We start from the raw sequence: 72,089 nt of genomic DNA on the forward strand, positions 1-72,089 counted from the left end.
CCGGAATAATGTAGTGCATCAAAATTGTCATCAGTGCTTGACAGTTCATAAACATGATTTAGCCACAGTGCTGGGGTTATTAGGTGAAAAACTCACAGAGGCAATGGCACCATTGGAGGGGGGAGGTGGGGAGGGGGGTGGAGGCACAGCCTCCCTGATACAATCTCTGCCCCCCCCCCCCCCACCAGTGACCCTCATTGTGAAAATAAGTAACTACAAAGTGACGACACATAAAATACATTAACTGTACAAAAAGAAACCAAAGTATATCGTTATGCGAGTCCTTACCCCTCGTACTCATAGTTTTCAGTTTCTCGATCTACAACATCAGGAGAATAGTATTCCTGAAATTCAGTCATGGCTTTTGGTTTTTGCGTCATGCCAAGATTTTCAGTGGTCCCATCTGGCCACCCATATGAAAAATATCTGGGGTGTTACTGTACAGAGAGACCAAACCACCCGCACAAGGTTAGCAAACCCTAGCTCTAGAGAAGAGATACGTCATGGGAATTACAGACAAAAATAAAAATGTGACCTTCTGGCGAAATCACACTCCACCCAGCTCGCGGTGGAGTCTGAATTCTCGTGCCAACTATTCTGTCACTTTTATGTTTTGTTTTGAAATCTGTTCACTGATGCCTACCTTACTGTACCCATAACTACATACCGACCTGGAGAGATACGGTGCATTCAGAGCTGGGCAAAGGTGTTGTGCCTGTTATTGCAGAGTACAGGGCTGGATGAAGGTGCTGTGCCTGTGATTGCAGAATACAGGGCTGGGCAAAGGTGCTGTGCCTGTGATTGCAGAGTACAGGGCTGGGCAAAGGTGCTGTGCCTGTGATTGCAGAGTACAAGGCTCTCAAACTTCATCAAAAGTTTGGAGTGAGATTACATCAGGGCCGCAACATGTGTCTCATGCTCGATGCATGGCACTTGAGAGCCCTGCCTACTGCATCCATCAGATCTTGCTCTCCCACCTTGTCTGCACTCCGAATGTCTGTGCATCCATGTAATAATGAGCTTGCAGCAGAATCACATGTAATTTATTTTGGAATTTTTATGGTGACAACAAATGCTATTTTCTGATTTGCTGGTAGGTCGCTATTAACCCTGTCTAACTCCATCGAGACAGAAATGAACTTGGTGGAAAACGACACTCTAAATGCCTGTGCATCGCCCATTAATTCTATATAACGGGATAGTTTGGTGGGCGTTATCCCTTAAGTGAGGAATACAGTACAAGGTGTAGCATGTAAGCGTGTGAACTGGTTGAAATGTGTGAAATTAGCGATCCCTGAATGTAGCACAATAACCATCACTAAGTCAAAGACTCTTTGGATGATGCATTTAAAAGGGCAGTTTTCCAGGGAGTGCAGGTTTGCATCTTCTGCGCAATGATACATTTGGTGTATGGAATTCGGTAGAAGAAAATCGTTTTTACATGAAACTGCCTTCTGCAAAGTCTGTGGATTATCTATACCGGGTCATGAATTCTGGTTAGAGACCCTGCTGTCGAATTTTCGAATGTGTTTTTGTTGGCGCTTAAAACGCCACAGAAAGAATGCCGTTCAGTCCCCTTACATTCGAGAGAAGGCCGACATTTCTATGGCCAGTATCTCCAAAACTAGGCAACTCCCAGCAGAGCAACCATAATGGATAGAGAGCAGCAATGCCACTCTAAGACGTGTCTGTTTTGGGATGAACCTCCCCTTTAAGACGAAGTTCTCTAAAAAAAATCATGTAGCCTTAATAACTCACAGATCTGTCATTCACGGTAGCTGCTGCTGCGAACTGACATGAGCGGTGGAAGAGAGGGACTGATGGTTACACTTTCCCCAGCTTTGGTCCAGGGATTACACATGGGAGCCATGGAGCTCAGGGTCAGTGCAGAGGTGGTGGAGTTCGGACCACGGCCAGAGCCGGTTTTGTTTCTTGGAAAGGTGCTCGGCGACATTAGCATGAACAATGGCGTCTTGGTTTGGGGCTGTCACCTGGTTTCGCGCTTAGCGTTAGTCCTCGCCAGTCGTATGGTCCCAGCTTCATTCCAGGCAGTGTAATCCTCTCTGTTCAAAGTCCAGCATATGTGTGAGCAGGAAGGCGGTGTGCGTCACAACATCGGTGTGTGTGTCTGTGTGTGTGCTCCTGTCACGGCCTGTGTTGGCGTCCATGCAAACCTACTGTCTGTTCTTCTTTCACGCGCACACCTGCGCCCCCTAGTGGTTCAGGGTAGAGTTAGTGCAAAAACGGCGTTCGGGGAAATAGCAGGTTGCTGGCTGAACAGGCTAGGTGTGTTTGGAACTGATGCCACTACCTTTCTTGCTGACTTAACACCCTGCCAACAGGAGGAGGGGCGATTAAGTGTTGGTTACCCGCTTTGCGGCAGGTTCGGATCCCATGGGGAGAGCAAACCGCAGTGCCGTTGAAAGGAAAGGTATCAGAATTACGTCAGCAACACATCCAGCTGAGTGAAATGTGAAATGGTGTTAGTCTGGGCGTCGGAGCGAAATGTGGTGAAATAAATCATGCCTGTCACAACATTGGCCGCAGGGAGCAAACTGACCCGTGTGAAAGGGACTCGAGTTCAGATTGCTCTGGTAAGAAATGTCCTTTTTAGCCCAACGCTGGCCCACTTCGACCTGAAGAGATTCAATGACAGTGTGTGGGGTTTATCTTTACCTCGGCCCTCATTCAGAGACCTCATACTGCTTGTCGTGGAAATAACACACTGCTGATGACCATTAAGTCTGTCTTCGCTACAAAGCACATGAAGATTGACCCTTGGTGCCATCAGCTACGTGGCACTAACGTATTCTACACCGAAATGTGGCAAGGGAGGGCATCTATGCCCACGTTCACTCGGGGAGCTGAGGTCAGCTGGGCAGTGACTCTGTGCCTCTGATCAAGAGGTTGACAATTCAAGTCCCGTCACTGTCAAGCCAATGAGCAAGACTTTTAACCCCAATTACTCAATGGACGCAGACTGAGCTTGTCTGATACTCACTTATATGTCGCTTTGGAAAAAAAGTCTGCTAAATAAATCAAATATAAATGTACAGGCAGATTGCAGGTCCGTGTGTGTGTGTATGTGTGTGTGTGTGTGTGTGTGTGTGTGTGTGTGTGTGTGTGTGTGTGTGACAGCTATATGGTTGAAGTTATTCCACAGCCACTGGATTTGAAGTAACAGTGCATGACATGGCAGTCGACGTCACCGCTGGTGCCTTGTCTCAGCTGGAACTTAAGGTATACATAAGCATATAAGAAATTTACAAACGAGAGGAGGCCATTCGGCCCATCAAGCTCGTCTGGGGAGAACTTAACTAATAGCTCAGAGTTATTAAAATCTAATCTAGCTCTGATTTAAAGGAACCCAGGGCTTTAGCCTCCACTACACTAGCAGTAAGACTATTCCATACTCTACACGCTGTGTAAAGAAGAGCTTCCTCAAATTCAGTTTAAAATGTTCTCCAGCTAATTTCCACCTATGGCCACGAGTTCTAATATTTAAACTAATATTGAAGTAACTATTTGGCTGAACAGCATCCAGACCTGTTATATACCTGGATCACGTCCCCCTTTGTCTCCTTTGCTCGTGGCTGAACAGATTCAGCTCAGCTAACCTCTCCTCATAAGACATTCCTCTAAGACCAGGAATCATTCTCGTAGCCCTACATTGCACCTTTTCCAAGGCAGCAATGTCCTTCTTAAGGTATGGTGACCAAACCTGTACACAATATTCTAGGTGGGGTCTTACCAAGGAATTATATAATTATTATAATAATTATTATATTATATATATATATAATATATATTATAAACTCCACACACTTAGAGATGTAACCCAACATCCTACTGGCCTTTTTTTTTCGCTTCCCCACACTGAAGAGAGTGGGACATGGAAGCATCAACATACACATGAGGTTTTTCTCATAATCAGCTACCTTTATTTCAGTGGAACCTATAAAATATCTGTACTTTATATTTCTGCTCCCTGCATGGATTACCTTACATTTATCTACATTAAATTTCATCTGTCAGGTATCAGGCAAGTCGCTAATTAAATCCAGATCCCATTGTAGCTTTGCTGCTGCTAGATCAGTATCTGCTACACCACCCACCTTGGTATCGTCTGCAAATTTAACCAGTTTACTGTATGTATTGGTGTCAATATAATTAATGTAAATTAGGAACAATAATGGTTCTAAAATTGAACCCTGTGGTACCCTGCGGTACCCCTCCTTCATGACAATTTGTCCAAAAAATAAAATATCCCAGCCCCCTACAGGTAAATATCTACTATTTTGGAATAATTTAGTTTGAAGACTTTCCACTGTAAATGAGTGGACAGCTGGGCATGACACCAGTGTAATAAACTAGCACAGGTAGCTCTAGGGTTATCTGAAAATAAAGGGTGACAGTAAGCTGAGACGTGCTCAGTGCCCGGCCTAGTATCTAATGCACATGAGCTGCAGTCAGAGGACTGATCAGACCCCATGAAAACCCATCAAGGTCATTAGTCTAACTGGGGCCAGCTGGGCTTCGCTAACTGGGATGCCTATAGATGTGGCCGATTAACACTGACGGACATGCTCACCTGAACCCGGCTGCCTCCTGCTGGACCTCGCAGATTCACGTGTCCCAACTGCCGGACCAAGGAGCAAAAGAAGTACAGAAGTTTACATTTGAACAGGACAAAACCCAGCAGTACGCAGATCTGGGCCTGCTGATAGGATGAGGGACCATACCTGTGCCTAGTCAGATGAGTGGATCACTGTGACGCCCTTCAACAGATAATTATCAGAAACACATTCGTTTCTAATATTGTTTTGTACAACTGTGGTAGGAAATATATACCACATGTTTATCTTGCACACCTCTGGGGAAAAGATAAATTAAGGAATTGTTGGCTTTTACTTACAAACCAAATATCATCTGGCTACGACAAAGCATATTTGATCCTTTGAATGTTAGAGAACTCGGTACAGGACAGGTTTGGCTTGGAATATAAAAAAGCAAATAACCGTCAAAAAGTTTCGAAAGGCACCTCAGTAGTGGATGAAGTTCTCGAAGACCTGGAACGTGATTTGTGTTCCTAACCTCCTTTCATCTTTTAAGTACCTTTAATAAAATAACAGAGCAGTAAAATAAACAGTCAAGAAAAAGAATGAAAGGTGTCTATTAATGTAAGACGGGTGGAAAAAAATCAAAGTGTTAGCTTAAGTTGACCAAGCATGACAACCCAGGATGGGGTGCCAACCCATCACAGGGCACAAGGCAGGGAACAACCCAGGATGGGGCGCCAACCCATCACAGGGCACAAGGCAGGGAACAATCCAGGATGGGCTGCCAACCCATCACAGGGCACAAGGCAGGGAACAACCCAGGATGGGGCGCCAACCCATCGCAGGGCACAAGGCAGGGAACAACCCAGGATGGGCTGCCAACCCAACACAGTGCACAAGGCAGGGAACAACCCAGGATGGGCTGCCAACCCAACACAGGGCACAAGGCAGGGAACAACCCAGGATGGGCTGCCAACCCAACACAGGGCACAAGGCAGGGAACAACCCAGGATGGGGCGCCAACCCATCACAGGGCACACTTACACCCCATTCACTCACACTCACACCCCATTCACTCACACTCACACCCCATTCACTCACACCCACATACCATTCATTCATAGACACCTTTGGGAATTCAGTACATCCAATTAATCACACATTTTTGGACTGTGGGGGGAAGCTGGAGTACCTGGAGAAAACCCGCGACAACACGGGGAGAACATGCAAACTCCACACACATGGAACCCTGCCAGAGACTCGAACCCTTATCCCAGAAGTGAGAGGCGACAGTGCTCACCATTGTGCCACCCCAAGGCAAAATATACTACGGCTGTATTGACATTCCCACACACAGACAAATTCTCACGGTGGTTTGGCAACATGTGTCCCCTACACAGCGGCACAGCAAGGACTTGTGGTCCCCCTGACAAAATGTCCCCAGTGGCCTTTTCGGCACATTTACTGAATGGGGAGGGGGGCAAATCCCTCCAGGCTCTGATTACTGCTAATGGTTTTACTCTTTGCCAGGTGAGGTGCATGCTGGGTGAACAGAGTCAAAAAATACAAATTGGGGCTGATGACAGAAAGACTGCATAAATAGCTGGATAAATGTGCTTATGTAATTACTTTGATTAAAGGCACCTGCTATACCAATAAACAATGCGAATGTTATAAATTGCTTTTATGTGCAAAATACAGGATACAACTTAATTTTATGCGACACTGTGAAGGACGACGAAGTGACCAGTATCTGGGTAGTAAGGATTCTGAGGAAAATCCTAGCTGTCATTAACGTAAGAATGCAAAAGTATTAGACTGTATCTCTCCCTTGGTTTGAGTCGGTTCTCTGGATATTGAGGGGAATTTGCTCTTCCATGGCTTTGACAGGAACTGTGCTGGAAAGGCAAATATACTGAGGCAGAAGAGCCTCATTTAACAGCTCAAACGGGCCTTGACTTTTAGGAACCACCCTGCAATTTCCAACATGTCCACACGGTGGTAGTAAAGAGTAAGGATTGCAGCAGGTGGGGTCAGTCCAGCACTTTGGAGCTGCCTTAATTCATCATTTTCTGTTTGCTCAGCAAAAAATAAAATTGAAATATCAGGAATTTAAATTTAATCAAGTATCACATGTTGCAAATACAATAGAATTCATAAAAAAAAACACTATAATAATACATAAAAAAATGTTAACACTTGGATTTAAAATGGACATGCAGGCCATAGAAAAATGAAATATAATATAGACAGTTTTGCTTTTAAATGTGTCACTTACTTATTTTAATAACATATGTATTAAATTCCATTTTTCACATGAATTTACGCAAAACCTTTATGCCACTTCGTCTTTGATTGGAAAAATAAACATATGCATAAACATATGTTAAACATAACATAAACAAACACTTTTATATGACATTGTCATGCCCGGCTCGTCCGCTCCTCCTGTGTGCCACGCCCCCTGATTACCCACGTGTTTTCTCCCGATTGTACCCAGCTGTATCTAGTTCATTTGCTCAGTCCTGTGTATTTCAGTCCGTGTCTTACCTGAGTCCTTTGTCCGTCATTGATGTTACCTAGTGTACGTCTACGAGCGATGTTTCCTGTGTCCGGTCCGTCCAATAAATCCCCGTTTACCCTTCTTTTGCCTGCTCGCCTGTTACCTGCTCGCTCTGCCCGTGATCTCCCGTGACAGACATAGTTTAGGTTCGCAATTTCACTGAATTTCAAGCTTTCTTAAGCGTTTAAGTTTTGATTTTGTAATGTGCTGCTAGCTATTAAATTCACATTTATCAGATTGAAATTTAGCATCAATTATTCTCTGCTTAGTTCATTGATGTGCTCGACCCTACAGCAGAATGTGCGTATTGGGGGGGGGGGTTCACAGGGCTGTGACACACAGGTGGCATATAGTTCTTTTATTGTATGTGCATGAGTGTGTGTGTGTGTTATGTATATATGACATTATGAGGACCAAATATCCCCACAATGTGGTAAAAACCTGTTATTTTGATGTTATTGGGACCATTTTTTTGGTCCCCACAAGGGAAACTCATTTTTATAAAAATCTGTGAATGCAATCAAAAAAGTACAAATGCCAAAGGTCTTGTATTTTGGTTTTTTTACTTGTGGTTAAGGTTAGGGCTGGGTGGGGGTTAAGGGTGTCGTGATTGGGGTTAGGGTTTCTCCCATAGGTCCTGATTAGATAGGTGCGTGTCAGAGAAAGTGTGTTTGCGGGAGTATGGCTCGACACTCTCCTACAGTCTGGGGCTCTCCCCAGCCCTCTCACTCTGCTCCTCTTTCTTCACCAGTGCTTGTTTGTGTAGTGAACACAAAAAGCCAAACTGACTAGCGGTTTCTCCACAAATCAGAGTCCCTTACAATAGTGAATCGCATTAACCGGTCCCATCTGGAACACTGGCACCACGAGACAAAAACAAAATGAAGTGGCTGGCCGGACTCTGTGGAAAACAGAGCCATTGAAAAGGGCAGAGAAAAAATGTTTGTCTTGCCACTTAAGGTCAGCCTTGTGATCGCTGCGCTACAGGAGGGATAATAACAGACTGCCCTTTCTCTCCTTTACTCCTCTTATACGTGCTTTGAAACTCTAAACTCAGACGTCTTCTTCATCTCTCTCTTCTCATCAAAGGAAACTCAGAGTCTTGGGTGAGCAGGTCACTGCCAAACTGGCACTGCGGCATGTGGGCCCCCACGCACTGGGGATATTAGACAGAAGCCGTGTTTCAGCTTTAATTGTTTTGTATTCTCAGATAAGTAACGAGCATTCAGGGCTGTATTTTTCATTAAAAGTATCATCACCTTTGTACGATTCTCAGTTTGAATCAGCTCAGTAATTCGATTGTTGTTCTCTTTGCTGCTTATCTGAACTCATTTCCATAGCTCTGCTGTCCTCTGCTGTTTGTCAGGAGTTTCTCATGTGGCCTCACGAGTTTTATTCCTCATGTCTGCATTCCCACCCGCATCTCCTTTCTGGTTTTGCTGTTATAGCCAGACCTGCCAGACTTCCTGTATTGCATTCAGCCCGCTGTCTTGCACAGTCCCTTGTCTATTCCACTACCCTAACCCCCTCTCCCTGTCCAGGGTGAACCTACCAGAGGTCCGTCCACAGACATGCAAGTCCCCCACCTACCACCTGCTTTGCTTCAAACCCCATCCATCTCATTCCGCTCCTCTCCAGTCATGGCCAGAAGATATGGCAGTGATACAGATTTTGTGCTTTTGCATTCTTAGATTATGTTTTATGTGTTTCCATTCTATACTGAAGAACAGTCACAAACTTTTCATAACATTTATTGGCAAATGCATCAATTTTATGCAAAGAGTCAATATTTATAGCACTGACCCTTCTTCATAATTTCTGCAATTCGCTGTGGCAAGTTGGATATCAGCTTCGGGGTCAAAATCCCGACTGATGGTGATCTATTCTTGCCTTGTTAGAGCTCGGAGTTGATCCAGATTTGTGGGTTTCTGCTTGTCTAACCGCTTTTTGAGGACCGACCACAGCTTCACAATGGGATTAAGATCTGGGGAGTTTCCTGGCTACGGATCTAAAATTTCAATGCTATGATCTCCGAGCCACTTCGTTATCACTTCTGCCTTGTGACATGCTGCTCCATTATGCTGGGAAATACACAGATCACCTCCGAATTGCACCTGGATTGTCGAAACTCCAGATACTTTTTTTCATTGTTTCTTATATTCCCTCCACCACCTCCCCCCTCTGCAGAGGACTGTTTCATTTTTAAAATAACAACAGCAACATCAACCACAACATCCATCCATCCATCCATCCATCCATTTTCCAAACCGCTTATCCTACCGCAATGGGCACGAGGCAGGGAACAACCCAGGATGGGGGGGTCAACCACAACATAATACAACTTATTGTCATTAAAACAGGTGTGTCAATGCCTCTACCTTTGTGTGTACTATTGGTTATACTGTATGAGTGTGTGCATGTGTCTGGCGTAGAGATAAGTGTGGATGTATTTATGTGTATATTCGAGTGTAATGATTTGTCCATGGATGTGCTAGTGGTGGATGCGGGGGGCAGTGGCGACGCCCCCCCCCCCCCCAGACCCCACGGCCAAAGCTGCTGGGATCCGAGTGGGCCCCCAGCTGCCCCCAGAATGAAAGGTCCCGGCCAGGTGCCCAAGAGTCAAACACGTGCCCAACCCGCCAAGGAGCATATGAGGGAGAATCAGGACAACAGCCCCCCATGCGAGGGACCCCACCAGAGGGCACCAGACAGGAAGCCGCCCATGCGAGGGACCCCACCAGAGGGCACCAGACAGGAAGCCGCCCATGCGAGGGACCCCACCAGAGGGCACCAGACAGGAAGCCGCCCACCCAGCCCACAACCCCGAGCCCCAGCGTGAGCCAGGTTCAGAATAAAGGAGGCCCGGAAGGCAGGCACCTGCACACACCCCCCGGCGGGAGGCCCACCACGCACTGCAGATGCCGGAGCCCCCCAGACCCCACCCCCCTGGTGGGGTGGACCACAGCCCACCACAGCGACCCAGCAAGCCCACCAGACCCTTGTGTATTGCGGTGTATGTAGGAGAGAGGGGTGCAACCGGGACATGAGAGGCATGGACCCCTTCCGAGGGGCCGGGTCCCAAGCCGACCCTGTATTGTCCTCGCCTTTTTTCAAACGCTTTTAGTAATAATATACAGATTGGAAATAATGTCAGTTATTGACTGTATCTTTGTCCTGATCAGTTTACCAATTCCTGTCTTTCCAATTACTTAAATTTTAATTCCAATTCCTTTAATTTCGATTTTAGGTTCTGTTGCTCCTCTTAAGGCTCAGCAACCTAGATTTATCACTCCACCTGTCTGTCATGCCTGGGTATGGCCAGCAGAGGTCACTGCTGGCCCTTTATTCTGTGTTGATAGGAATCACCTGCCTCTGATTTTGCCCTTTGTTAGCCCTTGTACAGTGTATTAGTTTTGTCTGTCACTTGTTCCCCTGTCCGGTCATTGACATCATTCCTCCTGTTGCCTGTGCCCTAGTCTGTGCTAGTCTTCCTGTTTTCACCCTGTGGTCACAATTTGTTTCCCTGCTCCGGTGTGTTTCGGTTAACAAAAAGCCCCTTTTACTTTGCCTTAAACCTGACCTTCTGTCATTCCTTTTCTGATTTGTGATAGAGTGACACCGTCTGAGCCTTTAGAAAAAAGTACAGGAAGGTAGAACAAAAGCGGGAAAAGGACAAATAACAGATATCATTTGACGTACTATGAAGTATTTTGAAATCCTTTCAAGCTGTAGTCACATGTGCTACTGATTTGATTAAAAAAAAACTCAAACAGACCTGAAGGTTTCTTTTCCACCATTAATTCTGGGTTAACTCCATCTAACACTACTGTATGATCACATTCTTATAAAGAGTTTCTTCAGTTTTTTTGTAACAAAAAAATTCCGAAAATCAGGCATTCTGTTAACGCTGCAAGATCCGACTGTCTATTCTTCACTTCATGGTTTAATTTCCTTGATATATTTGAATCTATCTCCCTTATTGCTCTACGGGAAACGGCCTCAGCCATGAAGTCCATATCATCACTCTTGATGCTGTTCCCACTTGTCTCCGTAAGGAAACAATGCACACTATTGGTTCTAGTGTACCCTGCGATAGGCTGGCCCCCCATCCTGGGTTGTTCCCTGCCTCGTGCCCATTGCTTCCGGGATAGGCTCCGCACCCCCCGCGACCCAGTAGGATAAGCGGTTTGGAAGATGGATGGATGGATGGTTCTAGTATAACGTACATCATAAATGCAAGATTAGCCTGAGGGTTGGTTCCTGCTTGTTTTAAACATGCTGTGGTTCAATGGCTTCTTGAAAAAACAAGTCATGCCCCTAACAGTTCGCATGGCTATCAGCCAATTTCCAGGTTATCCTTTATCTCAAAAATACTCTAAACCGTGCTTTTATCAGTTATTGGCTTTCCATTACACTAATAATATCATGGAAAAGTTCAATCATGTTTCAGATCACGAAAAAGCCTTTCAGTAGATCAGTAGATTCAGTAGATCATTATCGAAGGTTACAGAGGATGTACTGGATGCCACTGATTGTACGGATGGTGTTATCTTGGTGCTGTTGATCTGTCTGCCGCTTTTGATACAGTCGACCTCGAAATGCTACTGAATAACCTTGAGCCTTGAATACTGTGTACTGTCGCTGTTCTTCTTCCACGTTTGTCATGGTCAGGTACTGTATGCTGTTTTCAGCTGCAACAACAACAGTGTTCGCCCCAAAGGTAAAGGATTCCTTAGGATTCCGAAAAATTGTAAAAAAAAAAAAAAAAAAAAAAAAAAACACGATCTAGAGTTGAAGTTATATCTAGTAAACACAAACAGCAATGGTTACAGAACATCCCAAGAACAGATCTCGCTAAGAGGACTTGAACACTGCCAGAGTTTGAGAAGATCAATGGTACGAAAAATGCTAAAATGACTTGTGTTCATTTCCGCAGATAACAGCAGTGATGCTTGTTCGCTAGTGAACATCGGCATAATTCCTGTTAGCGTGCGACTACTGCTGCACCTCATTATCCCCATCGTGTTCATGGTTGTGGTGACTAAAGTAACCTAATGTGAGTACGAGTAATTTTATGAGAGGCATACATGTGATGTAAATTTGTTTGGTTTTAACACCACGAAGTGGAAGCAAAGCAGGTGTGGTCCGTAATAAAGACGTGGTTCCAAATAATCGCAAAGTTGCACGACTCCTGATTGTTGAACCATTCATTCTGGATGCCAAACTTTCAGATACGGTTCTACGCCAGGAGTGTCAAGATCCAGTCCTGGAGGGTCGGAGCCCTGTGTAGCTTAGTTCTTCCTCTGTTCCATTGCACCACAATGAACGCATTGAGACACTACACACTGACACTATGTTGCCATTTGTGTTGGCTGTATTCGGGGTTGTCCTAAGCTATAGCCCGGGCTATGTAAACATTCACTATACAACTTTTCTCACTTAAATTCACATTGTGTTCTCATTCACGGACAGACTTCCTCGTGTCCAATGTGAACATCAGTGTTCACTGATGCAGTGCATTGTGGTCTACATTCTTAGCCGAAGATCGCTTATTACTGTTATTTGCCAAAATGTGGACAGGGGGCATATTAAGCATGCTGCACTTAGCTTATCTGAGGGATGGGACACCTCTGGATACTTATGCTAAGCACATGAATGCACCCGCCAAGTATGGGAAGTGTGTACTTGGTGGGGCAAATGGGATGAAGCCTGTGTGATGCACTAAACGCAGGCCCTGGTACTGAGCTGTCACTCAGGAACTCAATGGGGATGCAGCCCTGAAAAACCTGCCTACGATAGAGGTTCGTCTCAGAACCGCGAGGAAGCAAATCAGGCAGCTTGAAAACCAAAAGTCGGGCAACACATGCAAGAGAGCTGGCAGCACAACTGCAGAGCTGGCAGCACAACTGCAGAGCTGGCAGCACAACTGACTGGAAAGCTGGCAGCACAACTGGAAAGCTGGCAGCACAACTGGAATGCTGGAGTAGTAAACAAAAGGACATATAATAAAGTAAAAAAAAACAGTAATTTGTTTGCAAGTTATAAAGTTTACTTTTGTTATATATATATTTTTTTTTTGCAGCAGTTCTCTCTCAAATTCTTGCATTCGGTTGATGTTGGTTGATGAGTCAGGAAGCGCTGCTCCAATCGCCAAGCTGGGACACACCCACTTTACCTGTGCACAATGAATCTTGGGATATATTGCAGCTCCTGAATTAGGACACAGCCACTGGACTCCGAAGGACCATCATGCAGATCCTTTACAACTAAACCTAGACTGTATTCGAAAGAGCCTTCGAAATGGGACGGCCTCATCTTGTTGCTGTGACGGATTTGGTCTTTGAATGCAGAACTCAGCCCTTAAATTTGGACACATCCCTTTCAACACGACTCTGAAACTGCGTTAACTAAAGTTAGAGAGAAATTAATCAGAGCTTATAACTAGTTTTCAGCAAGCAAGCCCACTGTTTTCTAATCTCAGTAATGTTAGTTTGCCCGGGGTGGGCAGCCAGTTAACCTTGGACCCCCAGAGGTTTTCTTTTCTCCTTACTTGGGAGTTTTTGGTTCCTCTCCTCCGTTGTCATCCGTCTTTCTTTATTTAATTTCTTCTCTTCCTTTTCCCTGATCTGTATCACTCTCTCTAATGATGTTGTAATGTGTCACAACACATCTGTGTAAAGCGCCTTGGGATGACTCTGTTGTGAAAGGCGCTATATAAAAATAAACCTGAATTGAATAATAAAAAGTAAAAAAAAAAAAAACTGTTCTCCAAGTAGTTACTGATATCATGACAGCACAGTTTTGAACAAATGCAGCCATCTGTCTTTCTGCTTCACTTGATTTCACTCAACAATCCCCAGAGATTCATTTGCTTCTGCTGGACTTTGTATAAAAGCCAGAGTGACACCTTCAAACACACAGACATCAGTCACATTCAAGGACGCCTCTGTAACACAATGGCTGCTACAACCACTTTATTCTTCTTACTGGGTGTTTTCACATGTAAGTCTATCTGCTGTAGCCAGTTCAAGACTGAATTTAAGTGTGGCTGTGTTATACAGTACTGTTCTATTAATGTTAATCAGTTAATTAAAGCCTGTTCAGTTTGGTAATGATTTATTCTGTATTTCATGAAGTACAAAAACATTTTTTTCTCTCAGGTATTTATTGTGATAAACTCACCCAGTCAGAGTCCATCACTGTGAAACCTGGAGGATCTCCTACCATCTCCTGTAAAGTCTCTTACTCAGTAACTAGATTCCACACACACTGGATGCGACAACCTGAAGGGAAAGCACTGGAGTGGGTTGGAATAATATGGAATAGTGGAGGTACTGATTTCAAATATTCACTGAGGAACAAGTTCACCATCTCCAGAGACACCTCCAGCAGCACAGTGTCCTTACAAGGGAGGAACCTGCAGACTGAAGACACAGCTGTGTACTACTGTGCCAGATCCTCACAGTGAGAGAATGTAATGGAAGAGTGGTATTAAAACCTATCTAGACTTATCTTATCAAGTGAAATTTTATGAAATGTAGAGTAGGGATGTCTGGTAGCTGGAACCCTTTAAACTCAAAAATAGAAATATACTGTAGACACCACAACTTTACTTGGTCAGTGCCCAGGTCTCACTGGCATGGAGCATAGTGCTCTGCACACAGGTGCTAAACACTCGGCCGCGTGTCTTGTATGACAGGTGACATGATGAGAGAACTGGTAGCAGTTCCCTGATTTTTTTTCCCACGCAGTTTTTGCACACGTGGTGGTTGCAAGATCACATCCACCTGCTGTTGAAAGCATGTCGCCTAGGTAGCAAAAGGAACCTACCACCCCCAGCTTGTCGGGTCCAACTGGAACTTCACTCTCTGGTCTGCCGTCAAGTGGGCGAGCATTTCTTGCGCACCTGAAGTTAGGGTCGATCAGCAGGCGCTTGTGCCCACTGCATTTCTAGTGCACCCAGTGCATTACAGAATATACTATTGCTACCTACCCCTGTACGACAGACAGCGCATGGGAATTCGCCCAGAGTCCTGAAGTTGGTGAAGACCAATACCACAGATCATGGTTCTTGGTTTTGCCTGCATTCACTTTCAGTCCTTTCCTTTCCATGCCAGGAACCTCTTGACACAGTGAGTCAGCAATGATAAGCAGGTCATCTGCATATACTGTAGGTCCTCCCAGGGAACTCCAGCACAGAACTCGTGTGAAAGGGCTTCAAGCACGACGATGAAGAGCAGAGGACTGAGTCCCGAACCCTGATGGACTCCGATCTTTACAGCAAATTCTTCACTGTAGCCGTTACCAACATGGATACGGCTCCGAGCATTCAACAAAGCAAGTGTTGTACGGACCTACTGCACAATGACAATTAAAGTCTATTCTATCAAATACAGTGCTATTCCCTCATCCAGCAATACAGGAGATATTAAGTACTGATTTGAATTTCTCTAACCAGTGTGTTCCTAAAAAAATTATCTGGATAATCAGTGCTGTGATTCCCAATTCATTTCCCTGAAGACATATTCCAAACCTTTTGCTGGCGCAGTTTCGAAGTAATTCCTACAGCACGTAACAGTTATATTGTCTGCGTTTTTGACGGCTCATCACGGTGGCATGGCATGGTGCAGACAAAAAAGAAGGTGATGATCCACTTGCGAGTCTGAGATATCGGGATCTCTGGACAAACAGAACCAACCACCCAAAGGGGAAACCACAAACGGAGACAAGGAGGGAGCCGTCAAAACAAACAGGAAAACGAGGATTGGAAAGAAACCATAATGTAACACAGGGAGCAGGCAAAGGGAAACCAAACATATATACTGCAGTGACATATATGCATAAGCATGAGCACCACAACTAACTGAAGAACAGAGTACAGGCAAGCACTTAAATATTAACAGACAACCAGACTAACGAGGAGGCAGACTTAACCAATTAGCATGATACGGGGAAACAGGCAACAGGTGGAGGAATTTACAATAATGAGCACAGGATTAGGAAATTATAACTGAAACTAAGAACAGTAATCACACACTGGGTATTACTACCCTAGGAATAATTAATATGCAACCAAAATACATACAGGAGCACAAGTAAACTAGACACATGCAGGGCAAACCTAAGACCGGAAACCAAAACAAAACAGAACAGGAGGAAACAGGAAACTAATAAATACCGATGGCCAGTAGTGATGGGAATTCCGGCTCTTTTAAGAGAACCGGCTCTTTCGGCTCCCAAGTGGCTCTTCAGATTTTTTTGGTGCTTAAATGAATTTATTACCAAACATAATGTAAAATTGTTACTGAAATGAATTACTATGGTTGGAAATGACGTGTGATCATTTTAGCCAATTCCTCATCAATTGTTTTCTGTCTTACTGGAGTCATAGCTTTTTGCACAAACGGTCTCATAGAGCTCTAGGTTGTAGGTCTAGGTGGTTGTGGTGCTGTACTGGATGACGGTGTAGACATTGACTGTCTCATAGAGCTCTAGGTTGTAGGTCTAGGTGGTTGTGGTGCTGTACTGGATGACGGTGTAGACATTGACTGTCTCATAGAGCTCTAGGTTGTAGGTCTAGGTGGTTGTGGTGCTGTACTGGATGACGGTGTAGACATTGACAAACTGGCACTTTCAACAGTTGCAGTAGAAAAACTGTCTCTTTCATTAGTAGCAGGTTCATTTGCTTGCCTTCTTTCTTCCCACTGCACTGATGGATGTACAGTTCTCATGTGCCAATGCAGGTTATTTGTAGAGCCTGTTCGATATGAGATTTTAACCCCTGCACGCTCTACACTCTGCCTTTGTATTATCAATGTAATTGACATGTATCCAAATTTTACTCCGTTTCCTGCAGTCATTCATTTTGTCGCGCGCGTCTCCTTCCCTCCTGTTTCTCTGTCTGTGCTTGCGATTGCTGTATTTGTCTGTGAGCGCGTTCGACTTCACGCAGCAGTTTGCAGTGCTGGCTTAAAGCAATACATCATGGTTAGATGATGCGCTGCAAAACGTCACCATGTCACATGGTACAAAAACCTCACGAGAGCAAGACGACTTAAGACTTAATTAAAACGTTTCAATGGAACCGTTTTCAGTTAAACCTTTTAAAGATCTTAAGTGTTACATGCATTACAACATGTTTATTGGTTGCATGGTTATAGCATTAATGGTGACTGTTGCACCAAAAAATAAAAAAAAAAGACGGTTATAAGGGAGCTCAGTTTTTGCACGCATTTGTATCACTGTGTCATGGGAGGGTGGTTATGCTTTGGAACATTGGGGAAAAGGCACCAAAGTCGCTGTTACCAACGGTAAGTTCTCTCCACCTCACCCTGCCTCGATAAATCATTTTAAATATCTTTCAGTTTCCGTGTTTGCTTTTGGATGGAGGTGTGTCTGAGTGTCTATATTTTTTAGTGTTTAAGGTCTAAGGTGTAAAAACCCACGAAATTGGGGCTGGTGTACTTCAGGGAATAAGCGTAGCAAATTTGTATTTAACCCTGTACCGTTTAACAATAAATTCACAGCGTGCGTAGCAATTGAGTTTTAAGATGCGTTTTAACTTTTAATCTTTGATGGCACGTTTATAAGTTGAACTACGTCAGCCAGATTTTTGCATGTACTTCTGAATTTATGGAATAGTGTTTTAAGTGTACAGTGACAATTAAAATGACAAATATGTTACATACAGTTTGAAAATCAATATTGAATAGGCTAGATCAAGTTTAGGATTCGTAATAATGTAGTCTATACTGCCTGTAAATAAATGTGACAGGAATATCATTAATTGATCGAAGGGGGGTTATAAGCAGCGACTGGTTACAAAATCATTCTAAGCTTAAAATACTAAGGCAATCGGTAAACTTGTAGCTTTATCAGCAAATGTGTTAATGCATTTAACATTTAGCAGGCAATGACGCTCTCTCCCTCACACACAAACTAAGCTTACTCTCCCCTAATACAGAAAAAAACATTATGGGCTTCATGTATGTTTACTAGTTAGCATGTATAATTATCGTCCTTTTCTGATATCATTCATAAAGGTGAGATATGACATCACATGGTCACATTGTGGCCATTGATAGATTGTTTATCTTAGTGCAACATATCTGTGTCACATTGGCCATATACATTTGGTAAGTCATATATATCCTTACAAGAATTTTTTCCATATGTGATTATCCATAAAAGTGCAGACTGCCAGGTTAAACTACCCTTTCACTTTTTGAACAATATTTATGAGTTATTCTTATATTTAGGTTGTAATACATGTTTGGTGTTACTGACTACTGGTGACTTATTTGGATGGCTTATATTTGTTTACTTTCTGTTTTAGAAACTCCCAAAGGACCAGACTTCCTTTATGCTCTGCAGCCATGTAATCCCAGCGGCTCTGCAGGTCTTATCAGCCTCGGCTGTGTTGCAGGCGGCTTCTCACCAGTGGATTCTTTGAGCTTTAGCTGGAAGGGCAGCAGCGGTACCCAGCTGTCTGACATCTATCAGTACTCAGCGGTCAATAACAATGGAGTCAGCATGGTGGTCAGTGAGATCCGCGTCAATGCGGCAGACTGGGGTGGTCAAGCTCATTACCAATGTACTGCACAACACCAATCCAGTAAAAAGGAGCTAACTGGGAGAATGGACAGGCTAGGTAACATTGCTGTGTTTTCAAACTGAGATTATCTGATTTCCTGTGGAGTTTTATCTCTGCAGTGAACCATAACTGAAATATAAGGTGTCACTGACATTTTTGTCTTTTTATCTTTCTGTACCTTTAGTTCCACCAACACCCCCAACCGTGAGTCTTGTGACTCTGCCCGGGGGGGAGAGCCGTGTAGATGCGCTAATGTGTGTCATTCAGGACTTCCACCCCAGGAGCGTCAGTGTGACATGGAAAGCTGGGGACAGCACTGTCTCAGGACAGACCTGGCAGCCGGAGAAAGGACAGACAGGACTGTACTCAGCCAGCAGTGTGCTGAAACTGGACAGCAGCGTCTGGGAGAGTAACACTGTGTACACATGTGAGGTGCAGCACGGTGCTGATAAAACCACTAAGTCCATCAGTAAAGGTGAGTGAGCTCACAGCACACAGATACTGTCAGAGAGCCTCTGATCTCACAACAACATCAGCAGACCCATTCGTAAATAATAGGCCTACATTTTCATTAATACTACTGCTCATTAAATTATTCCTTCAGCTCTTTTAACTAAAGTATAATGTTTCCAAAAAATATGACATCAGTTCATCCATCCATCCATCATCACCATGATAGGAAGTAGAGAGAACATGACAGAGAGCTGCCTGGATGGGATGCAAGCCCGTCTCAGGGGGTCAGTACACAGTAACATACACTGAGGGCAATTTAGAGACACCATTACACCCAACTTCATGTGTTCTGACTGTTGGGGAAACCCCAAGTACCCAGTGGAAACCCCTGCGGACACTGGCAAAGCATGACAGCTGCACACTTACAGAGCGTGAACGGGAATCACACTTAGGGGTGTGAGACTGTAGTCACTGTAATTAATGGCCTAATGTTGGCTAAAAACATCCTGGATGGGTTTCTGTCATCTTTACAAGCCCAAGTATTATTTCCATTGTATTCTGGCAATAAACAGCCTTTAGAATGTCTTTGTTCCAGATTTGAAGCTGGTTCTGATTGATATAGTGTGTCTTGAATAGTGTCTGAAGATCAGTCTGACTGAATGACTGAGAACTTGACCCATGGAGGCCAGTTTCCTGTTACTGATCGTTTTATATGTTCCTCTGTTTCTCTCTCTCTTCCTCTCCCAGCCCTGTCCAGTAGGTCCTGTTTGGATGTGACCCTGAAGCCCCCAAAAGTGAAAGAGATGTTCACAAATAACAGGGCTGTGCTGGAATGCATCATCACAGGAGAGGAAGAGGCAGTAAAAGAAGCTGAAGTGACCTGGATGTTGGACAGTGTACCGGTGACAGAGGAGATTACACAGACCAGTACAGAAAAGGCAGGTCATCTCTTCAGAAGGAGCAGCATCCTGACTCGGGCAGTGAAGGACTGGGAAGGTGGCAAGACTGTGGAGTGCAGTGTGCAGAAGAAGGGTGGACCTACTATCACTAAGATCCTCAGATTTGGGCAAATACGTATATTTCAAACTGTCAGAATTAATATCATAAATAGATTTTTTTTTTATTTAAGATGAAATTAAGAGATGCAAAGATAACTCACCTATATGTTTATAACAACTGATTTCAGGTACGACGAGACCTACAGTCTCCATTCAAACACCATCTCCTGAAGACCTTAATGGAAAAAGTGAATTCTTCCTGGTCTGCCTGGTAACAGGCTTCTACCCTGAGGAAATATACATCATCTGGCAAGTAGATGGGGGGCAGTATGAGGAGGGTATTACTGGAGAGCCACTGAAGACTGGGGATAAATACTCTGTCACCAGTCTGTTTAGGGTCTCAAAAGAGGACTGGGACAAAGGCAAGATGTACAGCTGCAGTGCCAGACACGCAACTCAAAAGACAGACGAGACACCTGCATCGAATCCTGTGTCCAAATTAACGGGTAAATCACTGGAATGTCAGTGTGAATAATAATGGATTATTTGTAGATGCCACTGAGTTTCCTTATACTGCATAGTCACTGTTATCTCATGTAGACACAGGAAGGTCAGTGTAGTTTTACGTTAGACATTCTAATGCTGCTTATAAACTTCAGCTTTTTCAAGAAGTCCACTCTTATAGTTTTCATTCAAGCAGCATGATAAACCCCCTGCTTTGCTCACCTTCTGTACTTTGTGTTTGGTCTTTTTACCATGTTGTCCTCTTTTGTTGTACTGTGTGAATAATCATTGTCTCCTGTTTATAATCCAGATTTATAAAGCAAGATTAGTGAAGCATTATTAGTATTCATCACGATCATTGTAAAACAGACTAATAATGGATGTAATATTAGTCTTCAAAAAAATTCTTAACATCTTGTATTTTGAAATGTATCAATCAATATGTCATACTGTATATCTTTGGAGATTTAAAATGCATTTTGAAATTTGGAAAATATTTTTTGACACACATCAGGAACCGTTAAAGACAGAAGTGAACCTGTTTTGTCTGATCTCTGCTAACATTGTTTATGGTTTCCTGTGATGTCATTCTGTCGTATCTGAGTGACGTGTTCCTCCTCCTGATCTTCACTGTGTCTGTCTCTGTCCATAATGATGTCATCATTCGTCTGCTCCCAGTGTTATTGTCTCACTGCTTGGAGATGCAAATCTCAGATGGCCTGAAGGTCCTCTGAAACCACCTCCTGTCACTGGAATACGGTGACTCTCCTGTGCGCCATTTATGGAAATATTAATAAAAGTTACTGCATATGAGATTAGAGTCGGCCATTAATTCCATTAAACAGGAGGGGGGGGGGGGGGGGGGGGGCTTGACATTACTGGCCAGTTTAACTCCATGTTCCATTTTATATATTTTTAATGAGTAAAAATGCACTTAGACACAGCACAAGGTCACACAATAATGTGTCACTGTAATTATTCATGCTTTTCAGGTTTAAATGGCAGAGATCATTCTAGTGTCCTATGGACCTGAACGTAATATTTAGGTAGCAGTTTAATGCTCCCATGTCAGTAATCTGTACCATACATGGTTCACTCAAACCACACATGTACCGAGGAAACAACAGTATATATGAATGATACCATTGTCTCTCATATCAGTATTTAAGTGCTACATGCCAACACTACAGCTGTCAGGTCACCAGGGCTGATTGGTTACATTCTGTCATCCTCTTTTTAAATGACATGTTTTATTATTTATATTGTTTTATTATTTATTAAGTTTTCTCTTATTTAGTTTATACTAACTAATATATTATCCATCCATCCATCCATTTTCCAAACCGCTTATCCTACTGGGTCGCAGGGAACAACCCAGGATGGGGGGGCCAGCCCATCGCAGGGCACACTCACACCCCATTCACACACACATGCACACCTACGGGCAATTTAGTAACTCCAATTAGCCTCAGCATGTCCTTGGACTGTGGGGGGAAACCGGAGTACCCGGAGGAAACCCCACGACGACATGGGGAGAACATGCAAAATCCACACACATGTAAGGGGCTCTACCTGCTGTGTGTGTGTGTGTCTGTAAGGGTCAGACTGTGATATACTGTGTGGACAGTGAGGGGCTCTACCTGCTGTGTGTGTGTGTGTGAGTCTATAAGGGTCAGACTGTGATATACTGTGTGGACAGTGAGGGGCTCTACCTGCTGTGTGTGTGTGTGTGAGTCTATAAGGGTCAGACTGTGATATACTGTGTGGACAGTGAGGGGCTCTACCTGCTGTGTGTGTGTGTGTGAGTCTATAAGGGTCAGACTGTGATATACTGTGTGGACAGTGAGGGGCTCTACCTGCTTTGTGTGTGTGGTGTGTGTGTGTGTGTGTGTGTGTGTGTGTGTGTGTGTGCGTGTGTGTGTCTATAAGGGTCAGACTGTGATATACTGTGTGGACAGTGAGGGGCTCTACCTGCTGTGTGTGTGTGTGTGAGTCTATAAGGGTCAGACTGTGATATACTGTGTGGACAGTGAGGGGCTCTACCTGCTGTGTGTGTGTGTGTGAGTCTATAAGGGTCAGACTGTGATATACTGTGTGGACAGTGAGGGGCTCTACCTGCTGTGTGACTCTGCTGTTTCTCCTCAGTCTCCCCCCCAGGAAATGAGTTGGACCTACATTGTGCACTCAGCTGTAATGAGGGAAATGAGGAAGAGGATGAGTTCAGCAGCCTGTGGTCCACAGCCTCCTCCTTCATCATCCTCTTCCTCTTCAGCATGGTCTACAGTGCTTTTCTCAGCCTTAACAAGGTAAATCCACATTTAGTGTGTTTCAGATGTCAAAACGATTTAACATAAAATCTCCTCATGCCTGCATTCCCACCTGCCTCTCCCTCCTACTTATGCTGCCATAGCCTTATCTGCTGCTTAACTGTTTGCGCAGCCTCTAGTACCTCCTACTTTGGGTAATTGCACATTTTATTTCCCCCACCTCTCCTGGGGTGTGCTGCCTGGAGACCCCAAATTATCAAGATATTCTTCCCTGCTGCCTGCGACGCCTCCAGTATCTATGGTATTCCTCCGGCCTGCTCGCCATTCTGCCTGCAATGCCTCCAGTATCTATGGTATCCCTCCGGCCTGCTCGCCATTCTGCCTGCAATGCCTCCAGTATCTATGGTATTCCTCCGGCCTGCTCGCCATTCTGCCTGCAATGCCTCCAGTATCTATGGTACCCCTCCGGCCTGCTCGCCCTGCTGCCTGCGACGCCTCCAGTATCTATGGTATCCCTCCGGCCTGCTCGCCCTGCTGCCTGCGACGCCTCCAGTATCTATGGTACCCCTCCGGCCTGCTCGCCCTGCTGCCTGCGACGCCTCCAGTATCTATGGTATCCCTCCGGCCTGCTCGCCCTGCTGCCTGCGACGCCTCCAGTATCTATGGTATCCCTCCGGCCTGCTCGCCCTGCTGCCTGCGACGCCTCCAGTATCTATGGTATCCCTCCGGCCTGCTCGCCCTGCTGCCTGCGACGCCTCCAGTATCTATGGTATCCCTCCGGCCTGCTCGCCCTGCTGCCTGCGACGCCTCCAGTATCTATGGTATCCCTCCGGCCTGCTCGCCCTTCTGCCTGTGGAGTCTCTCCTGCCTGCCCTGCTGCTGTACCACCGTTCATCCTGCCATCAGAAGCAGCACCAGCACCTGCCTGCCCCCCACTTTGACACTCAAATGTTAAAATTAGTGTGAATTGGGACTTTGCCATCTTGCTCATTTGCCTTCCTCCGCTGGCCCCTAGAGGACGGGCTCCCCCTTTGGGTCTGGTTAGGGTTAGGGCTTCCTCTGCTGCCCCCTGGACGATGGGCTCCCTCTTTGAGTCTGGTTCCTCCCAAGGTTTCTTCCTTCTAGGGAGTTTTTCCTTGGTACTGTCGCCTCTGGCATGCTGGCTTGGGGCTTTGGGCAGGGATGCTGTAAAGCGCTTTGAGGCAATATAATGTTGTGAAAATGCGCTATATAAATAAAACAGAAATGAACTGAATCTACAGGGGAACAAGAGGGGGCAGCTGTGCCCCCTACTGTAGGTCTTGCCTCTTTAACTGCCCCCTGTTCTGTTAAACTGTACAGTTGTAATAATGAAAAAAGCAAATCGCCTCTACGTCCATAAGCTGCTTAAATCATTAAAACAAATAATACATGGAGAGAAATCTAACTGTAAATGCAATCTTAGGTCCCGCAAAGACGTAGCTACAGCGCAGCGCCAAAACACGCATGGCGTAGAGAGCTGACAGCACCAGCCTGCCTGCTTACAGCTGTGGAGGAGAGGCGGGACTGAGCAGCGCCGCGTCTTAAGGTGAAGTCTGAGCTTTTCAAAATAATCACCTCTGAAACTGGCATTCGTTCCCATTAAGAGCCATTGAAAAACAATGCATGATCTGCCATGTTCACTTTAACTATCTGGTCAATGTCAAAACATCAGTTCGATAGCTAAATACGCTCTGATACACCAGCTGCTACACTTACGGTATCCAGAATTTTAAGGTATTTTACTGTAGGATTTTAAAAGTAATGCCATTTGAATTTGGTACTTTTTCCATTTAGACATGTTGAAGAACAATGCAGGTTCTGTGCTCAGACGTGACCAGATGGGTCGAGCAGAGCCAGCAGGACCTGCCCAGCTTTCGGCCTCAACACTGATCTGTCGTTCCTGTTGTCGATTATTAAGATAAACTTGGGAAAGTGTGTATTAACGCCCACATTCCACCCTCCGTGCCACCCTGTGCCAGCCCATGTCAAATTTTCACTATTTATGAAGCACAGAGCACAGAACAGAGCCTGTTGTTCACAGCAATAAATGAAAACTGATATAATAACATTGTTTTATTCAGAAAAAAACATTTTTTACTATTTTGAAAGTTACTGTTGTATTTTTCAGGCAAAGCAGTGATGTTAACTTCAGGGGGATAAAAGAAAAAACAAGAAAAAATATCAGTTATTATACTGATTAGACTTTTCCTTTATCTGGATGCTTACGTATCGATAATAATGTTTGTTAGATGTCTTCAGAATGTGTATATTCTCTATGTAGATTAATTATATGTTATTAAGTTTGTTTTGTCTATTAATGGCTGATTTTATCTACAGCAGATACATGGAATTCTCACCTTTGGGTTGTTCTGATACAACAATTAATTATTTGAAGTATAAAACTTATTCTATTTGAGTTACTCTTTCTTTGGTTAAATGCATGAAAACAATCATATGCAGTCAGTGTAAATGTCTCAATTATAAACATAGCGGATATCAGCTAAAATGTAAGCAGCTGAAATGTGTACTCACATTTACGTTACTTAACATTACACCATAATATTTCCTTTTCTCTTCTACTGCAATGTTAATGTTACTAATTTTTTAAATCTCTGGAATTCAAATAATTGTTTTTTTCAGTTGAAATATTTCTGTACTCAGTGTCTCTATACAAATTAATCTACAAATAAATCATTGTTGGTACAAACTGTCACCCCATTTCCTTCAGCTTCTTCCACACTGACTTATTAATCCCCAGACTCTTTATTTTTCCCATATTTGCACCTCGTGTCTCTTCAAAAATAAAATACATGAACCTGATTATAATCTTCTGATTCAAGAAGCTGGTTAGAATGAACCAGCTTGATTATGAGCATTAAAAAATAATCGTGACATAAACTCTAATTCTGGGCAGTTAGCGCTTGGCTAAGCAGAGTCACCGGTTTGCATAAATCACAGGGGAGCTGCGGTTATGGTGTCTGTACTAAAACAGCCAAATACCGGCTACGGCTTCCTCCTCCCCCTGCACCTGCATCTCTGAAACTGTGCGGCAAAGTGCAGTTTAACAGACTTCCTGGAAAGACCATCAGAGACTGACAATAAAAGCATGTTTATATCAGATACACACTAAAGAATTATATGCAGTTATTTGCTCGAGGCTGAAGTACAGCTGCAATCAGCTGATATACATACTGTGTGCTCTGTCAGCATATACAGTAGGTTAAATTTGTAAAAAAATACATTTTGATTGCTAAATAGAACAATAATGGACCTTTTACCATTTTCATTAAAAACATAATTTTTTACTCATTAAGTGTTTTGTCTCCTGGATTAAATTTCAGCCTGTGTAATGAAAGGGTTTGGGTTAGGGTGTAATGAAAGTACTCATACATTATCCTATGGCTCATCAAAGCAAATTTACTGAAAGGTATTCTGCATTTAAAATAAAAATTGTACTTAGAAAAATCAGTGAAATACATTTTCGTGTTTAATGCAGTCATTTCTCACTAGAAAGGTCACTGGAGCATTTCTTCCTAGTAAATCACAGGTGCATTGTGGGTGCTGATTCTGTACTGAAATAGAATAACACAGGGTGCAGCTTCCTCTGCCCTCCCCACACCTGCGTCTCTGAAACTATCCAGCATGCAGTGTGACAGACTTCCTGGAAAGACCAGCCCTGTAATCCAGTAACCTGCACTGTACAGCATGTAGCGATATCTACACTACTGTTCAAAAGTTTGGGGTCACTTAGAAAACCTTTGAACGGTGCTCTGCGTGTGCGTACTCAGGTAAACCTTGTCCCCACAATGGCACAAATATCTGTTTAACTCAATTAAAATATCTGTTCACAGATATAGTAAAATATCTGAGCACAGGTGCTCCTCAGGGCTGTGTTCTCAGTCCACTTCTGTTCACACTCCTGACCCATGACTGCACTGCCCTGCACAGCTCAAACCACATCATCAAATTCGCAGACGACACGACGGTGGTGGGGCTCATCAGCAACAACGATGAGTCGGCGTATAGAGACGAGGTTCAGCAGCTGTCCACGTGGTGCAGTGAGAACAACCTGTCGCTGAATGTGGACAAAACCAAGGAAATGGTTGTCGACTTCAGGAGAACTCGCCCCAGCCACACACCACTCAGCATCCACGGTTCCACGGTTGAGATGGTAAAAAACACCAAGTTCCTGGGAGTTCACATCTCAGACGACCTCACCTGGACGACCAACACCACCTCCATCACCAAAAAGGCCCAGCAACGTCTCCACTTCCTGAGACGGCTTAAGCGAGCCAACCTCCCACCTCCCACCCTCACCGTGTTCTACAGGGGCACCATAGAGAGTGTCCTGACCAGCTGCATCTCCGTCTGGTTTGGAAACAGCACGGTTTCCGATAACCGACGGCTTCAAAGGCAGCTGGGAACATCATCGGTGCGTCTCTTCCATTGCTGCAAGACATCTTCAACAAGCGCTGCATCAGGAGGGCCTCCTGCGTCGTGTTTGACTCCTCTCATCCTTCACACGGACTCTTCACACTCCTCCCATCTGGCAGACGCTATCGCAGCATCAGGACTCGATCTTCCAGGCTGCGGGATAGCTTTTTCCCAGTAGCCATTAGACTCCTGAACACACTTCCCCCCCCACACACACCCGGACTGCGAACAAATTGACTCCTGCACATCTGCACTTTACACACAAACTCTGCTACAAGCATTTTTGCACTTCTGCCACTTATTTGCACATTTTCCATACATAACTATTATAACCTCCTCTACCTCTATCTCCAAGTATAGTATATTTTTTTGTATACCTTATATTTATTGATTTGTTACATGTCTCTTTCTCTCGTCTGCACTGAAAAAAACTGGAGCCACGTCATCTCGTCTCTCTATGTACCTGTACAGTATATAGCAGAGATGACAATAAAGTTTACTTTGACTTTGTTTTTTTTAACTCGATTTAAAAAAGTCCGTTATTGCAATGAAAAAAACTATAAATGCAAAAACTCTTGTATTTTGCTTGGTTACTTATGGCTATAGTTAAGGCTGGGTAGGGGTTAGGGTTGCCAAGGTTAGCGTTAGCATTTTTCCCATAGAAATAAATGAGCAGCCCCCATAACGTGTGTGTGTGTATATATATATATATATTATACTGTTTAGCACTGAGAAGATGACCAGCTGTCAGCTTTCTGATTTGCACTGAAGTCACTGCCCTCCCAACAGCAATGGGAGGCTCTATATTTGCATGTGACTTTCAGTGTTATTTGCCTATGGGGGCACAGAAAGCCCCCCTGGGATCATTACTGACAGGTGTGCTTTCTTTCTGAGTGGAGGGGTGGCTGAAAATACTCAGACTGGTTATAATGGGTAAGCTGTTCATTGGAGGAGGGGAAGAAAAGCTGAAGAGGTGAGGAGTGAGATCTCTCTGAATTCCTGAGTACATCATGTGCTTTTAGTATGTTTATATAATTGGCAGTGAGCCAGATTTTCCTCAGGAAAATGTTTGTGTTGATTTGATTTCAGCTTGCAGACAGAAATCTTATTGCATTTCCATATATCTTACGTCCCAGATATATGTGCAGGAGTGGATTCATGCATAGGCTGCAGCAGGGGCCCCTCCCAGCAAAATCAGGCCCGTGCCTTAAAAAACAAGGCCCCACCCCACACCTTCAATCAGAACATTTTATCAACACCCCCACACCAACCAGCACACTTTATCCCCGGCACCCGCACACTGATTAGTTGGTTACTGACTTTGCATCATTTTCAGTTCTCTCTAGTTTCTCTTGCTGTTCCAGAGAAAGTTCTCGTGTCCTGCTTGTGTTATGTCAGCCTCGGCCCCCCAGAGAAAGTTCTCGTGTCCTGCTTGTGTTAAGTCAGCCTCGGGCCCCCAGAGAAAGTTCTCGTGTCCTGCTTGTGTTATGTCAGCCTTGGCCCCCCAGAGAAAGTTCTCGTGTCCTGCTTGTGTTATGTCAGCCTCGGGTCCCCAGAGAAAGTTCTCGTGTCCTGCTTGTGTTATGTCAGCCTCGGGCCCCCAGAGAAAGTTCTCGTGTCCTGCTTGTGTTATGTCAGCCTCGGCCCCCCAGAGAAAGTTCTCGTGTCCTGCTTGTGTTATGTCAGCCTCGGCCCCCCAGAGAAAGTTCTCGTGTCCTGCTTGTGTTATGTCAGCCTCGGCCCCCCAGAGAAAGTTCTCGTGTTCTGCTTGTGTTATGTCAGCCTTGGGCCCCTGAGAAAGTTCTCGTGTCCTGCTTGTGTTATGTCAGCCTCGGGCCCCTGAGAAAGTTCTCATGTCCTGCTAGTGTTATGTCAGCCTCGGGCCCCCTGAGAAAGTTCTCGTGTCCTGCTTGTGTTAAGTCAGCCTCGGGCCCCCAGAGAAAGTTCTCGTGTCCTGCTTGTGTTATGTCAGCCTCGGGCCCCCAGAGAAAGTTCTCGTGTTCTGCTTGTGTTATGTCAGCCTTGGGCCCCCAGAGAAAGTTCTCGTGTCCTGCTTGTGTTATGTCAGCCTCGGCCCCCCAGAGAAAGTTCTCGTGTCCTGCTTGTGTTATGTCAGCCTCGGCCCCCCAGAGAAAGTTCTCGTGTCCTGCTTGTGTTATGTCAGCTTCGGGCCCCCAGAGAAAGTTCTCGTGTCCTGCTTGTGTTATGTCAGCCTCGGGCCCCTGAGAAAGTTCTCGTGTCCTGCTTGTGTTATGTCAGCCTCGGGCCCCCTGAGAAAGTTCTCGTGTCCTGCTTGTGTTATGCCAGCCTCGGGCCCCCAGAGAAAGTTCTCGTGTCCTGCTTGTGTTATGTCAGCTTCGGGCCCGCAGAGAAAGTTCTCGTGTCCTGCTTGTGTTATGTCAGCCTCGGGCCCCTGAGAAAGTTCTCGTGTCCTGCTTGTGTTATGTCAGCCTCGGGCCCCCTGAGAAAGTTCTCGTGTTCTGCTTGTGTTATGTCAGCCTCGGGCCCCCAGAGAAAGTTCTCGTGTCCTGCTTGTGTTATGTCAGCCTCGGGCCCCCAGAGAAAGTTCTCGTGTCATCCTTGTGTTAAGTCAGCCTCGGGCCCCCAGAGAAAGTTCTCGTGTCCTGCTTGCGTTATGTCAGCCTCGGGCCCCCAGAGAAGTTAATCCGTCATTCTGTCTGTGTATATTGACAGTTACACATGGTCTCAAACTGGCAATTGAGGGAATGAAGATCCATAAGCAGGCATTGGTGGTAACCAAAAAAAGGCAGGCGCACATATACACAGGTAATGAGGAGTACATGAGGGGCAGCTGTGGACCATAAGAGTTCAGTCACCACAAGGGATGGGAAACAGCCGGGTAAATGCAAATGACAGGGCAGAGGATGGCCAACAGCGACATCTGCTGGGCAAAAGGAACAGGGCAGGGCTGATGGAGACGGATCATGACATAATGCCTGATATAGTCTTATAATTCACTGTTTTTACAGGTAATAAAGAGGAAGAGTTGCTAAGCTGCAGAACTATGTATTGTCATTGACATTAATTTGAAATACACGTGCTTCTCTGTTTTAATATCACAACAATCACAATTATTGTACTTTACAGTATCCTTGTGTGAATATTCTTTGCCTCTCCATGCTCTGCATTCTGTCCCTTTTTACAGTGGAGATGCATTGTACAGATTAAATACCTTTGATTCTATCTATGGAGCAACTTTATGTAAAGTCTACATGTTGAGATAACCTGCACAATATTGTTTTTTTTTAGTCACCATACCTTAAGGAGGACATTGCTGCCTTGGTACGGGTTCAGTATAGGGCTACAAGAATGATTCCTGTTCTAAGAGGAATGTCTCAAGAGGAGAGGTTAGCTGAGCTGGATCTGTTCAGCCTCACGTAAAGGAGATTAAGGGGGGAGATGATCCAGGTATATAAGATTCTAACGGGTCTCAATTCTTGTAGCCAAAGGTGGAAATTAGCGGGAGAACATTTTGAAATGTTAGTGTAGTGCAAGCTTAGGTTCCTTTAAATCAGAGCTAAACAAGATTTTAACAACTCTGAGCTATTAGTTGAGTTCTCCCTAAATGAGCTTGATCGGCCAAATGGCCTCCTCTCATTTGTAAATTTCTTATATTCTTAAAAAAGAATTTACAGCTGATGATGATGGAACACCATTTTACTCCAAAAGAAATAAATATATTGATAAATGAACAAAAAATATTTTAATAATTAATTAAACATCTTTTTTCAAGAATACAAATATGTTATATGATTACTCAAATAATTAAATTTATAATTCACAATAAAGTAAACTTTTCAGGTTGACTAGTTTCCGAATGACGGTTTCCGAAACCAGCCTTTTATTTCATAATGCCACTTTTTATAATAATTAGTGATGTGCGAATCATGAACAATCTTGTCTTTTTGAATGGGTCTTTACAGTGAATTAACCTATTTAATGGCCAAAATTATTCGAATCACTGTACACGCATGTGCGGATTGCCTGCTAAGCCTCAGTGCCTGCGATCAGAAGGTCGCCGGTTCGAGCCCGGCTTCAGCACATCTGCGGGTCCTTGAGCCGCGAGAGGTGGCTGCCCTTCGTGGCCTGCTTGCTGTCACCCACATAGAGTAAGTTGGGGGAGGCATAAAAATCATTTCCCCACAGGGATCAATAAAGTAATAATTATTATTATTATTATTATTAAGTGCTAATGTTGGCGTCAGTCCACGTCTGCAGTTTGGGAAGCAGCCTATCATTAAACAGCATGAGAAACACACCTGACCACATCCAAGCAATGGGTGTCACCATTCACTGCCCAATAACAGTACAGTTCCACTGACTTCAGATCAGCCACTGCACTGACATCGCACTCTGTCTGATCACACTGACCACCACTCGATCTGAGCGCCTCCACTGACCTCAACTCTTATTGCATTTCAGAACCATTGGCTTAACTAGAAGACCCACTGATTACAATAGTCATCGGGTTCCATCGTTCACCAGTTCATTCAGCATCCCTTTTCCATCGGGTCTTTTCATTCACTCATTTGTTCAGTGGTTCTTTGGTTCACCAGTTCACTTGGTTCACGTCGTTCATTGAATCCTCCAGTTAACTGGGTCTTTCGGTCGTTCTCTACGTCTATGGGCCTACACTGACTATGTAGTGTAGTGACATCTATTGGCCAGAATAAGTATTGCCATGAATGAGGACCGGTCTATACGGCAAAATATTGACTAATAAAACTTGTGATTATTAACGTGTCAATATTCTGTATATTTATTTGTAGACTATAGCAATAAATAAATTAAAAAAAAACTGTTTGTGCTATACGTTAATCAGGTTTAAATATATAGTCTGTCATACCATGTACATACACTTTCATAATCATATCATAATTGTCATGCATATATTCCATCTCCAAGCTGTATAAACTCGAATGCTTATTTGATCTAAGCATATCAGATGATATGTATTTGTTTAATAAGGGAGGGTGTGGCCTATGGAGACCAACACCCTATATCAAGGTCTGCACAATTATTAGGCAGCTTCTTGTCCTCAGGCAAAATGGGCCAAAAAAGAGATTTGACTGACTCTGAAAAGTCAAAAATTGTAAAAAGTCTTTCAGAGGGATGCAGCACTCTCCAAATTGCTACAGTAAGATATTGAAGCGTGATTATAGAACCATCAGGCGTTTTGTTGCAAATAGTCGACAGGCTTGCAAGAAGCGTGTTGAGGAAAAAAGACGCAAGTTAACTGCCACAGGATTTGAGAAGAATCAAACGTGAAGCAACCAGGAACCTTTTATCCTCTAGGGCTGTCATATTCCAGACCTGCAACCTACCTGTAGAGCCTAGAAGTACAAGGTGTTCAGTGCTCAGAGACACGGCCAAGGTAAGGAAGGCTGACACCCGACCACCACTGAACAAGACACATAAACTGAAACGTTAAGACTGGGCCAAAGAGTATCTGAAGACAGATCTTTCAAAGGTTTTATGGACTGCTGAGATGAAAGAGACACTTGATGGACCAGATGGTTGGGCCGGTGGCTGGATCAGTAACGGCACAGAGCTCCACTTTGACTCAGACGCCAGCAAGGTGGAGGTGGGGTACTGGTATAGACTGGTATTATTAAAGATGGGCTAGTTGGACCTTTTCGGGTTGAAGATGAACTCAGATTCAACTCCCAAACCTACTGCCAGTTTTTAGACACTTTCTTCAAACAGTGGTACAGGAGGAAGTCAGCATCTTTCAAGAGGACCATGATTGTTATGCAGGACAATGCTCCATCGCATTCATCAAAGTACTCCACTGTGTGGCTAGCCAGTGAAGGCCTTAACGATGACAGAATGATGACGCGGCCCCCTTCCTCACCTGACCTAAACCCTACTGAGAACTTGTGGGACCTTCTTAGACAGGAGATTCACAGGGAAGGAAAACAGTACACCTCTCTGAACAGTGTCTGGGAGGCTGTGGGTGATCCTGCACAGAAAGTCGATCGACAACAGATGAAGAGACTAACAGATTCCAAGAATGGAAAGTTGCATAAACTTCAGATGGTACAGAATGCTGCAGCCAGAGTTCTAACAAACACTAAAAAATTTGATCATATTACACCGGTCTTATCCTCTCTTCATTGGCTGCCAGTTAAGTCTCGAATTGACTATAAAATACTGCTATTAACTTATAAAGCACTAAATGGCCTTGCACCAGAATACCTTAGTGAACTGCTGACCACATACAACCCTCCACGCTTGCTTCGCTCTCAAGCCATGGGATATCTGTTAGTGCCTAGGGTAGAAAGAGCTACGGCAGGCTGCAGAGCTTTCTCCTACAAAGCTCCTCTGCTGTGGAATGGTCTTCCACCGGATGTGCGGGTTTCAGGTTCACTCTCAATATTCAAGTCCAGACTAAAAACACACCTGTTTAGTTTAGCGTATAGGGACACTAGTTCTAGCCCTAGCTAACTCTTCACTCCCAGTCAGACCTGTAGTGCGAGGTGTAGAGCTGGGTGGGGATCGGTGCCATTGGCTTTGGATGAACTGGATTGTCAGTGCTGTCACTCTAGCTTTGCAATCTCTTGTGGAACTGGAGTGCTGACATTTCAGGGACTCCCCATGCCGGCATTCCCATTTGCCTCTCCCTCCTACTGATGCTACCATAGCCATATCTGCCGGAGCTTGCAGATTGCACTTCATATTGTACTCACCTAGCTTTTAGCACTGCCAATAGCCTCCTCTACTATGCCTAATTGTACATTTTATTTCCCCTACTCCTCCTGGGGGGTGATGCCTGGAGACCTCAATCTATCAAGATATCCAGCACACCCGACCACCACCAGTGACGTCCCTGCATCCAGCTCGCCGTTCTGATCTTCCATGTATGACCCGCTGCCTTACCTCTGGTTGCCTGGCAATTGGAAGAAGACTCGGCTTCGGCATTGGCTTATCTTCCTTGCTCTCCTCTCTCTATTTGACTATCCCTGCCGGCCCCTGGAGGATGGGCTTCCCCTTTGAGTCTGGTCCCTCTCAAGGTTTCTTCCTTCTAGGGAGTTTTTCCTTGCCACTGTCGCCTACGGCTTACTCACTGGGGGCTTTGGGTGAGGATACTGTAAAGCGCTTTGAGACAATGTAATGTTGTGATAATGCGCTATATAAAAATAAATTTGTTGTTGTTGTTGTTGAAAGTTTATTGCAGTCATTAAAAAGAAGGGTGGCTACAGTCAGGGACGGATTACGAACCGGGCCAGAGGGGCCGCTGCCCAGGGGCCCTTGGGGTGCAGGGGGCCCGTGGGGCCCCTAGCCCAAAACAATTTGCAACGCTTATCAACAATGTATTTTCGTTTGTCTATTTTAGAGGGCCTACATTCTTTGATCCTCTGCCTACAAGGGCCCCTGACCCTATAGGGAGGGTGTTTGGCTGCCAAGAGCCCTTGAATTGTGTTGGTTGTGGTGGTGGTGCTGGTGGTGGTGGAGGGGGGGGGCCCTCGCGAACGTTTTGCCCAGGGCCCACACAACCCATAATCCGTCCCTGGCTACAGTATACTGGTCTCTGATCTTTTTTAATTATTTGAAATAATGTGTCGTTTGTTTATCATTCTCATTTTAACAAATGAAAATAAAGAAGGGAGATGGAGTAAATGTACGTTTTTGATTGAGTTGCACAATAATTCTGCACCCTAATAGTTGCCTAATAATTGTGCACACGCGTGCATTTCCCCTGACAATGTTCACACTCACATTTCCTTTGCATAACATTCAGGTTTCAGGTTTTATTAACATTCTGGATTGACTGATGCCACTGTATTTGTTTCATATTAAAATTAATCCCAAAAACACAACTTGCCTAATTGTGCACGCAGTGTACTTGTGTGCTAATTATAATGGGCTAACTTATAATAATAAATAACTAAAACATGCGAATAAATGAGCAAGAAATTCGTACTGTTGGTATTACACATTGGTCTGGGGGCACCCATAAAAAAAATCATCCGGTCCACCACCAGGGGGCGCTACACAGAGGCTACGTTTGTCATGATTTACATTTGTGGCTCTGACACCTACACCATTCAACCTATGAGCATGATATTAGAAGGATGGGTACGGACTGAGGGCTTCTCATCACCTGCAAACGGGGCGCTATTACAAAGCAAAGCATGTTTTGATTAATAACTTGTGACACGTAAGTCAGATATTCAAAATTTGTCATCCTCTTTTGTGAATACAGATGCTTCTGGAGGTATATAACATGTCTATATGGTATATAACATGTCTATATGGTATATAACATGTCTATATGGTCTTCAGTTTTTTCCCTTCAATACACAAGATATGGTAAACTTGCTTTTGTGTCCTAATCATTGGCGTGTTGACTGATAGAGACTGCGGTTACCTTTTCCTATTGTAAGAGCAGTTGGATTCTCTTAGCACTGTGATTATCTTTTAGATGCAGCCTTTGCAAAAAGTCAGTTTGGGAAATTTCTTCCCAGCTAGATATTCCACGGTCAACTGTAAGTGGCATTATTGCAAAATGGAAGCATTTAAGAACAACATAAACTCAGCCACAAAGTGACAGCCCGCGTAAAGTAACAGAGTGGGGGGGCTGAGACACATAGTATATACAAGTCGCCAACACTCTGCTGACTCAATAACTACAGTTACAAACTTCCTCTGGCACGAGTTTGACCTTTCAGACAGAAATCAAATTGCTCTTCAGTATGTCTTATTTCCTATACAGTATGTATGCATATTTACCTTCATTGGAACTAAGGGGCCCAGCCCGACCCCTGGCAAACAACCCCATACCATTATCAAGCTAGGTACTTGATTTTATATTCCTCTGACAATCAGTCTGAATGAAACACCTGAAATCAATGAGTAAGAGGTGTGTCTCAATACTTTTGTCCATATAGTCTATATATTTTTCTGTTGTATCTTATGAGCATAATCAGTAGTATTAATTCACTTTAAAGAAAGGCTAAGCCTCTCTGTGCATCGCTGGCTTGAGCCTTGGCTTCAACAGAACAGCAACATGTCTGTGGGCCCTTAACCCCAAGTTGCAGGGAGCTGCATGCTGACTGAACATGCACTGCAACCCCCCAGGCAAAATGGGGGACGTGAAGGGAACCGTGTACCTGAACTCAAACTTGTGCAAATGGAGAATGAAGGGTTATTTTATTTTAATTGCAGAGTACATGCCTATACCACCCTAACATAGACCCTGTTTCTTGAATCTCTCTGTTATCTTTCATCAACATTCAATTCAGTGAATACTTAGAGATTTGAGAAATGCTAAATTAATTTTTTGCAAAAATTTGTACTCAGTTGCTATGTGCGATACGTCTTCATAGTATATGTCTGCTATATTGTACAGTTTCGCTGTTTATATACAAATTATTTTAATTTAATTTCAGTTGCATGTCTGTTGAAATGGCCTTGAAAAACATATTGTAGTATAAGAAGTACTTGAATTGTACTGAAAGTTTTTAGTTTTTGTTTCCTATATGTAAGTTTGGTTTAGTCAGTTAATGTGCATTTACATGCATTTTAAGTGCTGCTTTGTAAAACTGTTCTATGAATGTGTTGAAATTAATAAGTGACTATTCAAGTTTGGCAATGATTTGTTCTTTACTTCCTGAAGTACGAAAATACTCATTTCCTTGTCACTTAAGTGTTAATTGTAATGTTGAACTCACCCAGTCCATCACTGTGAAACCTGGAGAATCTCCAACCATCTCCTGCAAAGTCTCTTATTTAATATCTTGTTACAAATTGGATCCGGCACCCTGAAGGAAAAGCACTGGAGTGGGTTAGAATAATAGGGAGCTTTGGGGACTCTGCTCACACAGATTCGCTGAAGAACAGCTCACTATCTGCAGAGGCACCTCCAGTCACACAAGCTGAAGACACAGCTTTGAGGGGATGTGCAATATTTAAAACTACAACTGTCTGTCATCTGTGTTAAGTCCAATGTGACAGTGTATCACAAACACGAGTAACCAATGACTTACCCACCATATGATTTTGACTGTTGAATGAGGAACAATGACGCTGATTTTGCTTGTTTCTGGATGTTCAAAGTGGCATCATAGGTAATGTGGGCTCTGCACATCTCTGCAGCTTAGGACCTGTGATTGGAAAATGACCAGTTCACATCCAGTAATCACCAAATGAAGCTTCATGGACAATTTGCTGTATTTTCCAGCCACACTAGATGGCCCTCTTGGGTTACTTTGGGGCATCTAGTGGCCTCAAAAAATACAGCAAATGGTTTATGAAGCTTCATTTGGGCATCACTAGGTGTCAGTGTTGGGCCCTTAACCCCCATCGCTCCGGGACACTGGTTTTTGTTTGCACATCTAAACAGTGAAACTGATAAATGCAGTTCCTCTAGAAACCAAAAGATGTCCCTAGTCACAAAGCAAAACAGACAGTTAATCAACATGGTACATTTCAGGATGCATCCATTTGCAATGAATGAACAATTGCATTGCATTTATAAACTTTTCACCAATTCACAGTGCAACAGTGCAAAGGCTATGCAAGCAGTGTGAAGGGTCGCCTGAACCTGAACAGAGAAAGCTCCAACAGCAGGTCATCTCTCACACTGACTGATCTCAGAGCGGAGGACACCGCTGTGTATTACTGCGCCCGAGACGCACAGTGTGAGAGGGGAACAGGGCAGCTGCACAGTAAGTAGCTGGAGAACACAAGAGGACATACGTTACTTAAAGGAGCGGTACGGGGGTGTACCGGTTGTCAGTCACCTCACACCTCGATTCCTCTCCCAAAATATCTCCAGTCCTCCCCCTCACAGCAGGCTCCCCCTTTTCTAACCTGTACACCTGAACATGGGTAAAGGAGCCTGTGAATTCAGCCTGAACATTAGTAGCTTCTACAGTGGAGTCCCTGGTACAGTGTTATCCAGGGTCCAAAATGAACACTCACCAGATGTCAAATTCAGGTAGAATGTGGTTGACTGTCGCTTGCAAAACAAATGTCTATGTGACACAAAAAGGTAATTTGTTATTGTGGCCCGTGAAGAACAGGCTTGGCCATTTTTTTCATCTACCAGCCACCTTGACCTGTGAGTGAAAAAGCTAATTTTGGACCCTGGTGTGATCTCTCTCTTACAGGAAGGTGGGTGGCTTGTCAGGGCACATTCACGCACTGTTTGTACACACGAGGGCAATTTGGAATCAACAGCTTACCTGGAGGGAACCCCACAACAACACATACAGTACTGGGGTGGACACTCGAACCCTGGCCCTAGAGGTGCGAGGCAACAGGGCAAACCACTGCACCACAGTGCCGCCCCCAGTTCCAAAATATATCATGAAAACTTAACCGGTGGCAGTGGGATACTCTTACACCAACTGGTGGCAGTGGTGATACTCTTACACCAACCGGTGGCAGTGGTGATACTCTTGCACCAACCGGTGGCAGTGGTGATACTCTTACACCAACCGGTGGCAGTGGTGATACTCTTACACCAACCGGTGGCAGTGGTGATACTCTTGCACGAACTGGTGGCAGTGGTGATACTCTTACACCAACTGGTGGCAGTGGTGATACTCTTACACCAACTGGTGGCAGTGGTGATACTCTTACACCAACTGGTGGCAGTGGTGATACTCTTACACCAACTGGTGGCAGTGGTGATACTCTTACACCAACTGGTGTTGGGAGCCATCAAGTCAGGGCCCTTAAAAATCTTATTTGATCATCACCACAAAATCGATCAGAGCCACACGAGCTGATTCATTTAGTACATGGAGGGCAGATAACATTAACAATCTGGGGCAAACACAAAGACACACACATATAATGTATAATCAGAAAAACGTCAAACATACTTTAGTTGATGATAAAATTTTGCAAAGTACTCCAAATTAAATTAACTGTAAAAAGAATAAAAATTCTTCCAAGCAGTTCCTTTTATCTTCATTTAACAGCTAGATTTCTTGAAAAATCCCAGCCTGAGATGGACCAGCAACCCGCCCAGGGTGTACCCCAGCCTGACATGGGCTCCAGACCCCCTGAAGCCCTGACAGGGATAAGCAGCTGGAAGATGAAAGTAAGCATTTCTTGAAAAATGTTTCTTAATTTTGCAGCTTTTCCCCATATGGGGGCAGCAGAGCTCTTTATGAAGACAAGTATGACCATCTGCATTTATTAAGAGGCTCCTTCTACCCCCCAGGGAGGTAAACAAATTCACCCACCTGCCCGTCATATAAATGAGGTTCCTCTAAACACACAGACCTCACCATCAAATCAGCCAAAGACTTTGTGTTACAATGGAAGCTCTGAGATTCCTGATACTTTTAATGCCTTTATTTCCATGTAAGATCACTGTACTTTATAGATTATTGTTCTTACTCAAACTCCAGTTATTTTTATATACACTGTTGTATATTTTAAAAATTGCATCCATTAATGAAATTAATAATCTTATTATTTATTAATTTTTTTTACAGGTTAAAGGTATGTTGTGCAACCGTTAAGGGATTTTTTAATTATAAGACCAGGAGAAAAATTTAAATAGTCAAGAGAAAATTTTAAGGAAACCTTAAGGAGGAGACTTACAGGTGTTCTGTGCAACCGGCCCCAGGCATTTAATGACTTCTCAGACACAGCCATCACAAGTGTTTCTGACTGCGGGGAGATTGTTGATCCTTACTGACCTCGGCAGCGACGTTCACGTCTCTGGTGATGAATTGGAAGAGCATGGGGGTCATGAGGCCACTGGAAAGGGGTGTGTGGCTCCCAATGTCTTTGCAAGAGGACGAAGGTCCAAGCCTTTAGAGTCTTGATGCTCAATGTCTTGCTGTATGGACGTGAGATGTGGACACTATCCAGTGAGCTGAGACGAAGACTAGACTCCTTCGGTACTTTGTCTCTTCGCATACCGCTGGTTTGACTTTGTGTCGAATGAGCGGTGGCTAGAGGAGTCCCGAATGAGGCGCATTACCTGCATTGAGAGGGAGCGTCAGTTACGGCACTACGGCCATGTGGCGCGTTTCCCTGAGAGTGATCCGGCTCGCAGGATCCTCACTGCTGAGGACCCAAGTGGCTGGACCAGGTCAAGGGGATGCCCACGTAACACCTGGCTGCGGTAGGTGGGACTGGACCATGTATCTACCTGGGGGATCACCGGCTGGGATCACAAGAAGTTTCACTGTGTGGTGGATCAAGCAATGGGCTGCATCAGTGCATGCTCCCCAGCCTGAGCTGACCTAGTTCTGAAGAGACGGGATTTTATTTCTTTTCTGAAAGGGAAGCAGAGTGATACAAAAGGGGAAATCACAAACAGCTTCAATGGAAAGAGGCTCCAAGTTCTAATTTATACAATGCAACAAGGTATTTCTAGATGGTCTCCGCTCTATGTACATTCCAGTCATTCATACTTTTCTTGGCTAGATGCCATTCCTTTACCTTGTTTGTTCACTACAGGAACACCGCTGATTTTAATAATTTCTATAGAAATTCCTTATTTGTAAATACAGCTTTCCAAGTCAAGGAAGGTTAATCCTTGATGGTCAGTCCCAAAAACTTCTTCTACAGTACCCAAGAAGCAGGGTGGTTTGGAAGGAGGCCCTTCCTCAGCTAAGCTCCTGGCCTCAGCAGCAGAAACAGCAAGCCGATTGCCGTCGTCTCCTGCCCCAGTCTAATGGCCTGGTCAGCGTGTATGGCTGTCCACAAAAAATCACATATTCCAGGTATGTGTCATGGTGCGCGAACCGGGGAGGCAGGGACAGGACTCGAGGAATCAGGGAACACGGGGGTTAATTCGGAGTGAAGACAAGCAGGACAACGGAACAGGCAGAAAACACGCAATGACATTAATGACTGGACTCAGGAAACATACTCTAATGCGGACTTAAATACATTAGATTAATTAACAACAATGAGAAACAGCTGGTAACACAGGGATTCCACACAAGGTAGATGAGGAGGGGGGACCGGACGAGCAGGTCATGACAGTATGAATGAATACTGAATACAGTATGAATGAAGCCTGTGCATCTGTTGCAACATTGTAATTTCAATAATACCCCAAACATTTTAGCTTTGGCCTTTTTATGTTCATATTTCATTTTAATGGGTAATAAAACAAGTCTTGCTAGGTACCGGTACTGTAAATTAACATGGGTAGTGTGACGCCCGCTCCGTCCGCTCCTCGTGTGTGCCACGCCCCCTAATTACCCACGTGTGATTTCCTGATTGTGCCCAGTCGTGTCTTGTTTCCTGCTGCCTTGTTTCATGTATTTAAGTTCCTGATTTGTACTAACCCGTGTCTGTCATTGATGTCAGTCTGCGTCCAATGTTCCCGGCTCCCCGAAGCCCGATTAAACCCTCGTTTACCCCGATTCCTGTATGCTTGTCTATTTTGGATCGCTCGCGCTCCCTGAGCGATCTTCAGTCCAGCACGTCCTGCATTTCGCGTGACAGGTAGATTCTTAATTTACTTGTCTTCTAGCTTGTGTGGCCAGTTTTTTAATTCAGATTGATAGTTTCATCTCAATGGAAAAAACACCTCATCACACCCTGATTAAAATTCTGTATTATGATTCAAGATGCTAGAGAGCCTAGTCTTATGCCAATTCAATTCAATTCAATTTAGTTTTATATAGCGCTTTTCACAACAAAGTTGCCCCAATGCGCTTTACAGGGGTGTGTTGGGGAACATCCTTAACAGAGATAAGGACAGAACACAGAAACAGTGAAAATGGAAAAATGAAAGAGAAAGCCAGATGACAGCAGAGGAGAGGAACCAAAACCAAGGTCAACTGGCAGCCCTACCCCCCCTGGGCATGCTAACATTATTGGACAAAGGTAGAGAAGTAGCTGGATTGTTTGCTAAGAGCAAGGTGTAAACTGTGATCCGGTCCTAGTTAAAGTCCATCAGTGAGACAGTCCTCCACATAGGCCTGTGTCGGGTGGCAGGATGGAAGCTGCACCAACGTCATCATAAATCGCAGTCTCATCTGTGATGGCACCCTTCCGTGGACCCTGATTGCAGCTCAGAAGTTGCCCCCTCGGGCACCCTCCAGACATGTGGGAAGAAAGGCAGAGAGTGCAGGTGTCAAAGAGTGCACTGATACATTAATGGACAAGCACGGTAGGTAAAAATGGCACGTACAGCAGCATCAGCAGCCATAATTACGGTGTTAAGTGTTAACTTGTGGGTAAGCTAAGCTGAAGTAATAGGTCTTCAGTCGAGATTTAAAGACTGAGACTGATTCGGCATCCCGAACATAGGCTGGTAAGCCATTCCACAGTATGCCAACTAGTTGGTAAACAAGGGAAGACAGGATAATTCTTAATAAATTATATTTCTTTACTTAAAATGTAAAGTAAGAGGCTTACTGTTTTATGATCATTCTAATGTGAATACATCCTAATAAAAATCTGATTGCTGTTTACATGTTTTGAATAGTGACTGTAACAAGATGCTGACCCTTACAAGGGGGCTCAGTTATTGTACGAGTTTGTATCACTGTGGGTGGGTGGTCTACAAAATGATGTGGACTTGTACAAAAACCTTAATGTCATACTGAAGGTTACGATGTGGTTACTGTTACTGCAAAATTGCAAATTTACTTCACTGGAGGTTCTCATGTTAAGTATAATGTAAAAATTAATGAGGGTCATAGAAATTTCCTGGAAAAATGTCCTGAATAGAGTGGGAACCCTGCAATGGTTATGGCTAGAGTTTACAGTTTTCACAAAGGATGCTTTGTGTTTCAATTTCTCATTATTTTACAAAGCTAACATGGTTATCAAGTAATGGCATTGACTTAATAGGGGGGTTAGCATGTATGCAATCGCGATTCAACATTCGCTTTGTCATATGCATAGAGAACATTGATACAATGAAATGGTTACAAGGGAATTCTTACAGCATTTTTTTCCTTGCAGAGTTTATATAGCCTTTGGACAGATGCAGTCAAATCTGCATCCTTTGAGTATCTTGTGCAGGATGTGCATGAAAATGAGGCTAAAGAACTGGAACAAGCAACCGTGGCCATTTTCATCACTGAGAAAGAGGTTCCCTTTCAGCAACCCAAAGACGTCAATGAAGGAACAACAGTCTTAAACGATTTGCCCTAAATTGGACCAGCTTTTCCCATGCTCTTCGGATTGACAAATGCACTCAACCTCAAATATCAAAAAAACTTGGATTCACTTTTGAGTTTGTACAGAAAATCCTGATGGTACTTGATAGGAAAAAGATGTACAGACTATGCAGCTTCCTGCGCAGCCCAGGGTAAACAGAGTCTACTTAAACTGACTTGTTTTCAGCTACATTTTATCATTTTTATTTTACCAAGAACTTTTAAAAGAGTTTAGAGTTTAAAAGACTTTTTCCCTGCAGCACTTGCAAACACACTGCAGTATTGGTAGGCAACAAGACTTGCAGGCCAAAGCAGGCTCTGTGCTCAAAAAATGTCTAGAGCTGCCTTTTAAGAAATCGGATTTTGTAACAGATGTTGATGTTGGAAGCTGCACTTACCTTGTCACTGTTCAGACCACCAATCTCACAGGGCCAGGTAGGCCATGTGTACTTGGGGAAGTTATGTGGACTGTTTATATATCTTGTTGTAGCAGTTAATATTTTTACATTGCTGCACACCCTACCCCACTGTATGTTTTTAACGTACGTTTATGGATAAAATAACATTTGTTCTAAAATAATGTTTTGAGTACTCATTGATCAATATGCATTTACTGTAAAACATTTTTAATTTAGCTAATCATTTCAAATGAATATTTTATATCTGAGAATTTAGAATAACTAATTTGTACAATTAAACATTTCGGATAATATTAAATGTGTTATTTACTTTATGTCAATAAAGCCAACTTTTTTTTTTACGTAGCACAACTTGAAATAATTAGATTGGTCCGTGGATCTAATTTAAAGATCTAGTTTAAATAAAAATAGCTGTTTAAATTAATTCAATATATAATGTTAGTTGTGAATTCTTCAAATCAACAAAGTTGATTGAAGGTTATATTTTTTTCAGTATGTATTTAATATTTATTTCAGATATAAAGATTCAGGTCTAAAGTCTGAAACAGTGGCAAGCACAGCACTGTGGCAAGAATTTTACAAATGTGTATAGCTTCAAACCTATGTACTAAGTCACTCTGGTATGAAGCGTGTTAATTGCAGTAAGTTAGGGAAGACTTTCCACAAACACTTGAGAGAAAAGAAGAGTGTGAACTGGATAAAGTTTAAGAAACTGCTGTGATACCCATAAAGAACACAGATCTTTGAAGTGCATTCATTGAGAATAAATGAAGCAGCCATGGATAAACCATTAATATAAGCAAAGGAAAAATCCTGCTTAGGATCAATATTTTATCTGTCCTGATGCCAACAGAACAGCAACAAAAGTTAGAGTTGTGCGATGTACATAAATATAACCAGACAACAATACAGTAGGGTGCAAGATTTTACTGAAAGCACATTTTATTTACAATATACTGCAACTGACCACGGGGTGGCATGGTGGTGCAGTGGTTAGCACTGTTGCCTCACACCTCTAGGACATGGCTTTGAGTCTCCGCCTGGGTCACATGTGTGCGGAGTTTGCATGTTCTCCCCATGTCGTCGTGGGGCTTCCTCCGGGTACTCCGGATTCCCCCCACAGTCCAAAAACATGCTGAGGCTACCGCGACCCAGTAGGATAAGCGGTTTGGAAAATGGATGGATGGATGGATGGATGGATAGATGTAACTGACCACAGGGTAGCCACAGTTGTTGCTCCTTCGCAGGGTTACGGGGATATTTACATCCCATAAGAGCAGCCCAAAAATTAGGCTGCAAAGAGGCTGCGGAGGAGGACTTTGGCTGCCCTTGGTCTGGTGGTAGGAGAAAATGGATGGATGGATGCAACTAGCCACAGTTCTTACTCCTTCGCAGGGTTACGGGGATATCTTCATCCCATAAGTGCAGCCCAAAAATTAGGCTGCAAAGAGGCTGCGGAGGAGGACTTTGGCTGCCCTTGGTCTGGTGGTAGGAGAAAATGGATGGATGGATGTAACCAGCCACAGTTCTTACTCCTTCGCAGGGTTACGGGGATATCTTCATCCCATAAGAGCAGCCCAAAAATTAGGCTGCAAAGAGGCTGCGGAGGAGGACTTTGGCTGCCCTTGGTCTGGTGGTAGGAGACAGTCCTAGGTTGGACATGGAGCCCGTCGTTTCTTGATATTCTGTAGTGAACAGAGCCAACACCAACCATCAGACTAGTGTTACCTGAAGCATAATAACTCCTAATACGTCCGGCACCATTTTAACTCCTCAAAACCAAGCCTAGTACCTTGAGCAGCATCTTTGGGATCTTCCAGAAGGATCTGAAGAAAGAAACGATCCTCCCATGTCTGCTGCCCAAAATGATATCTGGGGCCTCGGGGTCTCCTTCACCGTCTGCACCACCTGAAAACAATAATGCAGGGTGAGTATACAGGCCTTTTTACCACTTTCCATTACCTTGTTCTTGAGCTTGGGCCATGGGCATATGCTAATCACTGTTGAAAGGTGTGCGATCCTGCAGGTGATGCAGTACCTGTCGCAGCTGCTGTGGCTGGGCTGCAGCACGTATCCTGGACCGCAGGTGTGCATGGTTCCTCACCATGCGGTAAGTTGCGGTCCAGGTGGAGGAACTTTAAGGAAATATTTTTGAGCAGAGCCTGGCCAGACTCACTCAGTTTATCAGCCATAGGCAGAACAACAAAGCACCTTGTCTTGCTTCTATGTATTCTGAAGCAGACACTATCTGCTTTACCCTGCTCTTCAAAGTGCACCTCCACGTGCCAGACTGCATTCATTTTAGTGCACATTTTAGTGTTTGAAAGATTATTAAAAATAATAAGATCACTAATCTTTATTATCTTATTCAGAGAAGTGTAGGTAACAGAACTAGACACAGTGCTAAAAGATATCGTACTGACACTCGGGAACTGCGCCTCAGAATTTATACAAGGCTATTGCTTACGTAGTCTTGGAACGTACAATCGTCTCCATGGAAATATAATTCAGCGGGACAGCCAATGAGATACCTAGCTACTGCAGCCAATGAAATGCCTAGTTGTGACAGCGATGGCGTGCCTACGGGAAGTTTAACATAATAAAATTTCCATCCTCACAATGACTTTCTTTTCAGTCGGAATGGATCCAATAACAAGATCCCTTGTACCGACGTTAATAATCTTTTCTGGCCAAACAACCGTGACGACAAAAATCGGCCACGGTCTTACAATGAGGTGAAATTTGACCATGGGGGGGGGGGTTGCCGGCTGATTAACAATGTTGTGTTGTGAAAATGCGCTGTTAATAAAATTGAATTGAATATTTATCTACAGCGATACTGTATTGTATTATAGCGTATCCGAATAACACAGTTAAGTAATTTAATTTATACAGCACTGTAAGTTGAAAATTGTTCGAAATAGCTAGCCTATACTGTACTTTGAAATTATTAGTAAAATTAAGTATATGGCAACGCTGTCCATTTGATTGGTTTATGTTCATTAAATAACTATATAAATCTCAATTACATGGGTTTCTGCCTTACATATAAAGAAGAAAAAGATCGGTTATGAATATCAATTTTTCCCAGACAGACGCGATTCCTTGTCAGTCACGTGTCTGCACTGTCTGACACGCCCCCATTCGCGGCTGTAAACACGTTTGGTTAGCAAACTTAAAATTTCATATTCAGTGTTCTTTATTCTCCACAAAAACGTAATGTTTTATGTAATCAGTAATAAGCAATTTTCATTACCAAAACACACTCGTAATTTAGGTGTTTCAGATAGGAGAAGAGTAAAGAACACCACAAAAATGTCTCTGCCTGAACATATATTTTATTTTAAATATGGCCAATAAAGTGAAGTGGCAAGCAGAATACAGAATCGGTGTACAATGCGTTTATACAGATCCTTCCAGACATCATGTGAAACGTTAGAAACCGTACTTGTAAATGTTTCTAAACTTAAACTATATTTGGCTATTGGTTTGTCAGGGCACAGCACACAGTGACAGCCTTATACAGCATTGTGGCATATAATCCAAGCACGAGAATATACACATATATGCACTGATAAACGTGTCATTACAGTTTTGCTGTTTACTTTTGTCTTTAAAAAACATTCACTCTGTAACGCTAAGTTTAACAGGAGCAGATTAACCTATTTTTGTTACCCTCCGTAGTGAGGCTAGCGCAGGTTAAACAAAGTGAAAATACCAACTTAAGAAGACAAAAAAATGCATATTCAGTAATACTACTTAAACAAAAAACATCTTACTTGAACCCAAGAAAATGCCGAGAGCAAACACGCATTAAGGGAGATACCGTGTTGAAAGTGATCTCATTCCATCTCACCGCTGCGACCCAGGCCACCCGACGCCTCTTCGTTCTACCTGCTGTCCATATCCTCTTTTCCAAGTGGGAAACCGAAAAAAACTCATGTTGTGCTCCAACTTTTTACCATTTCTACCACGTGCCTCTCACGAAAGACAATGCCGCAGGCTAACGTTTGCACTTGAGTTGTATTCACCCAAAATGGCGATTCGACCCACAATGCACTGCGGCCATAGCTGAAAGAGAATGATATAAGCGGTTTCCTTCATAATTTATATATTTACAGTTGTGATTCGAATAAATATGAGTAAAGTCATAAATTGACCGAGTAGTCGTTTTTTAAAATCTCCCGTCTGCTATGTTGGTTGAATACATAACCTATAAGGCATAAACTGCTATGATAAATATCCATGATCGAATGGAAGCGGTCACCTGATTAGCGCGTGACATGTGGGTAACAGCCGGCGCCAGTCAGTAAGAAACATGGAGTCAGTGAAAACGGCGTCGCAACGCGGAGTAGGAGTTTATGATCCCTGCATGACTTTTACGGATCTCTTGGGGAAGCCCGCAATTTTAAAAAAGTTTGTAAGAGTAGAGTGCGACGGAGTACCAACTCCCTACGCTGCTTGTTATACGTGCAAAGTCATAGTCAAATATGCACCTGACTCGGGGACGACTGGCATGCAGAAACACACTTGTAGGTATGTGACAAAAAAATTATGAATAGTATGACACGATAGAGCTAAATAAATACACCAAGATTTTGAAAATCGGTTGAGAAACAAAAAAGTTACACTAATTTTACTTTTGATTTGTACGGCCTTTTTTGTTTAATGTGAACACTGTGATCGCGAATTGCTTAAAATTACAGAAAATTTATCACAATTTTTTTTGTTTCTCTATTTTAAAGTGAAATTTCCAGGACAGTGAGAATATATTATTATGAAAACGGATTCACAATGTCTGTTAATTATAGTTTTAATTAATTAATTAGCACGACCCCGTTATTAAGCTTATTGCTTTGTCGTGCTTTAAAATATATTAAAAGTATTATTAACATTTTTACATTACTCGAATCATTTAATCACGCCCGATTTTGAACCTTATTTTTCATGGATTTTTTTTATTGTTCTGAGATGGCGGCTGCCCCGCATACTCGGAGACAACATTTGACCTGAGCAAAATTCTTCGTTTCTGATCTTCAGATCTCTATGAAACTTCATCAGTTTATAGTTGAAACATAGTTAATGATCTCAACTTACCTTAGAATAGTCCCATATATTTCGCAAGGTTGTGTTTGGCCGCTGAATTTGTCGTATAAGTTTAAAGAAATCGATCAACTTGAAAAACATGAATTGAAAATTTCGAAATCAAGGCGATAGATAGGGATCTTTGCGTCATGCTAAGGATCTCCGTGGAATACCAAACACGAACCGATTGTAATTCCGTTTTTCCTGGGATACCCCTCTGCGTGACACAACAGTTCGTTAGCAGCAAGTGCGGAGAAAATGACCGCCGCTGAATGCTGGATTCATCACATACCAACACTTGTAGCAGCAGATCGTTTGGTAATGAAGTGCAGGCAAAAATAACTAGTTTTGTGAAGCGAGAAATTCCAGAAATTGTGAAGGTCGGGCTCAGAAACACAGTGGCTCGCATGTGGGGGTCAAGATTTGAGACCTTTTGTTTTTATAGAAGGACAAGGATTCATCGACATTGCGAAGGAGTTGCTTCATATCGCTGCGACTTATGGGACCAGCATTGAGATCGAAGGAGTCTTGGTGAGTGCACGGAGTGTTTCTCGCCATCTTGAGAAGGATTACGAAAAAAATAAAGCAATTTAGAACGGCTCCAACAGGTATGCCTGCTGTCAATATATCTAGGCTATGTGTTGTAATTGTTATGCTTGTCTTATGAAGTACACGTACTAGACTTGGAATAGGCTTCACTCTAGTACTTTGGTCCAGCACTCTTAAAAGCTGACAATCATATAAATCACTTTGAACAGAATAACGATGGACCACACTTTGCTTATTAGTAGTTAATTTTAGTCAAACGCAGATTACACTGGTCTACATTGAGTACTTAATAACTGTTCCTAGTTCATTTTTTGACGCTGATTTCAGATTTGTAATTGAAATTCAGCTAACATGTCAGGTTTCAGAGATGCACATTGCTGATGTTTTAGACAAATTGCCATATCGGCACAATATTACGAGTATGAACTATGTCATACCAAACTTGTGTTAAAGGGTTACTGTGAAAACAGTCATGAACACGCATACAGACAGATGCTACAGCATACATTTATAGCTCTCTTAACTCACAAAAAGTGATGTCAGCATGTTCAGAAATGTTTGAGACACTTGCTTTTACGCTTGTACTGTGCATTAGTGTCTCTTTGCAAGAACCAACAGTAGTCTCCCATCATACTGGGATTGAACTTTCCCTGATATCTGCTTTCCATCGGCTTCATATCTTGATGAAATCTTTCCCCATGCTCATCACTTACATCGCCAAGACTGGATGGAAAGAAGTCAAGGTGCGAATGCAGGAAGTGCATCTTCAGTGACATTCGGGCACCCATTGCCTGATAGGCTGTCAACATGTTCTCCACCAGCGCACAATCCTTGATTTATTCTTCTTTGTAAATCCAGCAATGTTTGTCATGCAAAAATAACAGTCTGAGTGATGGTCTGTTGGTTCACGCCACACCATTGGCACAGTGAATGGCATTTTCTGTCCTTTGCCATTCAGCCACTGTGTTAAACCGGAATAGCAGACAGTGTAGCATACATGAGGTGCCCATGCTTTATTCTGATCGCCAACTTTGCAGCCAAAATAATGGTAGTATGCACTTCTAAATATGCTGGACATATTCTTTCGCTGATCTTGTGCAGTAAATTGTCCGCAGACGTAACAGAAGTTATCGGGATGGTTCACACAACCTCGCCTATTCATATTGTCTATGAAAATGGAAACAAAGGTAAAAAGTAAGCACAATGACGTACATTTGTAAACCAGTAGTATTAGTAGTAAATTTATCAATGAGATGTCCAAAAATGGAATATAATATTACACACACAGTAAAGTACCGATGCATCACGGCAGCGTTAACGACGAAAATGGTATAAACACAAACCGGCGCATAACTTGCGCATAACCGACGTGATGGACAAAAACGGTTTTCAGATTTAGAATTAGCATGTCGAATTTTATAAGGTACAGGTGACAGACTTCCATTAGCAAAATGACTGTTGACCAGTGTTATTTACACCTCTCACACAAACGCGTTTTGTCCTAATGCCTTCTCGAATCAGTGTGCACACGTGCGATCCTGCCCTATTTTGTTCTACCTTACGAAGTAAACATGTCTTAAATATTTTCTGGTTAATGTGTTGTGTGACCAGTTCACCGCGAGGAGCCCTCGAGTCATGCGGGAAGCTTGCGAAATAGTCATTTGAGGACAAAATGCATGTGATGAAAGATGCACAGTAATCTCGTTAATGAAATACATTCTGTGCATATTTTCTGAATCACAAAATGAATTTCGCCCCCTTTAATGTTCAATTTCTAAGCCACAAAATGCACTTCGTCTCTGAAGTGAACTTGTCATGCAGGCAATGCTTTTGTGGAACCACAAAACGTTTCTTCTTTTTTTTCTGAATCATGAAAGGCACGTAGTAGGTTGGAGTAGTAACTTCCAATGACCAGCAGGTGGAGAGATTTCTGCAGATTTATGCAATCCCAGTTTACTGAATAATGTCTTCAGGATGTCCTCTGAACATTCGCACGAACATTTGTCTGTGGAGTCCTTTAAAGGTATTTAAGATATTATCAGAGGACGTCCAGTGAGCATTTGGAGGCTTTGAGGGAACATTAGTGATAAGTTCTTGAAGATGTCAGGACATTTTATAGTGAAGCTTAAGTAACTTTGACAGTGTAACTTTTTACAATTAACAATTAACTACAACTAACAATTAAGTAACTTTTTGCAGTAAATTAGGGAAGACTCTCCACAAACACTTGAGTGAAAAGAGTGTGAACTGGATAAAGTTCAAGAAACTGCTGCGATATCCCTAAGGAACACAGATCGTTGAAGTGCATTCATTGGGAATAAATGAAGCAGCCATGGATAAACCATTAATATAAGCAAAGGATAAATCCTGCTTAGGATCAATATTTTACCTGTCCTGATGCCAACAGAACAGCGATAAAAGTTAGTTGTGCGATTGTACATAAATATAACCAGACAACAATACAGTAGGGTGCAAGATTTTACTGAAAGCACATTTTACAGTATTTACAATATACTGTAACTGACCACATGGTAGCCACAGTTCTTGCTCCGTCCATAAGACAGTCTTAGCTTGCACATGGAGCCCGTCGTTTCTTGATATTCTGTGGTGAACAGAGCCAACACCAACCATCAGACTAGTGTTACCTGAAGCATAACAACTCCAGCAGAACAACGAAACACCTATTCTTGCTTCGATAAATGCTGAAGCTGACAATTTGTCTTGCCCCGCTGTTCGAAATGCACGAAATGAACGTGCCAGACTTCTTTCGTTTTGTTGCCCATACGTCCAGCACCATTTTAACTCCTCAAAACTAAGCCCAGTACCTTGAGGAGCATCTTTGGAATCCTCAGGAAGGATCTAATGAAAGAACTGATCCTCCCATGTCTGCTGCCCAAAATAACATCTGGGGCCTCGGGGTCTCCTTCGTAGTCTGCACCACCTGAAGACAATAATGTAGGGTGAGTATACAGGCCTTTTTACCACTTTCCATTACCTTCTTCTTGAGCTTGGGCCATGGGCATATGCTAATCACTCTGTTGAAAGGTGTGCTATCCGCAGGTGATGCAGTACCTGTCGCAGCTGCTGTGGCTGGGCTGCAGCACGTATCCTGGACCGCAGGGGTGCATGGTTCCTCACCATGAGGTAAGTTGCGGTCCAGGTGGAGGAACTTTGATGCAACATTTCTGAGCAGAGCCTGGCCAGACTCGCTCAGTTTATCATCTTCCATCGGCAGAACAACAAAGCACCTTTTCTTGCTTCGATGTATTCTGAAGCAGATACTCTCTGCTTTACCCTGCTGTTCAAAGTGCACCTCCACGTGCCAGACTGCATTCATTTTGCTGCACATTTTGGGGTGCTTGAAAGATTATTTCAAATAATAAGATCACTAATCTTTATCTTATTCAGTGAAGTGTAGTGAACGGAACTAGACACAGTGCTACAAAATATTGTACTGACACTCGGGAACTGCGCCTCAGAATTTATACACGGCTATTGCTTACGTAGTCTTGGAACGTACAATCGTCTCCATGGAAATATAATTCAGCGGGACAGCCAATGAGATACCTAGCTACTGCAGCCAATGAAATGCCTAGTTGTGACAGCGATGGCGTGCCTACGGGAAGTTTAACATAATAAAATTTCCATCCTCACAATGACTTTCTTTTCAGTCGGAATGGATCCAATAACAAGGTCTCCTGTACCGACGTTGATAATCTGTTCCGGCCAAACAACCGTGACGACAAAAATCGGCCACGGTCTTACAATGAGGTGACATTTGACCATCGGGGTGCGGGGTGGTTGCCGGCTGATTAATCATTACTTTCCCCTAGATTGGGGATGGGACTGAAATTGTATCCAAAGGGGAGCATCGGGACCGGGAATCATAATATATTTATAAATTCAGTGGAAACTGCGTATAGTGATCCCGGTAATAGTGATCAGTCACATATATAGCTCAAAAAGCTTGCGACAAAATCATTACTGTACAAATTCTGTTTAAATAACTCACCTATAGTAATCAAGTAGTCCGCTTACAGAGTTTGTTTCGGGTCTTTTTAAACGTTATATATTAAAACAGCGTTTTCTTTTTTTTTTTTTTACTTTGATCATCCTACCTTGCGGGAGCCCGTCTGCTTCTCACTGGCTATCCGAGGCTAATGCGGCGTGCACAGAAAACATGACAAGAAAGTCATTTTCTCTCAGTAACAAGCATAGGCTCATCAAAGCTTATGATTAGCTGCCAAAAACCAGCCACCGAGATGCAGCAGCGAAACTACAATAAACGCTTTGAGGCAATGTAGCGTCGTGAAAATGCGCTGTTAATAAAATTGAATTGAATATTTATGTACAGTGATACTGTATTGTATTATAGTGTTCAGTAATTTAATTAATACAGCACTGTTACGTGCCGTAAGTGTTTGCAGGAGGTCCAAGCAGATTCTTCGGACCTTCCGCTCGTCACCATTCGCCAGCTGCACTTTCAGCTTTGCCTCCCGCTCCTGGCCACGCCCCCTGCCTTCAGCGCTACTTCCTGTGTCTGGGAGAGATAAGGCCACAGCTCACAAACCTTGAGAGCTCTTGCTCATTGCTTTTGGTTATTGGTTTGCTGTATTATGTTTGGATTACTTGTGTATGGCAGTTTTGTTTCTTGGTTTCATATTTTCACCTCGCCCTTTCCCGGTACCTTCGCCCCGGCTTTGATTGTTTCTTTGGTCTTGATCTCCCGCCTGCTTGTTGACTATTCTTTTGCTTGCCCCCTCGGACACTGTCATTTTGGCTTTTGTGTTTCCTGTGTGTTGTGCTGTGATGCGTATGGAGTGGCCGCCATTTTTGTTCTGCGTGACGGGTTGCTTAATGGTTGGTTTGGCTAGGGAGATAGGACTTAGTATTGTCGTTTTTGTTTGTGTTTTTTTCACTTAGGTTCATCTTAGATTGGGGAATCGTTCGGTAACGGTGTTTTGTTTATTGTTTTGGCCCGTGTCACTCCCGAAGTCTGTTGCACCTAATGTTGTGAAAATGTATATAAAATTATAAAAAAAAAAAAACTATATAAAAAAAAAATCCCTTTATGTCCCGTGTTCCCTTTCCTCCGCCCCTGGTTGTCCTGTTTCTCCTTTTCCCTATTGCCTGTCCCTTCTGCTACGCTCCAACCCTAGACTGGACCATAACAGAAATTGGGGGCTCATCCGTTTCTTTCTCTTTTCTGGTGTTTGTTTGGAGGTTTTTTTTTTGTGGGGGGAGGGGGGTGTTGTAGTGGTGTTAGTAGGAATGGCTCAGTTCGACCTTGTTGCTTTCACTCTCTACCCCACACTCAAACAGTTCGATAAGTGCCGTAAGGACGTCCTGCTAGGAATAGCAGAGTTCTTTAATGTTTTGGTCCCCGCTGAAACCTCTAAGCAGGTTATGAAGCAAGTGTTGTTGGACGACCTAATTCGACAGGGTATCCTACCTGAGTTGGGGGGCTCGCCGAGTGTTGCGTCCGCTCCCGTGCGGTTGGCGGCTGCAGCGGCAGCCAGCGGCGTTGATCTCGGCAATACTAGCTCAACCAGGGAGGACCTGCTGCTGACAATTCGGTTTAGGGAGCTGGAACTGGAGATTAAAAAGCAGGAGTACCAGGCTCAGCTACTCCGTGTCCGGGCATTGGAAGTCGAGGCTGACAAGGAGGTGGCATTACAGAGGATTAGCATGGGTGAACAAAAACCTGTGCCCCTTCCACATAAGGTACACTCACCGAGTACGACCCCTCAAGCCGGCCTGCCCACCCGTGACCGGGCTGGTGCCCTAGACGCTCCTCAAATCTAGTCTTCGTTCTCCCTCAGGTTCACCAGTCTCCCAGGGAATTGGAGGTGAAAATTCAGGCTTTAACGTTGCCATATCAGTCTCGTTCCTGTGTTTCGGGAACATGAGGTGGATGCTTGCTTCGCTATTTTCAAGAGGATTGCTACGACCTTGAACTGGCCTAGACATCTGTGGTCGCTGCTGCTACAATGCAAGTTAGAGGGGAAGACGCAGGAAGTTTGCTCAGCTCTGGCATTAGAACAGAGCCTAGATTATGACATCGTTAAGGCTACTGTGCTATGGGCGTATGAACTAGTACCTGAGACTTACCGGCAGAATTTCGGAAAGCTGGATAAAACCGCCAGCCAAACCCATGTTGAGTTTGCTCGTGAGAAAGCTTTGTTGTTTGACAAATGGTGTCTCTCACTTTGAGCAGCTCAAGGAATTGTTATTAGAAGAATTTTAGAATTGTGTTCCCAATTGTGTAGTGGCGTACCTAAATGAACAGAAGGTAACTTGTTTAGCCGAAGCTGCCACCCTTGCTGACGAATTTGTATTGACCATAAGACTGTTCACCCCAACCCCTCTGCCTCACAAACTTGGTCCCCATCCTGTGACATCGTCTCCGTCCGCTTCTTCTTCACCACCTGTAGAGAAGAGAGAATGCTTCTATTGCTACGAGGTGGGTCACATCATTTCTGTTTGTCCCGCGCTAAAGCGTAAGAATGCTCGTGCTGTAACTAAGAAAGTACATGTTGTTGCCTGTCCTGATGGTAATTCAATTAGTATTGTTGATCCAATGTTCTGTTTCCTGCTTCTGTGTCGCTTGGTGAAGCCAAGGTACGTCACCCTGCGACTATCCTACGGGATACGGGAGCGGCTCAGTCTTTCTTAATTGAACCTTTAGATGGTACAACTTACTGTGGCACCGACGTATTGGTGCAGGGTATCGATATATGTGTGGCTGTAGTTCCTTTGCATACTGTTTATCTATGTACTCCTGACTTTTCGGGATTTGTACGTGTTGTGGTCCAGACCCAGTTACCTGTTCCTGGGCTCACGTTCATCCTGGCGAATGACATTGCGGGGAAGAGGATTGTTCCCCTACCTGAAGTTGCTCCAGAACCAGAGATCTGCGCAAATGATGTTGCAGCGGATTTGTCCCAGGTGTTTCCAGCTTGTGTTTTAACGTGGGCCCAGCGACGCAAGTTCACCGACATTAATCTGGCACGAGAAATGTATGTCCGACCCAGCGCCTACTTCGACAGGTGATCCTGAATCGCGGGTCCCTGTGAAACTTGCTGTTTCCCCAGAGGTCCCCTCCACTACGGACGCTCTGATCACTGCACAAACGACAGACTCCTCCTTGGAGGTTTGTCGTGCCTCTGTTGTGGACAAGGCCGACTTGAAAGACCACCCCACTGCATACTTCTATCGTAACCAAGTGCTGATGAGGAAATGGCCCTCTCCAGAACTTGACACCTCATCACCTTCAGTTATTCACAGATGGTTTCTGTTTTTCTTGGTTCTGTGTTCTTTTGTGTTTGGGTGCTTTTCCTTGTATGACCCGATTGGGACTGTGAACACCTGCCGGGTTCGCTCTTGTGTGTGTGTGGGGGGTGATACGTGCCTTCCTGCCCTCGTCCCGATTCGCTGGCTGCACCTTCGGCTCCGCCTCTCCATCCAGACCCCGCCCACGACTCGTCCGATGCGCCGCTCGTCATTTCCGGGTCCTGAGAAGAGAAGATGGCGGCTAGACAACCTCGGGAGCTCTGCTTATTGGTTTACTGTATTGGTTTGCTTGCCCGTGTATGACTGTTTTGGTTTCTGATTTCGGCTTCGCCCTCTTTTGGTACTTTTGCTTTGGTTTGTTGTTTCCTTGGTTTGACCCTTTGCCTGCATTTTCTGACTGTCCGTTTGCTTTTGCCCTTCTGTACTGTCACCAGATTTTGTGTTTCTTGTGAGTTCGTGTCTTGGTGTGTAAGGAGTGACTGCCAGTTTGCTTTTGCGCAACGTGATGTGTTATTGTTAATTTGGGTAGGGAGTTAGGTATTAGTATTGTCGTTTTGTTTGTATTTTGTTTTCTCAGTTATGATTAGCTTAGTTTGGGCATTCGTGCGGTAGTGGCGTTTTGTTTATTATTTTGGCCGTGGTCACTCCTGAAGTCTGATACACCCAATGTTGTGAAAGTGTGTATAAAATATAAAAAAACTAAAAAAATATCCCTTTGTGTCCTGTGTTCTCTTTCCTCCGTCCCTGATTGTCCTGTTTTTCCCTCTTCCCTTTCTGTTGCATTCCAACCCTAGACTGGACCGTAACACCTTGTGAGAAATCAGGATCTGTACTATCACACAAGTCCCTATATAATAGTACAGATCCTGTTTCTCATTTGAGATCCCACACTGCCCTGACTCTGCCACCTACCTTTAGGTATATCTGAGGAGGAGTTCATGCAAAACCTGACATCATCATATACTTATCTCTGCACTGAGAGGTGAATGGATCTGAATGTGGCGTCTTTAACATGATTCCCAGTAGTTCTGATGGTTATATACTTAAGTAAATATTCAGCAACAGCAACTTGTTTTTCTCATTTCTCTAAGTGTTGATACACAGACTAAGTCGAAACCAGCAGTTAAAAAGCCTGGAGAATCACACAGATAGACATGTACAGCCTCTGGGTTCACAATCAGTAGCTATCATATGCACTGGGTCAGACAGGCTCCTGGGAAGAGACTGGAGTGGGTTGCTTTTATCCACACGGGCAGTAGCCACATATACTATGCCCAGTCTGTTCAGGGGAGATTCACCATCGCTAGAGATAACAGCGGGAACCAGCTGTATTTACAGATGAACAGCGTGAAAGCTGAAGACACGGCTGTGTACTACTGTGCCAGAGAGTCACAGTGATGGGGGCTGTGGGGAAGCCGTACAAATACTACTTCCTCACAGAATAAGGATGTTTTTAAAATTCTCAAGTTTTCCTTTCCATTTCAGTTATTTTGATATTGTGTAAAAAAATATATATATATGTATGTATATATATATATATATATATATATATATATTTTAGTACTGTTATGCCAGGCTGGGCATGTGGAAACAAAATTTAAGATTGACTAGAAACCCCTGAGTACTTTATTCAATACAGTAATTACCATATAAGTGAAAAAAATAATCTGGATTCTGAACAGAGTCTCACTGAGTAAATTACATTTATTTTGCAGATGCTTTTACCCACAAACAACATACAACTGAGAAATCCGGGCCAGTCAGTCCCTGGGGCAATTAGGGTCATGGGCCCGACAGTGACATCACTCTTCTGACCCAGGGATTGTAACCTGGGACCCTCTGGTCACACAGACAGCATCTTAACCCAATGAACAGCACTTTAATACTACAAAGGGCATGTCATACTCCACCCCTGTATAAATGAGTCACTGTTTCCTTCCTCACTCCTCATTTAAACAGCACATTATTGACTCTAAATTCTCTTTAAAGCTTTGTGCACTGCGGCACAGTCAGGGTGGAACAGAAAGGGACCTTCCCCAAAAGGTTCCCACAAAATTGGAAGCACAAAACTGCCCAAAATGTCTTGTCATGCTGAAGCATTAAGAGTCCCCTACACTGGAACTAGGGGGCCTGGCCTGACCACTGAAAAACCCCTTTTCATTAGCCCTCCTCCACCAAATTGTACAGTTGGCAAAATGCAGTCAGGCAGGTAACATTCTACTGGCACCTGCCAACCCCAGACTCTTCCATCAGGCTGCTAGACAGAGAAATGGGACTCGTTACCCCACAGAACACGTTTCCAGTGCTCCAGAGTCCAGTGGCAACATGCTTTACACACTCCATCATGTGCTTGTTATGACGCAGCACAGCGCAGGTGGGAAAGAGAGTGAACAATCTATTTGCAGCTCCAAGACAAAAGCGGTTCATTAACAAAAACTGAACACAAGGGGTAAGAACCAAAACAAGTGATACAAGTGACTAATTTAACCACATAGAAAACAAACATTCATCAGGGAACTGAAGCAAAAACTAGGGGCAGGACTAGGAATCAGGCAGAACCACAAACACTCAATAGTATGAGCACAACTGCCATGCAGGAACATAGTACACAACTATCGACTAAAGAAGTGAGCAGGGGGCAGGCACTTTAATACAATACGCAACTGGGCTAATGAGAGGGGCAAGGTGTGGATCATCAGACAATCAACCAATGACAAAGGGCACAGGACAAAGAGAACAGATGGAAAAATTAACAAGCACTGAAGCTAGAAACAAACTGGGAAGACTACACTAAGATAAGGAAAATAATGCAAACAGGATTACAGTAGGAGACAACAGGAATGAGCATGGCGAACCTAAGACTGGGAAACAAATGAAAAATAATAAATGGTGGGGGGAATACAGTCTCTGAGCCACACACTCAACCCACTGAGCCATGCAGCAGTCTGGGGAGCAGGGGAAACAAACAAGTGTTAGATAAGGATTGAATAGGTGGGATGGTCAGCAACACCTGCTGGTCAAATGCAATACAGACACAAAGGATGGGGTGGACAGGCGCTGACCCTGACAACGCCTGGCATTGTGCTTGGTGGCGTGAGGCTTGCATTCAGCTATTCAACTATATTAGCCCAATCCATGAAGTTCCCGGTGCACTGATTTTGTGCTGGAGTTAATCCTAGTAGTTCGGAAATCTGCAGTTATTGAGTCAAAAGAATGTCGGCGACTTTTACACACCATGCACCTCAGCACATGACCGTATCACGCTTGAATTCACTGAGCTCTTCAGAATGACCAATTCTTTCACAAATGTTTGTAAGCCTGACTGCATCGATAGGTGTTTGATTTTATACACCTGTGGGAATAAGCCTGAATGAACCTGCAGAATTCAGTGATTAAAAGGTGTGTCCCAATACTTTTGTCTACATAGCGTATGTGAAGTCCTCCATAATAGTACATACTAGTAATCTGCCCTACAATGATGAGAATGATGCTGATGTAAGGCTCTGGACCCCGCGCTAACCTGAATCGGACAACTGGCTACAGAAAGTGCATGGTTGGATGGATGTTGACATATAATTAAAATGATGTTGATGACTGAGGCTCCAAAGTTTTGAAACTCCCTGACATTTCTCTTTTAATTTATTTTTAAAGTAGTGAGTTTACATGGTGAATGAGTTTCCCTCAAAGCCTCCAAATGCTCACTGGACGTCCTCTGATAATATCCTAAATACCTTTAAAGGACTCCACAGACAAATGTTCGTGCGAATGTTCAGAGGACATCCTGAAGACATTATTCAGTAAACTGGGATTGCATAAATCTGCAGAAATCACTCCACCTGCTGGTCATTGGAAGTTACTACTCCAACCTACTACGTGCCTTTCATGATTCAGAAAAAAAAGAAGAAACGTTTTGTGGTTCCACAAAAGCATTGCCTGCATGACAAGTTCACTTCAGGGACGAAGTGCATTTTGTGGCTTAGAAATTGAACATTAAAGGGGGCGAAATTCATTTTGTGATTCAGAAAATATGCACAGAATGTATTTCATTAACGAGATTACTGTGCATCTTTCATCACATGCATTTTGTCCTCAAATGACTATTTCGCAAGCTTCCCGCATGACTCGAGGGCTCCTCGCGGTGAACTGGTCACACAACACATTAACCAGAAAATATTTAAGACATGTTTACTTCGTAAGGTAGAACAAAATAGGGCAGGATCGCACGTGTGCACACTGATTCAAGAAGGCATTAGGACAAAACGCGTTTGTGTGAAAGGTGTAATTAACACTGGTCAACAGTCATTTTGCTAATGGAAGTCTGTCACCTGTACCTTATAAAATTCGACATGCTAATTCTAAATCTGAAAACCGTTTTTGTCCATCACGTCGGTTATGCGCAAGTTATGCGCCGGTTTGTGTTTATACCATTTTCGTCGTTAACGCTGCCGTGAAGCATCGGTACTTTACTGTGTGTAATATTATATTCCATTTTTGGACATCTCATTGATAAATTTACTACTAATACTACTGGTTTACAAATGTACGTCATTGTGCTTACTTTTTACCTTTGTTTCCATTTTCATAGACAATATGAATAGGCGAGGTTGTGTGAACCATCCCGATAACTTCTGTTACGTCTGCGGACAATTTACTGCACAAGATCAGCGAAAGAATATGTCCAGCATATTTAGAAGTGCATACTACCATTATTTTGGCTGCAAAGTTGGCGATCAGAATAAAGCATGGGCACCTCATGTATGCTACACTGTCTGCTATTCCGGTTTAACACAGTGGCTGAATGGCAAAGGACAGAAAATGCCATTCACTGTGCCAATGGTGTGGCGTGAACCAACAGACCATCACTCAGACTGTTATTTTTGTATGACAAACATTGCTGGATTTACAAAGAAGAATAAATCAAGGATTGTGCGCTGGTGGAGAACATGTTGACAGCCTATCAGGCAATAGGTGCCCGAATGTCACTGAAGATGCACTTCCTGCATTCGCACCTTGACTTCTTTCCATCCAGTCTTGGCGATGTAAGTGATGAGCATGGGGAAAGATTTCATCAAGATATGAAGCCGATGGAAAGCAGATATCAGGGAAAGTTCAATCCCAGTATGATGGGAGACTACTGTTGGTTCTTGCAAAGAGACACTAATGCACAGTACAAGCGTAAAAGCAAGTGTCTCAAACATTTCTGAACATGCTGACATCACTTTTTGTGAGTTAAGAGAGCTATAGATGTATGCTGTAGCATCTGTCTGTATGCGTGTTCATGACTGTTTTCACAGTAACCCTTTAACACAAGTTTGGTATGACATAGTTCATACTCGTAATATTGTGCCGATATGGCAATTTGTCTAAAACGTCAGCAATGTGCATCTCTGAAACCTGACATGTTAGCTGAATTTCAACTACAAATCTGAAATCGGCGTCAAAAAATGAACTAGGAACAGTTATTAAGTACTCAATGTAGACCAATGTAATCTGCGTTTGACTAAAATTAACTACTAATAAGCAAAGTGTGGTCCATCGTTATTCTGTTCAGAGTGATTTATATGATTGTCAGCTTTTAAGAGTGCTGGACCAAAGTACTAGAGTGAAGCCTATTCCAAGTCTAGTATGTGTACTTCATTAGATAAGCATAACAATTACAACACGTAGCCCAGATATATTGAAAGCAGGCATACCTGTTGGAGCCGTTCTATTACAAATTTGTTTATTTTTTCATAATCCTTCTCTGGATGGCGAGAAACACTCTGTGCACTCGCTAAGACCCCATTGATCTCAATGCTGGTCCCATAAGTCGCAGCGATGTGAAGCAACTCCTTCGCCATGTCGATGAATCCTTGTGCTTCTATAAAAACAAAAGGTCTCAAATCTTGCACCCACATGCGAGCCATCGTGTTCCTGAGCCTGATCTTCATAATTTCTGGAACTTCTCACTTCACAAAACCAGTTATTTTGGCTGCACTCGTTTACCAAGCGATCTGCTGCTACAAGTGTGTTTCTGCACGCCAATCGTCCCCGAGTCAGGTGCATATTTGACTATGACTTTGCACGTATAACAAGCAGCGTAGGGAGTTGGTACTCCATCGCGCTCTACTCTTACAAACTATTTTTTAAAGTTGCGGGCTTGCCCAACAGATCCGTAAAAGTCATGCAGGGATCATATACTCCAACTTAGCGTTGCGACGCCGTTTTCTCTGACTCTATGTTACCCACACGTCACGCGCTAATCAGGTGACCGCTTCTATTCGATAATGGATATTTATCATAGCCGTTTATGTCTTATAGATTATGCATTCAACCAACATAGCAGACAGGAGAAGATTTTTTTTAAAAAAAACGACTACTCGGTCAATTAATGACTTTACTCGTATTTATTCGAATCACAACTGTAAATATATAAATTACGGTAGACACTGCGTATATCGGTCTTTTTCGCTATGGCCGCAGTGCATTGTGGGTCGAATCGCCATTTTGGGTGGATACAGTTCAAGTCCGAGCGATAGCCTGCGGCATTGTCTTTCGTGAGATGGGATACCCGTGCTGTGTGAGAGGCTGCCATACTAAGGCACATGGTAGAAATGGTAAAAAGGTGGAGCACAACGTGAGATTTTTTCGGTTTCCCACTTGGAAAAGAGGATATGGACAGCAGGTAGAGGAGGTAACGAAGAGGCGTCGGGTGGCCTGGGTCGCAGCGGTGAGACGGAATGAGATCACTTTCAACACGGTATCTCCCTTAGTGCGCGTTTGCTCTCGGCATTTTCATGGATGCAAGTAAGATGTTTTTTGTTTAAGTAGTATTACTGAATATGCATTTTTTGTCTTCTTAAGTTGGTATTTTCACGTTGTTTAACCTACGCTAGCCTCACTACGGAGGGTAACAGAAATGGGTTAATCTGCTCCTGTTAAACTTAGCGTTACGTAGTGAATGCTTTTTAAAGACAAAAGTAAACAGCAAAACTGTAATGACACGCTTATCAGTGCATGTATGTGTATATTCTCCTGCATGGATAATAAGCCACAATGCTGTATAAGGCTGTCACTGTGTGCTGTGCCCTGACAAACCAATGGCCTAATATAGTTTAAGTTTAGAAACATTTACAAGTACGGTTTCTATCGTTTCACATGATGTCTGGAAGGATCTGTATAAACGCATTGTATACCGATTCTGTATTCTGCTTGCCACTTCACTTTATTGGTCATATTTAAAATAAAATATATGTTCAGGCAGTGACATTTATGTGGTGTTCTTCACTCTTTTCCTATCTGAAACACCTAAATTACGAGTGTGTTTTGGTAATGAAAATTGCTTATTACTGATTACATAAAACATTACGTTTTTGTGGAGAATAAAGAACACTGAATATGAAATTTTAAGTTTGCTAACCAAACGTGTTTACAGCCGCGAATGGGGGCGTGTCAGACAGTGCAGACACGTGACTGACAAGGAATCGCGTCTGTCTGGGAAAAATTGATCTTCATAACCGATCTTTTTCTTCTTTATATGTAAGGCAGAAACCCATGTAATTGAGATTTATATAGTTATTTAATGAACATAAACCAATCAAATGGACAGCGTTGCCATATACTTAATTTTACTAATAATTTCAAAGTACAGTATAGGCTAGCTATTTCGAACAATTTTCAACTTACAGTGCTGTATAAATTAAATTACTGAACTGTGTTATTCGGATACGCTATAATACAATACAGTATCGCTGTAGATAAATATTCAATTCAATTTTATTAACAGCGCATTTTCACAACACAACATTGTTAATCAGCCGGCAACCCCCCCCCCCATGGTCAAATTTCACCTCATTGTAAGACCGTGGCCGATTTTTGTCGTCACGGTTGTTTGGCCGGAACAGATTATTAACGTCGGTACAGGAGACCTTGTTATTGGATCCATTCCGACTGAAAAGAAAGTCATTGTGAGGATGGAAATTTTATTATGTTAAACTTCCCGTAGGCACGCCATCGCTGTCACAACTAGGCATTTCATTGGCTGCAGTAGCTAGGTATCTCATTGGCTGTCCCGCTGAATTATATTTCCATGGAGACGATTGTACGTTCCAAGACTACGTAAGCAATAGCCTTGTATAAATTCTGAGGCGCAGTTCCCGAGTGTCAGTACGATATCTTTTAGCACTGTGTCTAGTTCTGTTACCTACACTTCTCTGAATAAGATAATAAAGATTAGTGATCTTATTATTTTTAATAATCTTTCAAACACTAAAATGTGCACTAAAATGAATGCAGTCTGGCACGTGGAGGTGCACTTTGAAGAGCAGGGTAAAGCAGATAGTGTCTGCTTCAGAATACATAGAAGCAAGACAAGGTGCTTTGTTGTTCTGCCGATGGCTGATAAACTGAGTGAGTCTGGCCAGGCTCTGCTCAAAAATATTTCCTTAAAGTTCCTCCACCTGGACCGCAACTTACCGCATGGTGAGGAACCATGCACACCTGCGGTCCAGGATACGTGCTGCAGCCCAGCCACAGCAGCTGCGACAGGTACTGCATCACCTGCGGATCGCACACCTTTCAACAGAGTGATTAGCATATGCCCATGGCCCAAGCTCAAGAAGAAGGTAATGGAAAGTGGTAAAAAGGCCTGTATACTCACCCTGCATTATTGTTTTCAGGTGGTGCAGACGGTGAAGGAGACCCCGAGGCCCCAGATATCATTTTGGGCAGCAGACATGGGAGGATCGTTTCTTTCTTCAGATCCTTCTGGAAGATCCCAAAGATGCTGCTCAAGGTACTAGGCTTGGTTTTGAGGAGTTAAAATGGTGCCGGATGTATTAGGAGTTTATTATGCTTCAGGTAACACTAGTCTGATGGTTGGTGTTGGCTCTGTTCACTACAGAATATCAAGAAACGACGGGCTCCATGTCCAACCTAGGACTGTCTCCTACCACCAGACCAAGGGCAGCCAAAGTCCTCCTCCGCAGCCTCTTTGCAGCCTAATTTTTGGGCTGCTCTTATGGGATGAAGATATCCCCGTAACCCTGCGAAGGAGTAAGAACTGTGGCTGGTTACATCCATCCATCCATTTTCTCCTACCACCAGACCAAGGGCAGCCAAAGTCCTCCTCCGCAGCCTCTTTGCAGCCTAATTTTTGGGCTGCACTTATGGGATGTAAATATCCCCGTAACCCTGTGAAGGAGCAACAACTGTGGTTACCCTGTGGTCAGTTACATCTATCCATCCATCCATCCATCCATCCATCTTCCAAACCGCTTATCCTACTGGGTCGTGGTAGCCTCAGCATGTTTTTGGACTGTGGGGGGAATCCGGAGTACCCGGAGGAAGCCCCACGACGACATGGGGAGAACATGCAAACTCCGCACACATGTGACCCAGGCGGAGACTCGAACCCAGGTCCCAGAGGTGTGAGGCAACAGTGCTAACCACTGCAACCACCATGCCGCCCCGTGGTCAGTTGCAGTATATTGTAAATAAAATGTGCTTTCAGTAAAATCTTGCACCCTACTGTATTGTTGTCTGGTTGTATTTATGTACATCGCACAACTGTAACTTTTGTCGCTGTTCTGTTGGCATCAGGACAGATAAAATATTGATTCTTTAGCAGGATTTATCCTTTGCTTATATTAATGGTTTTATCCATGGCTGCTTCATTTATTCTCAATGAATGCACTTCAAAGATCTGTGTTCTTTAAGGGTATCACAGCAGTTTCTTAAACTTTATCCAGTTCACACTCTTCTTTTCTCTCAAGTGTTTGTGGAAACCTTTAAAAAAGGGGAACTCGGTACCTTAAAAACTCAGACACGAGTTCACATTAAGGAGGCAGAACAGGAAGGTGCTCAGCAGTGGTGTAATGCTGTCTTGGTAGGTGGGTATACTGTTATACCGTATAACTGCATATATGCACTTCTCGTCTGACACATGCACATTTTCGAAAATTTTTAAGTGGGTCTACGATAAATCCATTCTTTCTAGGGGTGGGTTAGGGTTAACCCTAACGCTAACCCTCCGTTATGCCTCTGGTTTTCAAACACCCTGCCCCGCACATTCCTGCTCTACAGTACTTCTCTAGCTTTTTCTAGGCAGGCTGAGAGTTGTGATAATTGTCCTGGTCCTACTTTTTAAAAATAGGATAATCTGCCCCAAAGGTCCTCATCTGCATTCTGAACCATTGGACATTTTGCTAAAATATCCTTGGAAGGTACCTAATATTCTGCAATGGGTTGGCGCCCCATCCTGGGCTGTTCCCTGCGTTTTGCCCACAACCTCCAGAATACAAAGCTGCAGGGATTCTAGGAACTCTAGCAGCATGGATTGAAAACTGTGTATCTGACAGGAAGCAGTGAGTAGTTATTAGTAGCACAATGTCACAGTGGGCCTGCGTTCATAGCGGGGTACCGCAGCAGGGTTCAATTTTAGGACCACTATTGTGCCTGATTCAAATTAACGATATTGACACCAATACGTACAGTAAACTGGTTAAATTTGCAGACGATACCAAGGTGGGTGGTGTAGCAGATACTGATCTAGCAGCAGCAAAGCTACAACGGGATCTGGATTTAATTAGCGACTGGGCTGATACCTGGCAGATGAAATTTAACGTAGATAAATGTAAGGTAATCCATGCAGGGAGCAGAAATATAAAGTACAGATATTTTATGGGTTCCACTGAAATAAAGGTAGCTGATTATGAGAAAGACATCGGTGTGTATGTTGATGCTTCCATGTCCCACTCTCTTCAGTGTATGAGGATGTTGGGTTACATCTCTAGGTATGTGGAGTTTAAGACAAGGGAAGTGATGCTACGATTGTATAATTCCTTGGTAAGACCCCACCTAGAATATTCTATGCAGGTTTGGTCACCATACCTTAAGAAGGGCATTGCTTCCGTGGAAAAGGTAAGGCTACAAGAATGATTCCTGGTCTTAGAGGAATGTCTTATGAGTAGAGGTTAGCTGAGCTGAATCTGTTTAGCCTCGAGCAAAGGAGACTAAAGGGCGATGTGATCCAGTTATATAAGATTCTAACGGGTCTGGATGCGGTTCAGCCAAATGGTTATTTCAATATTAGTTTAAATACTAGAACTCGTGGCCATAAGTGGAAATTAGGGGGAGAATATCCATCCATCCATCCATTTTCCAAACCGCTTATCCTACTGGGTCACAGGGGGTCTGGAGCCTATCCCGGAAACAATGGGCACGAGGCAGGGAACAACCCAGGATGGGGGGCCAGCCCATCGCAGGGCACACTCACACAACATTCACTCTCATATGCATTCCCACACTAGCTCCGCCTCTTTACCAGCCAGAAACCTTCCATGTTCCCAACGCCAATGTCCATCGCCAAGGTCTGATCCATCCGGGTCCTTCCCATTCATACCTGCTGCACAAATGACACTGCTCCTGACCCCCACCTTCCATCCTGTAGATTGTGAGCCCACAAGACGGCTTCATGTACCTTCAAAGGAAAAAAAAGCTGGCTACAGGTTCGCTGAAGATGCGTAACATCAAGGGATAGTCACATGTTCAATGCGTTTCTGTATCTGCCCTATGATTTGTTAAATAATAACCACAATCCATCTTGTTTATGGGAGTTCTTACACACCCTCAAATCAATATGGAAATAGCTTTATATTACCTCCTTATTGGAAAATTGTATCTGTCTTTTATTGGCTATTTTAACTATAAAACTCATAGAAATGTGGTTTGAGACAACTTCAAGTTAAATTGTTTCGTATTACCCACAATAACTGTAATTTAATTATGGATGAAGAAATTAATAATGAATAACAGAGAAAGTATTGTTGCGCAATAATGTATATTTTTGATTAACTGAGGCACTTTCATGGCTGGATTAATGCGTTATATAAGACTCTGTAGCTTAACAAAAAACAGGAAGCCACAGTTCAAGGTTGGGTGCCTCCCCAAGGGGAAATATTACTTTCACTTACAGCAGTTTTCACTCAACATTTTTGGGAATTGCCCTTAGCCATTAAGCTCATTTAATAACAATCTGCACAGATTATAGTCCTGGATCCTCCATTTGCCCAGCTGGAGTTTTCTCTGCAGGTTATTCAGGTTAGATAAGAGCACATCACTGATTATGCGGTTAATGCCAGATTAAAGCAATTATCTCCCTGGTCATTTGATCAAATGAAACAATTAGCTCGGCATCTATGGGGGTTGGATCTTAGCTCTATGCACTATGTAGTACTAGTTCAGGAAAAGGAATGTTTTTTTTTTTTTAACAGTAAGGGGCTACAGTTCTCGACTGGTCAACAGGAACACGTTAGTTACTAAAGACAAGATGATATCAAAGAAGAGCAAAGTTGGGGTCTATTTGACCCTTGTGCTTCATCTCTTTCACTCTGTTCTTCACTCCTCTCTCTTGACACCTTATTGTTTTTCTCTTATAATCACTTAGTTTTAAAACTTTTTTCATTCTACTGTTTGGAAAAATAAACTGGCTTTCACAGATTAGTCACTCTGAACACCGAGTGCTTTTATACATTAAATCAAACTGAGGATAACTGCATTATGTCAGGTTATAGTAAAATTGCAGCCTTCATTGGAAGCAGCAAACAGAAAATGATGACGATGGTGACGGTTGTGAAATATAAATAAATATATATAAAGTGGCAGACCACGTGAAGTAACAGAGCGGGGTCAGCAAGTGCTGAGGTGCACAGTGTGTAAAAGTCGCCAACGCTCTGCTGACTCAATAACTGCAGATTTCCAAGCTTCCTCTGGCCTGAACTCCAACACACAAACTGTACTTCGTGGAACAGGCTTCCATGGCCGAGCAGCTCATGCAAGCCTCACATTACCAAGCACAATGCCAAGCGTCGGATGGAGCGGTGAAAAGTCAAAGTGAACTTTATTGTCATTCGGACCATACAATTCCAGAGTGCATAGTAGAACGAAATTGCGCTTCTCCCGGCTACAAATATTGCACAGTGTCTCACAGTTGCCGTATTCTACCACGGAGTGCAAGTACCATCCATTTTAGGAACATTTTTAATGACTGAACTCCATAAAACAACTGACAAAAGAATTAAACCCTTTTAGTGCATTTATGTACATATTTGTTTTGCTTTTTAAAAGAAAACACTTTCTTAAATGCAAAAATAAATAAAATGATGTCAAATAAAAGTATACATATATCTTAAATTAAGGCATGAATTAAAATGGCCTTTACTTTCTGTGTTCTTGTACATTTATAGGAGGCATAAAAAAGTTCTGACAGGATTGTATCTCCTGGATGAGATAGGAATGCTGTGCTCATGTTCGTGTATGTAAGTGAATGTGAGTAAGAGTGTGTGTGTTTAAGTGTGTTAGAGAATGAGTGTGTGTGTGTTTAAGTGTGTTAGAGAATGAGTGTGTATGTAAGCCTTTAAAGGAGCATGTGGCGGTTCGATAATTCAGTGTCTCAGAGACTCACTGGCCCAAGGCTGTTGGGGGGGGGTGTTATGGTCTAATGTTTATGTTATAATAATAGAAATATATTATAAATATAATTATGTAATATTATTCATATTAATCAAGCTACAGAGTAATATTACTAAGGCCTTGAAACAGATCTAGCTGACAACACCCCATGCTCCCCCTTAGACTCACTCCTGCATGCTTCAGGTATCATTGCGACAAAGTGTGACGGCTGTTGTCAGCCTGCTGCAAGTTGCCAAATTTAAATATTGTGTCAAACTAAGCTAACAGTTTATCTGCATACAAACAGCTTCTATTTTAACTTGTATAGCTTTACTGTAGCTTTGCTGCTGTGGAAGACAAACGGCGGTGGATGGGAGCAGCTGAAAACATCGCTTTTCTTCACCTTTCAGCTTGTTGAACAGCAGGTTTGATTACAGACTCTCGCCAGCTCTTTACCAGTACAGGTTTAGTAGAGATTACAAGCACTGCTGTTGTTTTCCTTCACTGCACCTGAGTTCACCATCTCTGTAACGGAACCGTCTCTTTGCTCTTAGTATACAGACAGGCTCCAGCTCCATGTTAATTAACTACGACAGCATCATTTTCACTGTTGTTGTATCAGTGTATTTATTGAGGAAAATAAGGACTGCTTGGGCTGAATCTCGTTATACTTTTTTATTCACACATATGCCCATAAATACGTTTCTATCGCATGTCTGTTTTAAGCGGCCAATGTGAGTGAAGCACTCTCGCTTACTTTGTATGCTGGCTCTGCTCTGTGTGCTGCATGCATAGACTGGGTGCTTTCTGTTGAGATGTTGAATCATTAACATTGTGCTATTGTGGTAAGCTAATTCGGTTTTACAATGGACACACTGTACAGTATGTTCGCTTTTCTTTTGATTGAAATGGTCCCAAACTTTAGACATTTTTTCATTTTTTGAAGCATCGAAGCAAAGAATTCTCATCGAGGATTTTTTGTAATCGAGTTACTCGATGAATCATTGCAGCCCTAATCCCTTCTACAGTACACTGACTCAGGTGATTAAGAGAACAATGTTTGAGAGCAACAGTTTGACTCTGCCTAACGAATGGTGCCATAAATTGGACATATACACACAATATATTCTGGCCTGACCCTCACACCCCAGAAACCCACATATCCCTGTGATCACCTGGGTGAAATTTTCTTGTAACATAACCAACATTTTAATGTTTAGTTAGCAGTTTTTTAATGAATCATAATTGTATAATGATTTAGTTACTTGGTGTTTGGTAAGGAAGGGTCTACTTTACCTCAGCAATCGGATTTTGTAACAGATGTTGATGTTGGAAGCTGCACTTACCTTGTCACTGTTCAGACCACCAATCTCACAGGGCCAGGTAGGCCATGTGTACTTGGGGAAGTTATGTGGACTGTTTATATATCTTGTTGTAGCAGTTAATATTTTTACATTGCTGCACACCCTACCCCACTGTATGTTTTTAACGTACGTTTATGGATAAAATAACATTTGTTCTAAAATAATGTTTTGAGTACTCATTGATCAATATGCATTTACTGTAAAACATTTTTAATTTAGCTAATCATTTCAAATGAATATTTTATATCTGAGAATTTAGAATAATTAATTTGTACAATTAAACATTTCGGATAATATTAAATGTGTTATTTACTTTATGTCAATAAAGCCAACTTTTTTTTTTACGTAGCACAACTTGAAATAATTAGATTGGTCCGTGGATCTAATTTAAAGATCTAGTTTAAATAAAAATAGCTGTTTAAATTAATTCAATATATAATG

General features: G+C 43.3%; 1 long non-coding RNA gene and 1 gene segment (V, D, J or C); both read left to right on the forward strand.

Annotated features, from left to right (window-relative positions):
- Positions 1–14,593: 14,593 nt before the first annotated feature.
- On the forward strand, positions 14,594–25,671 carry LOC125742572 (immunoglobulin heavy constant gamma 3-like). The segment is given in 8 exon segments: positions 14,594–17,432; positions 18,458–18,772; positions 18,900–19,190; positions 19,916–20,242; positions 20,355–20,672; positions 22,816–22,976; positions 24,382–24,504; positions 24,753–25,671. Coding segments are annotated over 6 exon segments (1,320 nt in total).
- A 22,546-nt stretch (positions 25,672–48,217) lies between these two features.
- On the forward strand, positions 48,218–57,566 carry LOC125741986 (uncharacterized). 2 transcript variants are annotated; one of them, XR_007397950.1, is made up of 3 exons: positions 48,218–48,465; positions 49,460–52,707; positions 53,235–57,566. It is a non-coding gene; the product is annotated as an uncharacterized LOC125741986 (long non-coding RNA). The 2 variants fall into 2 exon arrangements; XR_007397949.1 differs by having other exon boundaries at positions 49,460–57,566.
- Positions 57,567–72,089: the final 14,523 nt, after the last annotated feature.

The sequence above is a fragment of the Brienomyrus brachyistius genome, chromosome 5 (assembly GCF_023856365.1).
Source record: "Brienomyrus brachyistius isolate T26 chromosome 5, BBRACH_0.4, whole genome shotgun sequence".
In the NCBI taxonomy this organism is placed as follows: Eukaryota; Metazoa; Chordata; class Actinopteri; order Osteoglossiformes; family Mormyridae; genus Brienomyrus; species Brienomyrus brachyistius.